Genomic DNA, 72,089 nt, shown 5'->3' on the forward strand with positions numbered 1-72,089 from the left:
TTCATACCAACACTATGTCTCCCCATAAACTCATTTGATCAAATTTATTTGATCAGTAGTAGGGCGTAACCTCTACCGGCTGGGAGCCTTCTATATTTATAGAGCTGAAAGTGTCGCATGTATGGCCACACGAATGGATGCCCTTACTAGCACCTTTTTATTTTAGAAATCCCAAATCCTTCTAATTGTTGGGGCAAGAGGTCAAACCTCTAGAGCAGCCCACACACATACGGTTCTTAGTAGAGATACAAAGTTCGCCATGGGGAGTTTACGTGGGGACTGGTGCTTGGCTGCCCCAGAGAAGTGAGTGTTGAGGGTGGAGCTAGTGGGGTCAAGCATCTAAGTATCCTCTTTGAATAGTGTAGCCTCAGGGGAAACCCCATGTGGGATCAACAACTATTGTCCTGGCCAACCATAGGAATTGTGCTTGTCTTATTTTAAACATTCAAACATTCAAGATCAAACATCAAAACATTGTGTCTTTTGTGTCTTCAAGTGTATGGAAAAACATTTTTACATCAAACAACACACTTTTCTTTGAGTCATTTTGAGTCCAAACACTTGCAAACATTGAGTCCTCATCAACATTGTGTCCTCTTGTCATGAAAAATGGTCAAAAATTCAGATTTGGTCACAACAAGCAACTTTACAAATTGAAAAAATTGCACTCAGATTTTGGAAATGCGTCTGTGTTTGACAGAAACATGTTTGTGTCCTATAACCGCGTCTGTGTAGGAAAGAAGAATGTTTGTGTTATCATAAGAAAAACTACATTCACAAAATTATCAAAAATGTGTATGTGTTGTGTTTAATCACGTATGTGTTGGGTAACCGCTTCTGTGAAGTATACAGGAATGTTTGTGTTCAGTATTGAAAAAAACTTATAGTCCAGCAAACAAGAGCAATCAGTTTCAGATTTCTTGAGCTTCCTAAGTTATTTCTCCAAGTTTTCATCTAGCATTCAGCCTATTTCTGGGTCTCACAAAGTTCATCATTCCTTTACACCTTGCATTACATTCACATTTGTCTAAACTTGAGTCAAAAGGTCACTTGCTTGTCCTCATCTTACTTTCTCAACACACTACATACAACAACATTTTGCTAAGTGGTCCCTCATCAAGATCTATCACCTTTGGGTCTCATTTGGTCTTACTTAGAGTCAAGGTCAACTTACCTCATCAAGAGAAACTATCATCTCTTTGGAAGCCACACCTATTCTTCTACATACATACTTGGTCTTACACATTGGACATTGCAAGTACACCTCAGATTCATTTACATTCCATCCAACTCTTGGTCTTCCATACTCTTTCCATTTTCATCTAGTCTCATGCATCTTGGTCAAGACCTAGTTCATGGTTGAAACCCATTCCCAAAAATATAGGAGAGAAGCTAAAGAGGCTCAAGAGTCCGCAAACATGAGTGGCTATGAGTATGACAATGGTATCTTTTTCAAATCAGATTATACCACATTATCTAACATGGACACTTATAGAAACATTCACAATATTGAGAACATGGATAACACAAACAATAATGATACACACAATGACAATATGGACAACATTTCAGTACATTCAGTAGAATTGGAAGACTCTATTATGGATCCCCACTTTAATAGATTGGTTGAGTAAATCATGAGAAGAGATAGACAATATTTTCTACAAGTGATGGCACAAAGTGGAACTAAGATACCTCATGATTTTGACATGTCTCAAATAGTGGAAAATTGACCTATGCAAGAAACTCAACTCAACATGGATCAAAGGAGACCTAATAGTGGAGGTACTAGAGGACCATGTTTCATGCCTGAGTCACCCTCATCTTTGTTTCAAAAATCAGAGGTCCCAAATACACATGGTCAAGCTTATGATACTCATGAAAGAGAATCTCATGAACAACTCCATCTACGTAGACCTCTATGGAAGTCTTATGGAGAAAAATACACTCAATCACATACCAATGCTAAGGACCAACCTCAAAAGCAATTGGATATCTAGAGGCATGCTCAAAATTTGGACACAAGAAAACCCCGTATCAAATTTGGGGGCAACACACAAGAACAAACTCATGACATGCCTATAGAATTTGATATACATGGACAAAGTAGATATTCCATTCCTCATTATGACTCTATACCAGGTGGTTCTCATATGCAGTATCATTATAGACCCCCCCCCAATATGAATATGTTTATGATCAATACCATCCATATATGCAGTATCTTCTTCCTCCACCTGGTGGCTCAGGCATGGGATATGGTCCAAGAAGTTGGTCTCCACCCAAGAACAATTTGGAACAACAAATAAAGGACTTATAAAAGAAAATGGAGGCCATTAATACACCAAAGCCAACTTACACAATGAGAGACATATGTCCCTATCCATTTGACAAAAGCATTCCTATGCCTCCTTTTCCTACACATTTTGTAACACCAAAGTTTGATAAGTACAGAGGCAAAGGAGACCCTAACGCACATATAAGATAGTTTTTCATAGCTTTCATTGAGGTAGCAGTAGAAGAAACATACTTGTTGAGATTGTTCCCATAAAGCTTAGGTGATCAAGCTATGGAATGGTTCTCCCAACTTCCACCTAGAATTAAGTCATGGGGTGATCTAGCAGAAGATTTTATCCAACATTTCTCATACAACATAGAGACAAACATATCAGTTACCACTTTGTGCAACACCAAACAAAAGGATGGGGAGTCATTTTCATCATTCCTACAAAGATGGAGTAATTTAGCCAATAGATGCTCTTGTGAAATTCCACAAAAAACAAATGGTAGAGATGTTCACACAAAATTTCTACAGAGAAATTGGTTATGACTTGAGGAAAGCTTGTTCGTCCACTTTTAAGGACGTCATTGAGAAAGGCTTAGCAACCGAGGTGGTCTTAATTGAACAAGGAGTCATTAAGATGTTCAAAGAAAATAAAGAGGACTTTGAAGGAAAAGACAAGCCACGATTTTGGAACAAGAATAAGAACACAGTAAATGATGGCGTTGTTGATGCTAACACAGTGAGACCAAAAATCATTCTTTTGGGATCAAGTTCTTCTACAAACAACCAAGTAAATACTCAAACAACTTCAGAACCATGAAAGAAATACACCCCATTGGGAGAACCACTTGAGTCAACTTTCAAGAAGCTAGAGGCAAACAAGATAATAAAAATTATAGATAATCATTCATATGAGCCAAAAGTCAAACCAAATTGGTGGAATGACGATGAGTACTACAAATATCACAAGAGCAAGGGACATAAAACAGGAAATTGTCATCGCTTCAAGAACATTATACAAGATCTTATTGATAGAGGTGACATTGAGATCGAAGGACATTCATCCAATCAAGAACATGAGATGTTTAAGGAACCATTCCCTAAACATGACAAGGGAAAAGCCAAAGCCACAAATGAGAAAGCCAACTATACCAGAGCATCATATAACTATGATTCAACTATTAATCACATTTCAATGGATAATTGGACCTTCTTTTGAATCTACCTCCAAATGTAATGTCACAACTCGTCAAGGTAAGGTCACTTTGCAAGGTGCTCCAACTAAAACCACTGCTTCCTCAGCAACCAAACCTGAGTACAATCTAGTAGAACAATTATGGAGAACGCCCACACTTATCTCCATCCCTGCACTTTTATGCATATCCCCCATACATAAAGCCATCCTTGATAAAACTTTGAGAGAAACTTTTGTCGCCACTGATTTGAACGTGGACTAGTTTCAAGCCATGGTCAGATACCTTTCCGGTCCACATTCTCTTACATTCACTGAAGCTGACGACACCTCTGTAAGCCAACTGCATAATGCACCTTTACATATTGAAGCCTTCCTACACAAACATCAAATAAAATGATTCTTGATAGATGGAGGAGTTGATCTCAATATATGTGTTGGGACTGATTAAAATTGAATCAATTTTAGAGGCCCATTTCAAAAAATTTCCCTGCATGTCAGAAAAGTACCCGAATGAGTCAGTTTGAATGGCCTAGTTAGCAAGGGGGTAAAATGGAGCTAGTTGATTTTCAGAGGGTAAGGCTCGAGAATCATGTCCCACGCCTTTCATTTGGCCTATTTAGTGATGTGCAACTTTCAAAATCCATTTTGGATAAGCTTATGAGGTACCCAGTTTGAGGGGTGAGCTGGAAGTGCATTTTAAGCACAAATGCAGTTTTTATTGAGTAGCCTACTTTGGGCGATTACATATTTTGCCCTGTTGATTTTCATGAATAAATTTAAAGTGGATTCAATTCCATGCATAAATGTGAGTGAGCTCACAAATTTTCAAGTCTTAACGAATCCATTTGCTCAGTTTTTTAAACCAAATCCATTTGCAGTTTCTATGTTTCGGCAAGTCCCTGTTTCGACAGCTAGTCGGAGCCCTGTTTCGCACAAGTGTAAAAGTTGCCTCAGTAAGTGTCATGCCATAATGTTTATTCCATGCTAATTTTGGTATAAATGATGAGCTACGTTTCAAATTTCAAGCCTTTATCAATCCGTTTGATCGGTTTTCAAAAGAGCTCATTTTACCATCAAATTCAGTTATCCGCACTCTAGTGTTATATCAGTTAATGTAGCCGTTTTGGTGAGCACACCATTTGCATCCTATCAGTCTAGTGGTCAAACTGAGAATTCAAAGATTTAATATGTACTTTAAGGTACCTATATTACAAATTTGAGGGCCTACGAAGGTCGTTTGATATTTTTGAGAAAGGCGTCATGTGTTGCCAGGACATTGACTTCATCAGGTCCGCAGTGTCGACAAAGCCAGTTGGGCATTTTCAAAAATTAATATCTCTTCGCTCGGGACTCGTCTTGAGAAACCGTTTGGTAGATGTCATCCTTGTATATCAAAGTACATCCCTGTCAGATGGCGAGCTCCAGAAAAGTGTTTTGACAGGTTTGAAAATTATGTCTTCGCGATTAAATGCGAAAATTGTGGCGTAATTGCCTGAAGGATGTAAAATGCAATTTTATGATCCAAAAATGGTGTCGATCGATTCCAGAGGTGTGTTTGAGGTCCGTGAAGCATTCCAGGGGTCAGTTGCATGAAAACGAAAAAAATTTTAGTCGGACCCACTCTGGGGCCCGACTTGGCTCATGCCTGCGCATTAATTTTGTGACAGAATGGTTTTCATATCATGGAATTTCAACTTCTAGACATAATCGAGGAAGTGATTAATGCTATTGGCTTACTCAAGGTTGAATGTTCTACAGTGGTGTATTAGAGATTCCAATCTTTTTTTTTTTTTAAAAGAACTTATGCAATGGAAGCCGATGGTCTTGGAATAGATGTTTGAAACATCAAAAACTCCATGCAATGGCATTATGGTAGCTGGAGTGTGGTACGTGGGTCTTCATGTGTGGTGTGGATCTCCTTTCCTTAGTCTTCCCTGCTATGTAGAGAGCAAATTTGGGAAAATAAATTGAAATCATCAAGCAAATGCAATATGGCAGATTTGATGCCAAATCTCCCATACAACATGTAAAAACCCAACCAAAGCAAAGAAGTGGCAGTGTAGCATGTAAGGAAATGTAAAAATTTCAAACCAAATGCAAATTTCCTCCTCTCTACATGCATAAGTAAAGGGCATTCAAAGTTTCAAACAAATGCACAGACCGTGGTAGCTGGGAAAGGTTTAATAAACCTTAAACTTAATGAAATTGCAGTTGCATACTAACACTCTCCCTCCCACGTGTGAGCAGCACCAAGGGAACTTCAACAAATTGTAAATTGGCAATCTTCTCCTCCTTGCCATGAGCTTTTGGCAGGTGTGTGAGCTTTTGTGAGGTGGGTGACTGCAGAAGGAGGTTTAATGGCATTCAAAACCTTCAATTTAATGCAATTAGTAGCAAATAGAAGCTTCAGCGAATGCAATAGGCAGTTTTGAAACCTTCAAGAAATGTAGAAGCTTTCAAGCAAGTGCAATAAATCCACAATATTTGCTAGCTCCTCCCTCACGGTGTTGTTTGGGCGTTGGAGTTTGAAGGTTTCAAAACCTTAAATGCAAAACGCCATTGAAGAACACTCAGAAATCTTAAAAAATACATAGTCCCAGGCTTAATGTTTTAATCCCACATTGGCTGGGAAGTGGTATTTTTTAATCTTTATAAGCAAAAACGTACAGTAGTAATATGTCTAAGCCATAAAGGCTTTTGACCGATGGTGCTTGATGGTGCCCAAGGTGGACCCACGCGTGAGCACGGATCTCGAGGCGACGGAGGAGTTGGCTGGATGGCGACTAGGTGGACCCTATGCAGGCACGCTTCTCGAGGCAGGTAGGCAAAATTTTGCAGAGAAAGGTCGGGTTAACGAGTGAGCAAGTTCGAGATGGATCGACGGTGCGTGCTATTTCGCGAAAGGAAGATGCACGCGAGTTACACCCTGCGAAATAGCGAAAGTGAATGAGAGTCGTCCACGTGTTGTGATAGGTGGCAGTCCAGTGGTGTACACGTGGCAGCCAAGTGGCAGTGACAAAGCAGATGGCGTGGCAGTGATGAGGTGTCATCCCAGGTGGCATTCGGTCAACCCCATCGACCAATCAGAGGTCGCCATGTGGAACAGCGTCAGAGCACATATGGAGGCAAAAATCAAAATTAAAATGAATAAATGATCTAGTCTAAACTATATTAAATTTCAAAAAATTTAAATGATGGTGCACATAGGGGAATTAATTCGCCCAGGGCTCAATTTTTGGCCAAAGTATGAAGTGTTATATATTTTCGGAAAGCTCTCGGAATGAGGAATCTGATTATGAAGTTAATTTTGGCAAAGATCAGATATTTTGGAAGCAGTTTAGTCGGGAACAAAATTCAGTTAGAGAGGAGACACTTGGCAATTCAGTTGAAGATTTGATTTGGTTCCCTCTCCCTTTTTATTCCCAATTCTTCTCAGTTGTAAGGGTTCCATAAATTTAGAAAATGCTCCAGATTTGATGGCTTCAATTTTCTGAAGATCTTGACCCAAGTTTGTAAATGCTTCTGTTTGGTTTCAGGGTATAGAGATTGCAGTGTACTGTTGTAAATATGGTTTTAATTGCAGGTCTTACTTGTGTCAGACATGAGTAATTTCCCACAAGATTGTCTCTGTGATATGTTTTTTCATTATTATGAATTCAATCCTCAAGGAGGATGAAATTTGTCATCTCAAGGAGATTGTATGATTGTTTTTAGGCATTCTTCAATGAAGAGTTTAAATTCTATAGTCAGTCATAAATAATGAAATATGTATCCAGATCTGATGAATTTGCGAATGAATCAAATAGTGCATTAATATAAGGTATTGATTCATGAATATCTTGTTTAAGGAAAACAAACTTGCATCTATGATTCATATTTGTAGTTCTGTGAGTGACTCTGCTGCCCAATGAACAAGGCTAGTGTCTTTGACAGATTTGAGAATGGTCTCAGATATAAATTTTAAAAGACAAATCTATTTCCCTTTATGTTTAGGGGTTAATGTTCTATCCTTCCAAAGCTCTATTTCACCTATTATTTGTATAAGATCCAGGCCATCTGTACATGTTACCTAATTTGGTGAGCTTGTGGAATGGTTTGTCTACTCATTGTTGATGCAGTCTTATGTTTGTGATTGTTGTATTCAATGCATCAAAAGGGTGTCCCCCCCTAGGTCTAGCAGAACCCGAAGTGCAGGAGGATCATTAGGATCCTATGTTATGTTGTCCCAGCACTGAAGTGTTTCATTGATTGAGATTGGCTATCTCATAGATAGATTTATAGGTGTCTTGGGTTATCACTTTTGGTGAACAACAAAAATGGCGACTCTGCTGGGGAATAAATAGATATAAATGCTTGATTGATATGGTTAGATGTTGAATGTGTTCCTAGTCCTGTCAATTTCATATCCAGCCAGTTTGTCCATGGTGTATGCACAGAGTGTAAATTGGTTTCATGGTGAAGAAAATGCTCCTTGTTTTGGATCTGCAAAATGATATGTGTTTCATATCATACTTTATGAAGGAGTAACAGTGAATGCATGGTTGAAAGTCGTGAGAAGTTCTTTCAGCTATATGTGAATTTTTCCCAATTCCTTAGTTGGGTGGTGACTCTGTGGTTCATACCAGTATTGAACAACCTGGAAAAGTGTTTATTGCAGCGAGATCGAAGGAGTAAAGAGAATTAAATTTGTGATTGAATGGTTTTTCTGTTCAAAATATCCTCTGTGCAAGAGGTGGTGACTCTGATGTAAAAGACCGTGCTAAAGGTGAAGTAAATCTCCAGATCTACAAGAGTTTACAACTGCAAATCTCCAGGTATTTTTAGAGGTTTCAAATGCAAAGATGTTTGTTCTGAAAATTAGAATGTGTAATGTCATTTTCCCATTTAGTGAACAACACTAGTCTAGAGGGAAAGAAGAATTTCAAGATTAATTTGCATATCTATGCTACTGCAATATCCAGTGTTTATGATCTTCAGTAGTATGCAAATTTAGAAAATTAGTGACTGCATATGTTTTGGAATAAATTTATGACACAATAAGATGCATGGTCAAAAAATAATGGTTCAGTGACTGTTATAAAACCTGATGGATCCAAATGTAGTTCCTAGATCCGTGAATCCTTTGTCAAATTTGAAAGAGATCAATATAGAAATTGAAAAATGTCTTCAAATGATCCAAGAGAGATTTGTCTGGTTGTTAAAAGGGAAAGTAGGGCTAAGAAGTAAAGGAGAATCATCATATGTCTTCTATGAAAGATTTTTAGCTGCATTGAATGAGCTTTCAATTGATAATAGACCCCCTGAGTCTGTTTTAATTGAGATATTCTTAGAGCTTTATGAGCCTAACTCAGTTAATTGGTCTACTGCCTTCAAAGAAGAATGTGTTGAATTTATTAAAGAATGGATAGATATGATTGAAAGTAACCAATCTAAAAATATACACAAGATTAAAAATAATGAAGGAGATGAGCCCCTGAGTGGATGTACCTTCTATGATGCTGAATGTGATTATTCTCAACATGAAAGTTCAGATGTGTATCCAGAGCAAGAAGAAATTTGTGAGAACAGTGATTGTTCAGCTAATTATGAGCCCATTGAGGTTTCAGATGCTAATGATGTAGATCACCTTGTTGTTGATTTCAATCCACAAGATGTTTGCAACCCCAGTTATGAAACTATGTTGCAACATGTATCAACACATTATGGGCAGCGTGATAAAGGATATGATGCAGATGCAAGTTGTTGTGATGATGAAATAAATGTGCATAGAGACATGAGCACTGCAGATCCAATACCTTTATTAGATTGGGGCAATGTTTACAGCTCAGAGGATGAAGCCAAGGAAAATGAAAATGGAGGTTCACTAAGTAGTGAGCAAATTTCAAAACTCTTAGCTGCTGATTTTCAGAGACATGGATTCAAAAATGTGCCCAATCTTTCATATCCACTCAATATATGTTTTGATTCTGATGATGTTTTTGAGGGTGTAAAAAATGATACATATGATGTTGATTCTTTTCCTATGTTTGATAGACAAAATGATAATGCATATATGGTTGATAGGTATGATAATGAAGGTTCATATGTTGATATGAATTCTAGCTTTGATATGCATTATGATGATCTACCTTTTAGAAGATATGATAGATCTGAGGTGTTTTTCTCAGATTTGCAAGGAGGAAATGAACCATTGGCAAGTAAAAATCATGTATTTTCATGTGTGCAAAATGCTGATAGAAATTGTGATCAGCAAGTTAAAGTGCAGTCATGTTATGAGGAAGTTTTCCTCTCTAGTTTGCAGGATATTATTGTGAAAGAGTGTTTATTATTTCAGCAAACTAGCAATAAGGATCTGTCTGATATTCCCAACTTTCAGAGGGAGTCGGATTACTTCTCGTTTCAGCAGAGAAGTAATGGTAAAAAATATGGCACTCTTTGCTCACCTAGTGACCAACCCTCTCAGCGTGTGTTTGATTTTCAGAGATATCATGATTATAAACATGTTGATGATTATGCTTTATATGACCAACTGATTAGGAGTGGAAGTATTTTTGATCAGGCAGATTGGAATGATGATCTCAACTTACCTCCAGTTAGTGGAAATGAAAATCAAGTGTTTGACAGAGGTAAGAATTGATTTCATTTTTGATGGCTCGGGGCCATTTATAAGTTGTATATTTTATACAGTCGCTTTGCTTTCAGTTGTGTGGTTTTCAATAAGGTGCCCTGCTGTTTGGGTAGAATAAGGAATCCCTTTTTTTTGAAATGAGAAGAGAAGAATTGAGGGAAGAATGATCTGTTTTTGGGTGGTCTGCTTAACCAAAGATATCTGGATTCTTGTGTTGATCTCGCAATCAACCATCCCCAATCAGAGCCACTGTTGGGACTGATTAAAATTGAATCAAGTTTAGAGGCCCATTTCAAAAAATTTCCCTGCATGTCAGAAAAGTACCCGAATGAGTCAGTTTGAATGGCCTAGTTAGCAAGGGGGTAAAATGGAGCCAGTTGATTTTCAGAGGGTAAGGCTCGAGAATCATGTCCCACACCTTTCATTTGGCCTATTCAGTGATGTGCAACTTTTAGAATCCATTTTGGATAAGCTTATGAGGTACCCAGTTTGAGGGGTGAGCTGGAAGTGCATTTTAAGCACAAATGTAGTTTTTATTGAGTAGCCTACTTTGGGCGATTACATCTTTTGCCCTGTTGATTTTCATGAATAAATTCAAAGTGGATTCAATTCTATGCATAAATGTGAGTGAGCTCGCAAATTTTCAAGTCTTAATGAATCCATTTGCTCAGTTTTTGAAGCCAAATCCATTTGCAGTTTCTATGTTTTGGCAAGTCCCTGTTTCGACAGCTAGTCGGAGCCCTGTTTCGCACAAGTGTAAAAGTTGCCTCAGTAAGAATCATGCCATAATGTTTATTCCATGCTAATGTTCATATAAATGATGAGCTACGTTTCAAATTTCAAGCCTTTATCAATCCGTTTGATCGGTTTTCAAAACAGCTCATTTTACCATCAAATTCAGTTATCCGCACTCCAGTGTTATATCAATTAATGTAGCCATTTTGGTGAGTACGCCGTTTTCATCCTATCAGTCTGGTGATCAAACTGAGAATTCAAATATTTAATATGTACTTTAAGGTACCTATGTTTCAAATTTGAGGGCCTACGGAGGTCGTTTGATATTTTTGAGAAAGGCGTCATGTGTTGCTAGGACATTGACTTCATCAAGTCCGCAGTGTCGACAAAGCCAGTTGGGCATTTTCAAAAATTAATATCTCTTCGCTCGGGACTCGTCTTGAGAAACCGTTTGGTAGATGTCATCCTTGTATATCAAAGTACATGCCTGTCAGATGGCGAGCTCCAGAAAAGTGTTTTGACAGGTTTGAAAATTACGTCTTCGCGATTAAATGCGAAAATTGTGGCGTAATTGCCTAAAGGATGTAAAATGCAATTTTATGATCCGAAAATGGTGCCGATCGATTCCAAAGGTGTGTTTGAGGTCCGTGAAGCATTCCAGGGGTCAGTTGCATGAAAACAAAAATTTTTTTAGTCGGACCCACTTTGGGGCCCGACTTGGCTCATGCCTGTGCATTAATTTTGTGACAGAATGGTTTTCATTTCATGGAATTTCAACTTCTAGACATAATCGAGGAAGTGATTAATGCTATTGGCTTACTCAAGGTTGAATGTTCTATAGTGGTGTATTAGAGATTCCAATCTTTTTTTTTTTTAAAAAGAACTTATGCAATGGAAGCCGATGGTCTTGGAATAGATGTTTGAAACATCAAAAACTCCATGCAATGGCATTATGGTAGCTGGAGTGTGGTACGTGGGTCTTCATGTGTGCTCTTTGATTGCAAGTGTGGTGTGGATCTCCTTTCCTTAGTCTTCCCTGCTATGTAGAGAGCAAATTTGGGAAAATAAATTGAAATCATCAAGCAAATGCAATATGGCAGATTTGATGCCAAATCTCCCATACAACATGTAAAAACCCAGCCAAAGAAAAGAAGTGGCAGCGTGGCATGTAAGGAAATGTAAAAATTTCAAACCAAATGCAAATTTCCTCCTCTTTACATGCATAAGTAAAGGGCATTCAAAGTTTCAAACAAATGCATAGATCGTGGCAGCTGGGAAAGGTTTAATAAACCTTAAACTTAATGAAATTGCAGTTGTATACCAGCACTCTCCCTCCCACGTGTGAGCAGCACCAAGGGAACTTCAACAAATTGTAAATTGGCAATCTTCTCCTCCTTGCCATGAGCTTTTGGCAGGTGTGTGAGCGTTTATGAGGTGGGTGACTGCAAAAGGAGGTTTAATGGCATTCAAAACCTTCAATTTAATGCAATTAGCAGCAAATAGAAGCTTTAGCCAATGCAATGGGCAGTTTTGAAACCTTCAAGAAATGTAGAAGCTTTCAAGCAAGTGCAATAAATCCACAATATTTTCTAGCTCCTCCCTCACGGTGCTGTTTGGGCGTTGGAGTTTGAAGGTTTCAAAACCTTAAATGCAAAACGCCATTGAAGAACACTCAGAAATCTTAAAAAATACACAGTCCCAGGCTTAATGTTTTAATCCCACATTGGCTGGGAAGTGGTATTTTTTAATCTTTATAAGCAAAAATGCACAGTAGTAATATGTCTAAGCCATAAAGGCTTTTGACGGATGGTGCTTGATGGCGCCCAAGGTGGGCCCATGCGTGAGCATGAATCTCGAGGCGATGGAGGAGTTGACTGGATGGTGACTAGGTGGACCCCACGTAGGCATGCTTCTTGAGGCAGGTAGGGAAAATTTTGCAGAGAAAGGTCGGGTTAACGAGTGAGCAAGTTCAAGATGGATCGACGGTGCGCGCTATTTCGCGAAAGGAAGATGCACGCGTGTTATACCCTGTGAAATAGAGAAAGTGAATGAGAGCCGTCCACGTGTCATGACAGGTGGCAGTCTAGTGGCGATGATGTGGCGCTGAGGTGGTGTACACTTGGCGGCCAAGTGGCAGTGACAAAGCAGATGATGTGGCAGTGATGAGGTGTCATCCCAGGTGGCGTCCGGTCAACCCCATCGACCAATCAGAGGTCGCCACGTGGCAAAGCATCAGAGCACATATGAAGGCAAAAATCAAAATTAAAATCTATAAATGATATAGTCTAAACTATATTAAATTTCGAAAAATTTAAATGATGGTGCACATTGGGGAATTAATTCGCCCAGGGCTCAATTTTTGGCCAAAGTATGAAGTGTTATATATTTTCGGAAAGCTCTCGGAATGAGGAATCTGGTTATGAAGTTAATTTTGGCAAAGATCAAATATTTTGGAAGCAGTTTAGTCGGGAACAAAATTCAGTTAGAGAGGAGACACTTGGCAATTCAGTTGAAGATTTGATTTGGTTCCCTCTCCCTTTTTATTCCCAATTCTTCTCAGTTGTAAGGGTTCCAGAAATTTGGAAAATGCTCCAGATTTGATGGCTTCAATTTTCTGAAGATCTTGACCCAAGTTTGTAAATGCTTCTGTTTGGTTTCAGGGTATAGAGATTGCAGTGTACTGTTGTAAATATGGTTTTAATTGCAGGTCTTACTTGTGTCAGGCATGAGTAATTTCCCACAAGATTGTCTCTGTGATATGTTTTTTCATTCTTATGAATTCAATCCTCAAGGAGGATGAAATTTGTCATCTCAAAGAGATTGTATGATTGTTTGTAGGCATTCTTCAATGAAGAGTTTAAATTCTATAGTCAGTCATAAATAATGAAATATTTATCTAGATCTGATGAATTTGCGAATGAATCAAATAGTACATTAATATAAGGTATTGATGCATGAATATCTTGTTTAAGGAAAACAAACTTGCATCTATGATTCATATTTGTAGTTCTGTGAGTGACTCTGCTGCCCAATGAACAAGGCTAGTGTCTTTGACAGATTTGAGAATGGTCTTAGATATACATTTTAAAAGACAAATCTATTTCCCTTTATGTTTAGGGGTTAATGTTCTATCCTTCCAAAGCTCCATTTCACCTATTATTTGTATAAGATCCAGGCCATCTGTACATGTTACCTAATTTGGTGAGCTTGTGGAATGGTTTGTCTGCTCATTGTTGATGCAGTCTTATGTTTGTGATTGTTGTATTCAATGCATCAAAAGGGTGTCCCCCCCTAGGTCTAGCAGAACTTGAAGTGCAGGAGGATCATTAGGATCCTATGTTATGTTGTCGCAGCCCTGAAGTGTTTCATTGATTGAGATTGGCTATCTCATAGATAGATTTACAGGTGTCTTGGGTTATCACTTTTGGTGAACAACAATATGTACTTTAAACACAATAATATAATTGGGATATTAAGATAAAGCTTTGAATGCTACAAACAAAATTACCATCAAGGCATATGATGATGAAGAGCGTTCATCTAAAGGCACAGTCACCTTACCTCTCAAAGTAGGCCTGATTACAATGGATGTGGTTTGTCAAGTCCTAGACCTTGATCTTACATACAACATATTACTAGGACATCCATGGATTCATGAGATGAGAGCAGTCCCATCTACATACCATCAATGCATTAAGTTTCTTCATAATGGAGTTGAAGTAAAATTTAATGGTGATCCTAACCCATTCATATATTGCAACAATCTACGACCTCGATAACAAATAGCAATCCCAGTCAATCTAGAGTTTGTTCCTTCATCAACATATGTTGATCCTGAATCATTGAAAGCTTCTACATCAAAACAATCAGATATCAAAGAAAAATTCAAGGTTAAAGACATGGGATGTGGTGAGTATATCTTTCATGTTGATCAGCTCCCACTATCTCTTAACACATTTAGTTGAAAGGAACAATCTATAAACAATTTACAATATCAAGGAATTGGGTATGAACCACCTAGTTTTGTGGCTACTAAGTCTGAATGCAAATCTCCTTTAGTGGTGCAAGCAACTCTTGATATCAATAGTCTTAAGAGTAGTTCTAGCCAAGAATCTATTGAGTGTATTGCCGGCCCTCTTGAGAACTCACATAGCTTTACCATTTCCACTCCTCTCCTAGACTTGAATCAACAAGAATCAGAAAATCCCTTACTCATTAGGGATAAAAAATCAAGCCTTGAAAAGAAAAATTTAAAAGTCAAAAATAAAGAAAAGTCCTTTAGTCCAAATCAAAATCAAAAGTTATTAGACTCTGCAAAAATCAAGGTCAAGGATAAAACTCCTATGAAGAAAAAAGAACAAGAGTTGATCTCCCCTAATATCAAAATAACTGGGGGGAAAAGTTCTACAATTTTAAGTCAAAAAGAATACTCATTGATCCTAAGCCTCCATCATGCTATCCTACTTTCACTTCTTTCCGCAATCATAAGCCTTCATCACTCATCCACTTGTTTTGTACATCCTTTCCATTCTGGAAATACATCTTGGACCTTTAATGAAGCTTCCTCAAAGGACTTTTTTGTCAGGGATGCCCAAACGTCTTTTGGTGACACACATATGGGCCTATGTAGTCAACATGCAAGTAATTCTATCTCAATTCCTTTATCAAGGAAGGCAATCACTTAAGCTACACATCATTCAGTTAAGGAACAATCCAGCTACAATCATAAGGTAAAGCCTTGGACATTTGAGGTGGGTGACTTAGTTCTTAAGGAAAATCCAAAAAATCAGCAAGACAAAGAGAAGAAGGGCAATTTCGAACTGAATTGGCTTGGTCCTTACATCATCACAATAGTCTACGGATCAGGTGCATATCAACTCTCAACACCAGATGGAGAACCTTTGGAGGATGCTATCAATAGCATGAACCTTTGTAGATTTTACACATAGCTCTTCAGAATATCCTAATTAAAAAATACAAAAAAAAAAAAATATCAAAAATACAAAAAAATCATAAAAATAAAAAATTGTTACTTGGTGAAAACTTGGCAAACATGCGCCTTGTGAAACAAAGAAATTAAAAATTGGAAAAATCGAAAAAAAAAGTAAAGAGAAATAAATTCGTCCAATGGTGAAAACCACTTCGGTGGCACCCTGGGCAAGTACCATGGTGAAAACTAGGTTATTGGCATTGTGTGTAGAGACATTGCTCCTCCCTCCTTCAGGATTCAATCTCATTCTGTCACTTTACACACACTCACAACCTATCCATTCATATTAAACTTACCAATTCCCATCATGGCTTGTGTTTTGATCTACCTAAGATTGGTTAGTCATTCATAATAATCCCTCCTTTTCACCCTTTCCATACATAATAAATCAGCTCTTATATATGGCTAAGGAAAATCCTAAGTCTAGTGATGGGTGTGGAACTAAGAGCATCACATGTTCTGAGGAGTATAGTTTCTTCCAGTTTTCTTTAGTCTATCCACACACAATCCACAATAAAGCAACACTTGCATCGTCGATCCGCAATAAAGTTTCATCTTCTCCGTAATAAAGTATCAGTTTCAGATGAGACACAACAGCAACAATGGACTTCAGCAAATCAAATCTTTCAACAGACTCAGATAACATTATGGTTCAATGCTACCTATTATTTTGTGAAAGCAAACATTGTGACCACACTCAAATAGACTTATACAAGTGACAAGAGCCACTAAACTTGAGGACTACAGTGGATGTTGGTGTCGAGTTTTTTTTTTTTTCTTTTGGTGACATGTCTTTTAGCTTTTCCAGGATGTCTCTGACTAGAGATTTTATTTCCAGGATGTCTTTGACTAGAAAGGCGAGGATGGGGTGTCATCACCTATTTTTCTTTGTTGTCTGTAGATTTTATCTTAGTAATGCTATGAATTGTCCAAGGATATGAGGACATTGTGAGTCTAGTGTGAACTGGGGAATTCCTTGTTTGCGACTGTCTGATCTCCATGCAAATAGGTACAATGACTTTCTGGGTCGAACATATATCTCGATTGTCATAACCTATTTGCCATAATATATCTCAATGATGATAATAGCACAGGAAGCTCTTTCACTTCCATATCTTCTATCTTCCATCCCCCTTTCTTGATTGACCTCCATCATCCTTCTTGAGTCCATGTAGCCTGCTATCACATGATTGAGTATAATGACACACCAAAAATATTTACATTTCATGTAGTTTTCACCTATATTATCACATATCTCATATCATACATACATATAGATATCACATTTGCATCACATCCTGCACACAACACATGTTAGCACATTTTACATTCTCATCATTTAGATAGTTATTTGCATTATCATATTCATCTAAATTTCATACATTTACATTCACATTTGCATAACATAAAAAAACATAAAAAAACAAAAATATATTGCATTTTATCATGTACATATCTACTTCCATATCATAAGCATCATAGATACATATATCTCATAAGCATCACATAGGTACACATGCATATAGTTGCCGCAAGGATGAATCATCTCATATATATATATATCAAAATCATAAGTGTCATGATACAATGATTGCAAAATACATATGGCTACAAAACCACCCAAAGGTGTCTACATCATCATACAAATATGGTACAAAAATTGATACATGGGGAGCCCTCTAAGGCTATGATGAACTCCCTCCCTCGGAGCTGGTTGGCCTCGACAGAGTCTGAGCCCTAGAAGGACCCACCCCAGGATCATCTCTCCTACCCCCTCTATCTGGTTGTGGTGGAGGACCCATGACCCCACCACTAGATGCCTGTCTCCTGTCTCTCCCTCCAGTGGTCGTAGTAGTTCACGATGGTCTCTGGAATCTCCTAGCCCACTGATTTGGTGGCACCACTCCATAGTACAGGTCTCTCCAGTAGGCTATCGTATCCCCTGCTCGCAAAACATAGGCATATCTGGCTCCTATGTCCTTTACAGTCTACCTACCTACCCTCAGTGTTGTCTCAGCTTCTGTATAGCATTGAATATCCTGATCCCTCTCTCACTCAGTGTCCCTCAACTGTCTCCTAAGAACAGCCGTATCCCTCTCCAGATCCTGGATCTCATCTGCCTGTCCCTGGCAGATCTCCCTCAACGATATTAGCTCATCCTCCTCCTCTCTCCCCTCACCCTGTCCCTATGGTTGCTCCTATCCCTGTCCCTGTCCCTGTACCTATCTGGGAACCTATGCTACTGTCACTGGTAATGACAATCCACCTCTACCCCTCACTACATGCATCTGTCTCTCCTTTTCGCCCTCTCTCCTTTGAGCCACTCTCCTCTCTACCACTATGCCTTGCCTCTGCCGTCGGCCTCTACCTCTGCCATCCCCATTATCATCTCCACCATCTCCACTGTCATCCTCTATCAGCTCCCCTGAATCCATCATCCGTGGAAATGGATACTCTCCCCAATATGCAATGTCACTCCGCATCCTAATCCTGTTGATCCTTGATATACAAACTAATGAAGCTCATAGTACAAGTGTGCCAACAGACACGGCCCCCATGTAATCCTGGTGTGCTCAGTCACCAATTTCTCTAGTGTCCTCCCCCATCCCACAACTAGCCCTTGTGTCTCCCTATCCATACATAGGAACCCACTGATCACTCCTGCTAGCACCGCCGGTAGTGCCAATCCTGTCGTTGTCATGGTGTCCCAAGCCATATGTCCTTCCCTCATCTCCAGTCCTAGATCCTGGAACACTCATCTTAGTGCATCCCTTTCTCCCTCTCGATCATAAGGAACCAACTCCCCAATAATCAATATCCTCAGTATCCTATATACATCCTCTAAGGTGACTGTCATCTCACCCATCAGAAAATGAAATGTGCATGTCTCTAAGTGCCATCTCTCAGCTAATGTAGTTAGTAATCCCATGTTCGCCCAAAAATTAGGCACATACATAATATATCACAAGCCCATAGCCTCCATTGCTTCTCTATCCTTGAATTTTAGCTCTACTTGTAATCCCTGAGTTGAAGGGAATCTCTCTCGTGACTCCAGCATTAGTAGGTCCTCCTGTAGTCAATCAAATCAACTGTGACAGTCCTAGTAGTACTCCATGTTCATCACAAAGTGATTATTTTTATCCTAGTGTTTATATCTATTATATGGCACTCCATCCTAGTGGTACTCCCTATTCATCACAAAGTGTTGCTTTTTATCCTAGTGCTTATATCTATCATATGGAACTCAATCCTAGTGGTACTCCTTGTTCATCATGAAGTGCTTCTTTTTTATCCTAGTGCTTATATCTATCATATGGCACTCTATCCTAGTAGTACTCCATATTCATCACAAAGTGTTTCTTTTATCTTTTAGGGCACCTACTTGATTGTATCCTCTTTAGTATCTTGTCCAATTGACAACATATGTTCTATCACAGAATTGCTAATTTCTACCTAATCCAATTGACAGTGTATGTTCTATCACAGAATTATCAATTTCTATGGTACTCCCTGTTCATCACAAAGTGCCTCGCTTTATCCTATCCTAGGGCCTCTAATTGAGTGTATCCTCTTGAGTATTTTCCTGATTGGCAACGTATGTTCTATCACAGAATTGTCAATCCTAGCCCTATTTGTTCTCCTAGTCTTCCCTAGAGGACTTGTTTGAGTGTATCCTCTCAACAGCTTATCCAATTGACAATGTATGTTTATCATAGAACTGTCGATTTGACTTTGAAGACATAAACACGCTTACATATTACACAGACGCGCCTGCCCTGCACAGACATGCCTGAATCACACAGATGTGCCTCTATTCAGCACAGACACGCCTATCCTGCACAAACACACCTACATTTCGCAGATGTGCTTGCATTTGACACAGATGCTATTAAAATCATAGACATGCTTACACTTGACATAGATGCGCTTAGCCTACCTAGACGCACCTGGCACCAACACAAATGCGCCTTAGTGTTTTTCACCGTGCTTGACATTCTTTACAATCTACCTAATATGCATTTATTGCTCTATCTGACATGCATTTATGACAAAAATTAATGCAATAAGTTACAAGGATGTTTTGTGGTACTTACCGGCTCTCTTGCATCTATTCACCTTTGATATCGGCGAACGCGATCGAATTTGTGCACCAATGCCATCGCTGTTGACTGTTGACTTCTCATAACTCTCTCTGCACTCTGATCTTTTAGATGTGTGGATGACAATGAGGATGTTTTCCCTCATAGTCTATCTTATAGACTACCCTAGCCCTAGTCTCCCGTGTCAGTCTTCTTTATCCCGTGACTTTATCACTCTATTCTATCTTCTTAGTTCTTTCTAGCCTTTCTTTCTTATCGAGAGATTGTCTGTGATCTTTTCAAACATTTTCATCCAATCTCTCGAGGGAGCATATCATTCCCATCTTGGGGAAACTTTGTATCAGTTCATCTCATCTTCTTTGAAACAACGCAACAAGCTACATTGTCTCAAAGAGGAGCAAAATGTAGACACCTAAAATTGTCTTGTCTAATTAAATAAATATTTTATTTATTTAATTGTTTAAGCCTAATTCTTCTATTAATTAAATGAATCTTTTTTTATTTAATTAATTCATTAATCCTCTTCTAGCCTTATTTCTCATTTAAATAAATACATTTATTTATTTAAATTGCCCTTTTCCTAAATTAAATAAATATTTTATTTATTTAATTGATCCCACTTCTTCTATTAATTAAATAAATCTTTATTTATTTAATTAATTCATTTTCCTTTTCTACCCATGACACGTGTCATTCACCTATTATTTTCTTATTTATTTTACCTACCCTCTAATATTAGGCGACCATTTATCTTTTACACCTCTTAATCTTATCCCTTCATTTCTTACAGTGTCTTCTATATAAGGAGATGCTTCCTTCATTATCAATCCTCCTCGACTAGCATTCAAACTTTCATATGCAATCAAGCCTACTTGCAACCACACTTCTATTCTTTGTTGAGCTCTTGTGCCCACATTAAATCTGAGAGAAAATATATCAAACGAGATCAATGGAGATCCAAAACCTGTTGGACATGTGATGGTATAATCTTTGTGATTTCATTGATTTGCATTGTCTTAGGTAATCTTCATATGTTATGGTGGATCTTTGTTGTTGTTAGGCTAGGGTTTTGTGGTTGAATCTATTTAGTCTTTCAATATTGTTGTTTCTATTATCCATTTCACCATAAACAATAAGCAAAAAAATTAAAGGAGAAAATGTCATCATAATACATTTTTCACCCTTATAATTATTATTGTAGACACCTAAAAATGGTCAACGCTTGCGGAATCCTACTTTAACATTTGCGCATTGCCTCATTTTAGGTTTTTGCGTCGCATTAACATTTCTCCTATGCCACGCACTTGGTCTTTATCATTTGTGAACATCGAGTCCTTCTTCTGCATTCTTCATCTGTCTCACTTTCGAATTAGGTCTTGTCGACAACAATCTTCAATCATGATTTTGGTCGATCTTTGTCCTTGTCAATCTTGTCATATTGCGATCGATTCGTCATCGATCCTTGTCCTTTTTAATCATGTCAATTTGGTCAATTTGTCATCGATTTTTGTCAACCAATCTCAATCAAATCATTTATCAACACTGGTCATTTATCAATTCAGAATCATGATCGAATCGATATCAATTATCCTTTGTCAAGACCTAATTGTCGTCTTTGCATTTCTAATTCATCTTCCAAGGTTTTATGATTTATTCATTTAATCTTGTTTGGCATTTTCCCTTTAGGTTAAATAATTTATTTATTTATCCTAAGTCTTCTTGTCACAATTAAATGTTTATTTAATTGGCTAATTAATTCCTCCTATTTTGTAAATTAATTAATGAATGAGAAATTATTAATTAATTTACCTAATTTGCATCAATTTCCTAATTTCCAAGTCATTATTTCCAACTTAATTTCCTAAATTCCTAAATTTCTATTTCTATTTCAAAATCTTGTCATAAGTCCTTGCATAGCAATTTGTCATAAATTGTCATAAATCATCAATCAACAAATTATGCATAGAAAGTGCATAATTTGTCATAATTTGTCATAATTTTGCTATTCTTGATTTGAATTTCCATTCAAATCATTATCATGCTAATTTGATCATTTCTCCAATTTATCTATAAATTGGATGATTTTCTTCACTCAAATCCCTTGACCCCTAATCCTTAATCAGACTATCGAATTTACGCTTCTAGTACTCTTGATCAAAAATCCCGTCTACTTGCTTTCAATTGTGTGTGCACTTGTAGGTGAGATCCACAACTATTTGGAGAAGAAAGAAGAACAATGGAGCCGCATGGAAGGAGCATTCAAATTGTCATTCGGTTTGCATAATATTTAGTTTTGTATGCTTTGTTTTCATGTCTCTATTGAATGTTGTTTAGGATAGATTCATTGCATTTAGTTTTGTGATTGAGCTAATGATTAGTATTTTGATATATGCTTTGATTATTTCCTATTTCCTAACGTACAATTATATAGATAAATTTTTCGTCCTTACAATTATATAGAAAAATAAAACTATTGAAATAATTAAAACTAAAGATAAAATTTTCAAATGACAATAAATGTAACATCTTTCAACTAAATTTTTAATCTTATAAACTATATAGAAATTTAACTCAACCTATAGATACACTTGCTTGAAAAACATTAAAAAGTATTAATCCAAATAAATTTGAATTTGAATTTTAAAATTACATATATTAAACATGAAAACATTAGATTAACCAAATTATTAAATATATAATTTTTTTCTATTAAGTATAATTTAAGCACATTACAAAAAGAGATTGATTATAAGTTCAATGCATTGCACAGATCCATCTACAATCCTAATACATCAACCACTGCCTTAAATACATAACATATTGGAGGAGTTCATATGAGTATAACAAGAAACATAAAAAAAACATACATCGTAGAGAATGTATTAATCAGATAACATCATCCAAACTGAATTTCTCCATCAGGAGACCCGATATTTCCAATTTCTTCCATCTAACCTATCTAACTTAGTGGGATTTCCTTCCACTGTAACACTTTAAGATTGCTAATTCCGTCCAGGTAGGGGTGCATGAATAACTCAGAAACTGGTATCTCTTCTCCATTCTCCCATGTCTCTCTCTTCTTCTTATTAAGTTCCCTAACAAAATTAGCTAAACGAATCTAAAATGGTGTGCTCTTCTCTGTCTGCTTGGTCCATGTGAAACCATGGGATATTTCCCATGTGAACATTCTAGTCATTCCATCCTACAACAACCTCTCAAATTTTTTTCTTGCTAATCTCATGGCCACCGTTACTTACATGTTAACAACATGTCTTATGAGTTTGTAGTGCCTCTCCCTGACTCATCCTTGCGAGAGGATGTGATAAACACTTTTGGATTTGTGCTCTAATAGTCTCTTTGACATTAGTCTCTCCTAGACTTGTATTTTAATTTATGCATCGATAAACATATATAGACTCTTATGCGATGCTTTGATTTCTATCTTAGATGATATTAATGATGCTAGATACTTTATATGGACATATGCTATTTGATGATTTATATGTGTTTGTTATTCATGATGGATCATATTTCTTATGGGATTTTGTTGATATTATGATTGCGCTAACCCTTCTCTATGTTTATGATGACTGAGTTGATATTTTGATGATTGTGATTGTCTTCTACTATCTTCATGATTAGAGATGATGTCATGCCACTCATTGCGAGCATGATATGGCGTTGTGATTGTCTTTTCACTTGCTTGTTTATAATGATGTATATATATTATATATCTATTGTATTGTGTTTAGTGGTGGTTGTAGGATTGCAGGTACCAGACATCGACTCCACTTGGTCTCATAGGTTTGAGCGTGTCCTATCCCAATGGCAAGTTGTCAGAGATGGCATGTGCTTCCCTCTTACACTCTAGGCTTAAGTTGTTCACCTTGTCAGTATGTGTCATGGCGCAAGTTGGTGGTTAGAGTCTTGTGTCGATGTTCGACCCTATGTTGGATTGCCTTAAGGTGTCATGAGTATGTGATTAATATTTTATTAATATAGTATTAATACTATAGTTGATTTATTTGATAGTTGATTGTTTGGATGATTATTCAATATTTATTCGTATTGGCTGATTAATGGTTATTGAGCTTAATTTATTTGATTAATACTTTATTGATTTATTCATGCATTGGTATTTATTTAATTGGTTAAGTGATTTATTGTTTAGTTGATTATTTATTTATTTATTGTTTAATTATTGTTTCTGGTGTTGGTTATCATTTTATATTTATTTATGGCCTTTATTCAAAATGGTTTTGATTATTTTAATTGAACTTGATTATTTATTTATTGATTGTTTAATTATTGGTTGATATTATTTATTTATTGAGTTCTAATGTTTATTTTATTTTATTTATTTAATTTAGTTGGTTTAATGATTATTTATTTATTTATTGCTTAATTATGATTTATTACTTATTTGATTTGATTTAATTATTTATTGTTATTAATTAATTGATTGATGTGGAGTTTACTTATAGAGTTTTATTTGATTTATTGCTTAAATAGTTACTTATTAATTATTTATCCCTTGGATTTTATTTATGTTGACTTTTATTTATTTATTTATCATTGAGAGTGATTATTAGTATCAAATAAATATTATCCTTGTTATTACATGGTTAGTGGGAATATTATATATTTTACTTACCCCGCCGTGTGATTGGATGAATTATTTGGGGTAAGTAAATAATATTACTAAATATTATTTTCCTCGAAGTTATGTTTGGCTAGGTATATTTTATAGTTTAATCAAATATTTTGATTGGTCAACTTTTTCTTATGTTTTGAGATTTAATTTTTATTAATTTGGCTTCCTAAGCAATCACAGTTGGCTTCTTGGAGATTGCTCAAAATTATTTTGAAGGATTCTTGTTTGTATTGTGATTTTGGATTTTGCATTTGGAGCTTGCTAGATTTGGAACTTCTCTTCATCAGATTTATTTTACCATTGCTTCATTTTCCAGGTTGGTTTCTGGATGCCCTATTCTCAGTTTTTCTTCAAGAAAGATTGGTTGCTAGTGTCTACAAATATTGTTTGGGAAGATTTGGGAATGAATAATCATTTTCTTTTTTATTAAATCTAAAAGAATAATTTGGGAAAATATTTATATATGATTTTTTGAATATGAGTGTGTATTGCTAGGAAAAGTACTTTTGGATATGTGTTATTCATTTCAAAATTTCCTATGAATGCAATGTGGTTTGATTTGGAGTTATTTGAGGGGTATTTGCCTTGTGTATCATGTTTTAGGATCTCTTTGTATCATTTGTTCTTCTGATTGAAATTTTTAGAAGGGGTTGTGTTTGTGTCTCAAATTTTGTAATGTTTTGTCAGGTAAATGTTGATTAAATATTGCATTTGGGTCTCATTGGCCTTAGTAAAGCTTTGGTTTGATTTTATTTTAGTTTTTCAGAATTTATAGGTTGATTTTATGCCCTTATGAAGTCAGTGTTCAATTTTGGGCAAGTTTGAGTCACTCAGGGTTCCATTTTTAAGTTTTCCACATCCTGTTACAAAAGCGCCACTCTGGGTGACAAAAGCGCCACTCTGGGCTACAATAGCACCATTCTAGTGTCAATGGTTTTTTGGGTCAGCTTTAGCCTTCCAAAGTTGGTTTTACTGTCTTTTTTTAACTCCAGAGGCCTTGTTTTGATGTGTTTGAGGTTTTGGGGCACTTTACTATTCATATTTGATGTATTTGATTTCTTTTGAACTCTTGCGAGAAGTTTTGTACTTGTTTACATTGCATTTTTGCATTGTTGCTCCAACAAGTTGAGTGAATCCTTGTTGTTCGAGGATAGATTATTATTGCTCCAGCGAGAGGATATGTTGTGCCTCATTGTAGAGGATTATGTGGATCTATTGGTATTATGTTTTGCCCCTATTTATGTGTATTTGTCCTTCTTGAGGCTTTTTTACTATTGTTGTAATTTTCCATTATGAGTTAGATGCCTTAATTTTGATGTGTATTCTTTTGTGGATGTTTATGGTTATCATTTAAGCTTTTGGAATAATGTTCATGTGATTTTATTGTTATGTTCACCCTAAGGTCTTTGTCCATGGAAAGGGAGAGTGGTCTCTTGCATGTGTAGGACCACATGAAGAGTTTATGATTAATTGCAAGTGATAAGCATAATAATTGTTTAGTGGGTTTAGGTAATTAGGAATTCACTTAATCAAGATAATGAATATTTTGTTTTATGCCCCACTCATAGCCCTTGAGTGATGACTCGGGATGATTGTGGAAGACCATTAGAGCGGTAAACTGATCTCACTTGATTGGCTCTAAGGTGGAGATGGTTCCACATGTCTATCAAGGTGTGGTGTGGCCCCTTCTTTGTGAGGATAGAATGTGATGACATTATTCCCTACATGTGTCCATTATCCTTATTCCTTCATTGTTGATTATGCCTCTCAGAGTTTATTGATTTATGATTAGCCTTGTGATCTGATGTAATTCATTGTTATGGTTGTTTCCTTTGTGGTTTTCATGTTGAGTCCCTTAGTTATTAGGTGTCATCCTAGGTCTTGAGTGTGATTTGGAAACCTATGTCATCTCTTAGCATGGGGGCTGGTTCCTATTTGGTTCCACATGGTTGAGTGGTTTGATTCCTTCTTCCATTGGGATGTTCTTTATTGGATGCTTGCATGCATGGACATGGATTTATATTATCTCATTGGTGCAGTCACAGATAGGAGGGATCTCAATGAGATCTATCCGGACTGTGCCAAAAGATTAAACACAACAAAATCAAGACAAGATGATGGAGGCAATGCAGAAATGAATGAATTAGATTATGGAAACTGATTACAAATGGCTGGTAACATCCGAGCTACAAGATTCAGCTCACTGGCCTATTACATACATGCTCAATTACAGAATCGGTCAACTCCAGATCTCTAAAGCTTAAGATATATCTTCCATATACCCTACAATGAATTATGATGTTTAATTACATTGATTTATATGGTCTAGAGGGATCCATTCAGCCCAAGTAAAACCAAATGTCGAAGAACAAGATCAAACGTGTAAAACCACCAGGTCGGCCTCTGCCAATAAAAATCCTCTGGAAAATCCAAAGGAAGAAGTGAATATTAGAGGGAAGGTTGGCCACACACCAAGGAACATTAGAATCAATGAACTGAGGCTTTGCAAGGTATGGAAAGGATCCGCAAGATTTGCCAATAGAAAATAGGTCCAAGCAGTTTCGGTGTTCTAAGCCAGAAAACTATCTCAAAATCCGGAAGCAATAACTTACCGAAAAAATATCCAAACGTCCCATGGTTCATGAATAAGAAACATAATCATGATTACAAGAAAAATTGAACTCTGCAAGATCCGATGAGCGAATGCAAGAAAATGCAGAAAGCAATGCTAAAACTACAAAATCGAAAACAAACCGAAAGAAATATTTTTTGGTTGATGCAAGATTACCAAGAATCGAGGATGCTCTTGCATCAAACATTCGGGGTTGCTGAAAAAGTGAGTCCCTCACTTTTTTGGGGTCAGAGGAAAACCAAGGTGGTCCACCTCTTCCTAAGAAATCCAAGATGAATCTTCAATTGGTTTGTCCTTCCATTTCACAAGATACTCCTTGTACTAGTTGCTTCGGGTGCTACACCCAATCCTACTATCCAAAATGTCTTCAATCTGATCTAGTTACTTCTGGGGAAACTATTTCTCTGAGTCTACAACACTATTTTCACTTAATTATGATTCATGATAGTGATGTATATTTGCAATGTTGAATATGGGTGAAATACTCAAAGTATCTAGTAGCTCCACTTCATATGCATTTTCGGAACTAAATTTTATCAAGATCTTGCAAGGTCCAAAATTTCTCATCTACAACTTGTTATAGGTTCCAACTGGAAATCTTTCTTTTCTCAGATACACCATCACTTCATTGCCAACTTTGAATTCCTTATGTCTTCTCTTCTCATATGCTTTCTCCTTATACTTGTTGTTCATATCCTCTAAATGTTTCTTAACTTGAACATGTAAGGCCTTCATATGATCTGCAAATTCTTCTACCTTTGCATTTCTCCTATCTTCCTTACTGATATCCCTCAATTCCGATATACCTCTAGGGTGTGCTCCCATAAAAATCTCAAAATTTGTTCTTTCAGTGCTCCCATTTACTGAATTATTATAGGCAAACTCTTCTTGTGCAAGAATCAAATCCCAACTTCTGGTTTTCCCCCCAGCTAAGCATCTCAATTAATTTACCAAGATCCAGTTTACTACCTCTGTTTGTCCATCCATCTGTGGGTGAAAAGTAGAACTGAACTCCAAATATATCTTCATCTTCATCCAAAGTTTCCTCCAAAAATAACCAACAAACTTAGTGTCTCTGTCCGAAATTATGCTCTTAGGTAATCCATGTAATCTTACCACTTCCTTGAAAAATAAGTCATCTACATGTACTACATCTGATGTCTTCTTCCAAGGTATGAAATGAGACATTTTTGAGAATCTATCCACCACCATAAATATAGAAGTATTCCCTCTCTATGTCTTAGGAAATCCAAGTATGAAATCCATGCTAATGTCCTCCCAAGGTCTCTCCAGAACCGTCAAAGGTTTATACAATCCCACATTCTGACTACTACCTTTTGTAATTGAAAAATTCTATAGCTCTACACAAATTTCCTAACATCCTTATGAATATGAGGCAAAAAGTAGTGTTCACTCATCAATGCTACTATTTTGTCAACACCAAAGTGTCTGACTAATCCTCCACTATGCTTCTTCTTTATCAGATTCTCCCTCATAGAACTCTTAGGTATACACAATTTGATAAATGAATGATGAAAAGTGAGTACCAAACTAGTACTAAGAGGGTGGGGGGTGAATCAATATAGGCACAAAAACTTTTCCTGAACCGGTTTGATTGCAGACTAAAAATTACTGGCAATCCCTAACACCGGTCCAAACCAGATTACTATCGGTTAAACACAGTGCAACTGTGAAAGACATGAACTGGTCAATCTTCTTAACTCTTCATACAACCTACTCCCTGATTTCCCCTTTGTTCTTATGCATAAATAGATAATCTATCATCAGAGATACAATAACTAGCTAGATCAACATAATTCACTGCTTGACAAAAAACAACAAAGCATCACATGAAAAAGACATCACATATGACACACATATTTTTCACGTGGAAACCCAACTGGGAAAAACCATGGTGGGGATGAATACCCACAAGCTATTTTGAACTCTTTAGAAGTCCACTCTGTTAGAAGCCTAGTCCGGTTAAAGACTATTACAATAGGTTCTGTTAGGAACCGATCCTGTTAGGGATCACTTGGTTAAGGGTTAAACCCTATTAGAAGTTACCTTGTTAGAGGATTTTATGAACTCAATGGCTTTGAGTCACCCTGTTAAAGGATTTATAGCAAGCTAGTTAAAGCTACCCTATTAAGGGATTTTTCAATTGTTGAAGTGATTAGAGATCAATAGGTATTAAAATGATCTGGTAATAGCACTTAATGCCAAAGTAGATCCGCTTTAGTTCCTTCCTTCTGCACACATACTATGCAAGTATCAATCCTCTCAATTGGTCTAGAAAGAATCACGTATCTCTGCACATAGATACACACATAACATTTGCCAACAACCTCAGCATGAAACATCACATCAAACTTATAGGAAACAGATAGGTTAGTAGCATAAACCCTAAACCCTAAATACTTAGGTTGAGAAATTTAGTCGGTTCAATCCTGACCATTGAACACTATTCATTTGAATACAACGGTCTTAAACAAATCTCAAGACATTCTCCATCATTCATTCTTTGCCGCTCCTTGGAGGTGATAACCCATCACACGTTCTCCATCATTTGCAGAGACTTCGCACATTCCCAAGGTAGATTGGATCGATCTCATTCATGCAAGATCCTTCACGTGCACAAGGTTGACTTGGCAACATGATCTGATCTCTATTACAATGCTAACTCATCACACAATGCCATTGGTTGAAACACACAGGCTCGAAACACTTCAAGCAGAAACCCTAAAGCTGAGACTACCAGCTGGTAGTTATGCCATATGAACCCTAGATACAAAACATTCCTTATGCCGGTTCTTGTCCCGACATACCGGTTCCGGTTCACAACATCATACCGGTTCACTTGGATAAGCATACCGGTTCACTTTTTCACATATGCCGGTTCACAACATCAGCATATTACCGGTTCTCTTGCAGCATATTGACATCAATGACAACACAGTATCATCATTTCAACATATTCTGCACATATGCCAACAATCTCCCCCTTTGGCATTGATGGCAATATACAAAGATATCTCTCTTTCTGCATCACATCTTCTCCCCCTTTGACAACAATGCCTAATTGGAGGCACAAGCTTCCCTGTTCCACTATGCTACTTCCCCTTTGGAGTAGCATCCTTCAACACATCAATCCTAAAAAGATATAGCGAAGTAAGATCTGACTGATGTGGAGCACAAACCTTTAGATTACCTCTTGAAGGGGCAACACCCCTAACTCACCTCTTAGATAGGTAAAAGTAGCCTTCGATAGAGGATTGGTGAATATGTCTGCTAATTGCTCCTTACTGAAAACATGTTCCAATACCACCTCTTTGTTCTGAACCTTTTCCCTCAAGAAATGATACTTGAGTTCAAAGTGCTTGGTTCTAGCATGTAAAACCGGATTCTTGGATATGTTAATTGCACTTGTATTGTCACAGAATATACTTACTGGTTCAAATATAGGAACTTTGAAGCTATTCAATACATGCTTCATCCAAATAGTCTGGGTGCAGTTCATAAAAGCTACAACATACTCCACTTCTATTGTAGACTGAGAGATACAACTCTGCTTTTTACTCATCCATGAGACCAGTCTTCCACTGAGAAAGAATGCACCATCGGTTGTGCTCTTCTGGTCATCTACATTACCAACCCAATCAACATCTATGAACACTTTCAGATTGAAATCATTATTGTATGGATACCATAACCCATAGTCAATAGTTCCCTTCAGATATCTAAGAAACTGCTTGACTGCTACCAAGTGGGTTTCTCTTGGGCTTTGCTGAAACCGAACGGTAATACCCACTACATGTGCAATGTACGATCTGCTATGCACTACATAATGCAACTTACCAATCATTGATCGATATTCCTTCTCATTTACCAATGTTGATTCATCCTCTTTTGATAGTTTACAACCGGTCACCATTGGTGTACCAACTAGTTTACTGTCTTCCATGCCAAAGGTCTTCAACACCTCTTTGACATACTTGGACTGAGTAATAAAGATTCCATTTTTCATTTGCTGAATCTGCAGTCCAATAAAGAACTTAATTTCCCCTATGAGTGACATTTCAGACTCCTTTTTTATCTCATCTGCAAAGTCATGACTCATCTTGTCATCTCCACCAAAGATTATGTCATCAACAAATACTTCACAGATCAGAATCTGATCTCCTTCTGATTTCAAGTAGATATTGCTATCTTCACTTGTTCTTTCAAATCCTATCTTCACAAGATGAGAATGCAAGCATTCATTCCATGCTCTTGGTGCCTGCTTCAGTCCATATAAGGCTTTATGTAGCCTACACACCATGTCACTGTCTTCTGATAGGGCAAACCCATCTGGTTGCTCTATATACACTTCCTCTTCAAGTATTTCATTTAAAAATGCAGATTTTACATCCATTTGGTATACCTTGAATCCTTATAAAGTTGCATATGCAAGAAGCATACAAACTCCTTCCAATCTTGCTACAGGAGAAAAGGTTTCACCATAGTCTTCTCCTTCTTCTTGGACATATCCTTTACATACTAGTCTAGCTTTGTTCCTTACCACTGTGCCATCTTTATTTAGCTTATTTCTGAAAACCCATTTGGTTCCAATGACATTTTTATGCTCTGGTCTAGGTACCAAAGACCATGTACCATTCTTTTCTATCTAGTCAAGTTCCTCCTCCATTACCTTGATCTAGTCTTCATCTTTATGTGCCTCTTTGAATGATTTAGGCATATTACTACCGGTTCATCTCCTACATTCTCTCTGTCAGTTTCCTCTAATTTCTCAGATTTTTCATCAACCCTAACATTGATGCTTTCAACAATTCTCTAAGTCCTATTGTTGAAACATTTGAGAGCTTTGCTCTGAGTGGAATAACCTAGGAATATTCCCTCATCACATTTAGCATCAAACTTGCTCTGATGTTCACTCCTCTTGATATAACATTTACTACCAAACACTCTGAAGTAGTTTACCACTGGTGTCTTACCAGTCCAGTACTCATAAGGATTCTTATCCTTTCCTTTCTTGATGAGTACACAGTTCATTGTGTAGACTGCAGTACTAATCGCTTCTCTCCAAAAGGTGCGAGCGACCTTTCCTTGGATAAACATAGTTCTATCCGCTTCAACCACAGTCTGGTTGTTTCTCTCTACTAGGCCATTCTGCTCTGGAGTCCAGGGGGCAGACAATTGCCTCTTGATGTCATTCTCTTCACAATATTTGTTGAATTCACCGGAAGTGAATTCCCCTCCTTGATTAGTTCTAAGACATTTGATTCTTCTACCACTTTCCTTTTCTACCAGTTCTCTAAAAGCTTTGAACTTTCCAAAGGCTTAAGACTTGTCCTTCAAGAATGTGACCCACATCATTCTTGAGAAATCATCTGTAAGAATCATAAAATACCTATCTCCCTCCACACTCCTACTTTTCATAGGACCACACAAATTAATATGCACAAGATCAAGTAAGTTGTCAATAGTGAAAGATTTACCTTTGAAGGTTGAGGAAGACATTTTCCCCAGTTGACATTCTCTACACAAAGGATTTTCTGGTTTTCTCATAATCGGCAGTTCTCTAACTGCTTTGATCTTACTGGCCTTTACTATGTTATCAAAGTTTACATGGTAGAGTCTCCTATGCCATATCCAACTATCATCAAACTTAGCCACAAGACATGTACTTATATTTGCATTCAGCTGAAATAAGTTACCTTTGGTCTTCATACCGGTGGCCATCAGTTCACCATTCTTTCCTTTGATTTTGCAGACTCCATTTTTGAATTCTAGAGTGAGTCCACTATCATTCAGCTAGGCAATACTCAATAGATTGTGTTTGAGACCTTCCACCCAATACACATTGTCAGCACTGCTCTTTCCATTTAGAGAGATGGACCCTCTACCTTTGACCATACATGGTGCATCGTTACCAAAATGAACCACCCCACCATCATACTCTTCCAAAGATATAAACTTGCTCCGGTCACCAATCATATGGTGAGAACAACCACTATCAATAATCCGCTCATTGGAATTATCAAAGCGGGAGACAAGAGACTTTTTGTCTAACACATCCTCTTTGACTGCAACAAACACAATATCTTCATTTTCTTCATCTTCCGATTCCTCATTTGTGACACCTTCATCAACTGCTACAAAATAGTTTCTCTGGTATCCTCCTTTGAATTTCTTGAACCTTTCTGATTTGTCCTTGCTATCACCATTAGGATAGTTTATAGCGATGTGTCCTATCTGATTACAAGAGAAGCATTTCAAAGGAATCTTACCTTTGTATTTGTCAGTTCCCTTAGCAAGTCTCTTTGCAAGAAGAGGTTCAAATTCCATTAGAATCTCCTCATCATCCATTTCTCTCCTCTATCTTGGTTCACCGCTGGTGTTTGCTTCTTTTCCTTTTCTGGATGGTGCAGCAGATGCTCTAAAAGCTGATTCAGTCTTTTGAACACTACCATTAAAACTATTTAGCTCATAGGCTGTCAAATTTGCAATGATGGAGTCTAGGGATACCTTAGTCTTGTCTATTGATCTCAACTCCTGAATAGCAGCAACCCTTATTGCATGGACCAGTAATAAGGATCTCAAAACTTTGCTGACAATAGTGGAATCTTCCATTTTACCACCTGCACTCTTGATATCTCCAACAACGGCTTTGATTCATATTCCATATTGTTGAATGGTCTCACCTTCAACCATCTGCATGTCATCAAACTTCCCTCTAAGGCTTTCTTCTTTAGCTTGTTTTACATGCTCATCACCGCCATAGATATTCTCAAGAGTATCCCATACTTCTTTGGGATTGTCTTTACCCTGGACATCAATAAACTCAATATCAGATAAGCTACTGATTAGGGCTTCCATGACTTACCCATTTTCCTTAATCTCTCTCTTTTGGTCATCTGTGAGAGTACCGGTAGGGATAACATAAACATTCTCAACATAGCTCCAATGTTGAGCACCCATGCTTCTGATGTATATCTTCATTCTCTCCTTCCATATTTTAAAGTTATCTCTATTGAACTTTGGACCTTCCCTCTTCATCTTTACAATAGGATCTTTCCCTCAAGCAGTTAAGCTTACAACATAGAGGACCTGCAGGATGCTCAGATACCAATTGATAACTCAATGATGAAAAGTGAGTACCAAACCGGTACTAAGAGGGGGGTGTGAATCAGTACAGGCACAAAAACTTTTCTTGAACTGGTTTGATTACAGACTAAAAACTACTGGCAATCCCTAACACCGGTCCAAACTAGATTACTACCAGTTAAACATAGTGCAACTGTGAAAGACATGAATCGGTCAATCTTCTTAACTATTCATACAACCTACTCCCTCATTTCCACTTTGTTCTTATGCATAAACAGATAATCTATCATCAGAGATATAATAACTAGCTAGATCAACATGATTCATCGCTTGACAGAAAACAACAAAGCATCACATGAAAAAGACATCACATATGACACACATATTTTTCACATGGAAACCCAACTAGGAAAAACCAGGGTGGGGATGAATACCCACAAGCTCTTTTGAACTCTTTAGAAGTCCACTGTGTTAGAAGCCTAGTTTCGGTTAAAGACTGTTACAACAGGTTCTGTTAGAAACCGTTCCTGTTAGGGATCACTCGGTTAAGGGATGGCTAGAATACCAGGTTAAGGGTTAAACCTTGTTAGAGGTTACCTTGTTAGAGGATTTTATGAACTCAATGGCTTTGAGTCACCCTGTTAAAGGATTTACAGCAAGCTGGTTAAAGCTACCCTGTTAAGAGATTTTTCAACTGTTGAAGTGATTAGAGATCAAGAGGTATTACAATGATCTGGTAATAACACTCAATGCCAAAGTAGATCTACTTTAGTTCCTTCCTTCTGCACACACACTATGCAGGTATCAATCCTCTCAACTGGTCTGGCAAGAATCATGTATCTCTGCACATAGATACACACATAACATTTGCCAACAACCTTAGCATGAAACATCACATCGACCTTATAGGAAACAGATAGGTCGATAGCATAAACCCTAAACCCTAAACACTTAGGTTGAGAAATTTATTCGATTCAATCTTGAACATTGAACACTATTCATTTGAATACGATGGTCTTGAACAAATCTCAAGACATTCTCCATCGTTCGTTCTTCGCCGCTCCTTGGAGGTGATAACCCATCACACGTTCTCCACTTTTTGCAGAGACTTCGCACATTCCCAAGGTAGATTGGATCAATCTCATTCATGCAAGATCCTTCATGTGCACGAGGCTGACTTGACAACATGATCTAATGTCTATTACAATGCTAACTCATCACACAATGCCATCAGTTGAAACATAGGCTTGAAACACTTCAACTGAAAACCCTGAAGCTGAGACTACTAGCCGGTAGTTATGCCATATGAACCCTAGATACAAACTCCTTATGCTAGTTCTCATCCTAACATACCAGTTTCGGTTCACAACATCATACCGGTTCACTTGGACAAGCATACCGGTTCACTTTTTCACATATGCCGGTTCACAACATCAACATATTACCAGTTCTCTATCAGCATATTGACATCAATGACAACATAGTATCATCATGTCAACATATTCTACACATATGCCAACACAATTAAACTCCTCTGAATAACATCCCATCCTAAATGAAATAATCCAACCACTTGTTTCTATCTACCATAATTGATGCTCTACATGCTTTCCAAGGTTCTACAAAATCTGGGTCATCATCATTCAAGGTCTTTAACTCTTCAAATCCTAATATTGTCACTCTCATCTCTATCAACAAATTCCTCCTTCTACTTATTGCATCAACAACTTTGTTTGACTTCCCACTTCTATGCTTCAACACAAAGGTGTAACTCTACAAAAACTCTACCTATCTCATGTGTCTCTGATTTAACTTACTTTGACAACTCAAATACTCCAAGGCTTGATGATCGGTATACAACACAAACTCCTTAGACAACATGTAATGTCTCTACTTATTCAAGGCTTGAACTATGGCATAAAATTCCTAATCATACACTTAATATCTCCTTCTTGCATCATTCAAATTTTCACTAAAATAAGATACTTCTCTTCCTTCCTCACTTAACAAAGCTCCAATTGCATTCCCACTTGCATTATAGTCTACTTGAAATACTTTGTTGAAATCCAATAAAGATAACATAGACTTCTCAGTCACTTTCTGCTTCAATAATTCAAAACTCTTATTTTCTCTGGTTGTCCATTTGAATTCTTTCCTATCTCCTCGCATTGTCTCATTCATAGGGCTACAAAGTGAACTGAAATTTCTGATAAAATTTTGGTAGAAATTAGCCAATCAATGAAATGATCTTACCTCTCCAATTCTTTTCAGTGTAGGCCATTCAATAATTGTATTTACCTTCTCAAGGTCCGTCTTCAATCCATCCACAGATATCACAAATCCCAAATAGACTAGCTCTTCCTTCATGAAACTACACTTCTTTAGATTTATCAACAACTTAACTTCTCTCAACCTCTTCAAAACTTGTCGTAAGTGCAAAAAATGTTCCTCTTTTCAATTATTGAAAATCATAATTTCATCCAAATATACAATAACAAACTTACCCAAGAATTTCTTCAATACCTCATTCATCAACCTCATGAAAGTACTTGGTGCATTAGTCTGTTAGGAACCGGGAAGGACAACTGAGAGGGGGGGGGGGAGGGGGGGGGGGGTGAATCAGTTGTCAACCAATTATCAGTAAATTATAGATCAAAACAGATTATTCCAACTTAAACTTAGTGCCGGTAAACCAAACTTAAATTTTGGTAAAACAAATTAACAGTTATAGCAGTACCGGTTTAACTTAATGCATGAAACATAAAGAGAAACAACATCCACAACACATGACATAGAGATTTTGACATGGAAATCCAGTAAGGGGAAAAACCACAGTGGGAAACCTTACCCACAATCAAATGATACTACTATAGATAGTAAGTGTATACAAATGGGGTGTGCACTTGCAGAAAGGCCAACCGCCTAGAGCTCACTGCTCAATCAAAAAATAAGAGTCACACTAACTACAATTGGATGGTTAAATAGAATAATAATGTATTGCTCAAAATAGAATCTACTATGTTGGATTCAGTACCGGTTTAAGCTCTGAACATGAGTGCTAAACACCTTCATAACCTTCCTTCAACCTTCAGATAATGTCTGCATGATTTGCACAAGGATCTGCTTATTTTCGCTCTTCAATATTCACACACACTCATCATGATCCTTGATCTTTAATAAGATCTTACAATCATATATACAAAACCTAAGACCTATACTTGAGGTCGGCTCACTAAAGATATTGATGTGATACAATATGTCAGCTCAATACATTTGCCACATTATCCAATCAATAAACCATTTCCAAAACATGTCGTGCTGATCTGGAATAGATATCATGTACTGGTCCATAACCTAGACCTATATGTCGGTAAAGGCAAATTTGTCAACCCGATTAGACCAATAAACAAAACACCAAATCCAAACATCCAATCCATGTCTTCAACATAACCAAATGATCTCCAGATGATAACAAGTTATCATTACTGTCAGTCAATAATATATCCTGGCTATGAACATATACTGGTGATTGTGCATAAGCCACTAACCATGCCGGTGAACACAATTTAAACCTCCGAGAAGATAAGTGTTGACATCAATGACAAAGCTAATGCAACACATGACGAAGTCATCCATAATACCAACAATCTCCCCATTTGGAATTGATGGCAACACTAGATGGAAAAACATCTAAGTGCCAAGAACAAAATGCCAAAAACCAATAAACCAACAATCTCCCAAAATAGATCAATACAAAGTTCTATAACAGAAATAGAAACCAAAACCAAAAATACATCTCTCCAAAGAGTATATCTCTCCCCCAAGGTATAATGTTTTTCCATAGATATCTCTCCCCCTTTGACATCAAATGCCAAAGCAGTTAAAAGTCAAAACATAACATACAGCTGACTACTCCCTCAGAGAAGTAGCTCTCCTTCATCAAAGCCAGAAAAAGATTTTTCTGTTAGTCCCTGTCAGTTTCATGCCAATCTTCATCATTCAATTCTTTGTCGGTGGGGAAATTACCCCAAGCTCCTCTCTAAGATATTCAAATGTTTCTTTAGGCAAAGGCTTTGTAAAGATATCCACAATTTGCTATTTAGTATTCACATAAACCAATCTTACTTCATTTGCTTAACCATTCTCTTTCAGAAAATTGTACTTAATAGAAACATGCTTTGTCTTAGAGTGAAATATCGAATTCTTTGATATATCAATTACTGTTGAATTATCACAATAGATAATTATCGGTTCTTTGCATTTTACCTTTATATCCTTCAACATTTTCTTGATCCATAATACCTGAGTACAATTAGTTGCTGCTGCAACATATTATCATTTTGTTGTAGATAATGATGTACAAGTCTGCTTCTTGCTTATCCATGAAATCAATCTTCTTCCAAGAAAGAATGCACTGCCAGTGGTACTCTTTCTATCATCTATATCTCCTGCCCAATTTGCATCTATGTATGAACATAAATCAAAATTTTCGTCCTTAGGATACCATAAACCAAGATTTGTTGTGCCTTGTAGGTACTAAAAAATCCTTTTTATAGTTGATTCATGATTTTCTTTAGGATTTCCTTGAAATCTAGATACAATACATATTGCATTCATTATATTAGGTCTGATTTGTGTCAAATACAGTAAACCTCCAATCATAGATTTGTACCTTGTTGGATTAATAGGAGTTGAACCATCCTTCAATGTCAATTTATTAGTTATAGTCATAGGAGTACTTACCGATTTGGAATTTTCCATACCAAATTTCTTCAAGAGTTCCTTCAAGTACTTTGTTTGACATATGAATATACCTTTATCTATTTGTGAAATCTACAAACCTAGAAATTTTTTTATCTCTCCAATCATAGACATTTCAAAATCTTTTTACATCTGGTTAGCAAAGTCTTTACATAATCCATCTTCACCTCCAAAAATGATATCATCCACAAATACTTCAATAACCAAAATATCATCATTGGTAACTTTGTAATAAAAAATATTGTTAGCATTACCTTTTGTGTAACCAAACTTAAAAAGATATTTATCCAATCTAGCATACCAAGCTCTGGAAGCTTGCTTCAATCCATATAAAGCTTTCCTTAACCTGCAAACCATATCCTTATTATCTGTCAAATAAAATCCATCAGGTTGTTCAATGTAAACTTCCTCCTCAAGATCTCCATTCAAAAATACATATTTTACATCGATCTGATAAACTTTATAGTTCTTATGAGCTACAAATGATTGAAATAGTCTAACTGCCTCAATTCTGGCTATCGGTGCAAAAAAGGTTTCATTATAATCAATTCCTTTTTTCTGTGAATAACCTTTACAAACTAATATTTCTTTGTTCCTGATTACTTCACCATTCTCATTAAGTTTATTTCTATATACCCATTTAGTTCCAATTACATTTTTGTCTTTAGGCCGAGGAACTAATGTCCAAGTATTATTCTTTTCAATTTGTTCTAATTCATCTTCCATTTCTTTTATCCAATGTTCATCCTAACATTCTTCAATAATAGATGTTGGTTCAACTTGATAAATTAAACATACCTCTTCATTTTCCAATCTTCCTCTAGTCATAACACCTTGATTCGTGTTTCCAATTATCTGATTTTCTTAATGATTCAATCTTACATACCTGGGTTTGTTTTGATTTCCCTTACATGTTGTTGTTCTTCAGTCACAGTTGAGTTTTCTGATGATGTCGGTGTGATTGGGTCTTCACTCTGTACCGGTGCAATATGTGTCGATTCATTTATAATCATTTCAACTACCAGTTCTACAGATCTTGAATCTCCTCTAAAATGTTCATCTATCTTCACATTAGTACTCAATGATTTTCTACAATCTTTTATTATAATATCTATATGCCTTACTTCTAGAAGAATAACCAAGAAATATTCTTTCATCACTTCTAGGATCAAATTTGCCAATATACTCATCTCTCCTAATATAACATTTTCTTCCAAATATTATGAACTACTTAAGAGTAGGAGTATGACCAAACCATAGTTCATAAGGGGTCTTATTGGTTTCACTTTTGATGTGAAGTCTGTTGAAAGTATAAACCGTTTTATTCACTGCTCCTCTCCAGTACACATGAGGTAGATTTGCTTCCATCAACATGGTTCTTGCTGCATCCAGAATAGTTATGTTCTTCCTTTCCACAACTCCATTCTACTGGGGTATTCGGGGTGCTGATGGTTGTCTTTTGATTCCATTCACTTCACAGAATGCACTAAATTCTCTAGATGTAAATTCTCCTCCTTGATCTGATCTCAAACATTTGATTTTATTGTCAGTTTCATTCTCTACCATTGCCTTGTATATTTTGAATCTTCCAAAAGCTTTTGATTTCTCCCTGAGAAAAGTAACCAAACACATTCTAGAATAATCATCAATTATTAGCATAAAGTATCTATCACCCTGTAGACTTCTTGTTCTTGCTGGACCACATAAATCAATATGAATTAAATCAACAATATTATTGTATTTCTCAGTAATGCTCTTAAATGTTTTTCTAACTTTCTTTCCCATTTTACATTCCTTACATACTGGATTATGAGGTTTCACAATCTTAGGTAAATCCCTTACTGCCTTAGTTCAACTAATCTTTACAATGCAATCAAAATTCACATGACAGAGTCTTTTATGCCATAACCAACATTCATCAATGTGAGCAATCGAACATGTCTTATCACTAGTATTCAAGTGAAAGATATTACCTTTAGTATAATTACCGGTTGCAATCTCTAATCGAGTTCTGTTTATGATTTTGCATTTTCCATTCTTGAATTGTAATTGAAATCCTTTCTCAACTAACTGACCAACACTCAAAATATTATGCTTTGTACCTTGTACATAATAAACATTCTCGGCATTGTGCTTAACATCCAAAGATATAGTGCCTCTTCCTTTGATTAAACAAGATTTATCATCTCCAAACCTTACTAGACCTCTATGAATTTCCTAAAATGATAAGAATTTTATTTTATCATCAGTCATATGATGCGAGCATCCACTATCTATGATACATTCATCATTTTCCTCATTTTTTGTTGCTAGTGCCTACTCTACAAGTTTAACAATAGGTGTCGGTTGATCTTCTTTTATTGCAACAAAAGCCCATCCACTATCTGTTGGATCTTCATTTGAATCATTTGTAACACCTTCATCTGCATAGTAACATGACTTATCTCTATTTTTCTTAAATATGTATTTCTGATATTCAGGGTTAGGCTTATATGTTCTTTTTTCTTCATCCCTTAGTCTTGCATGTCTATTAGGACACCTAGAAGCTATATGACCAAATTTATTGCAATTAAAACATTTGAAAGGTGCTTTACCTTCATACTTACTTCTTGCTGGACATTTAGGCATCTTCCTTGCAAATAGTGTTTCATGTTCTTCAAGTTCTTCATTTTCTCTCCTCATATCTTCAAGTTCTTTTGCATAAAGTGCTTTCCAATCAGTTTTGTCAGATGATGATGATGTTGATGCTGATGGTGATGCTTTGAAAGCTAAATCAGTCTTGACTATAGCAACATGACCAAACTCTTCAAGCTCAAATGCAAAAATCTTTCCAACCAAGGTATCTCTAGTTATTGATGTATTAGGCATTGTTCTCAACTCATTAATAGAAATCTCTTTCATTTTGTAAGCTAGTGGAAAAGCTCTTAAAACTTTAGACACAATTTCATCTTCACTTAAGGATCCCCCACAACATTGTATTCCTAAAACAATTTCATTAACTCTTTCCATAAATGCAGAAATTCTTTCATCTTCTTCCATTTTTAAATTTTCATACCTGACTCGGTAACATTCCAATTTTGCAATTTTGGTAGTGGTATCTCCTTCATTCAGTGTTTCCAATTTATCCCAAATAACTTTAGCAGTAGATCGCTCTGATAATCCCATGATTTACCGATCTGATAATGTGCTCAGAAGTGCTTCTCTTGCTTTGTAATCATTGTCCAAGTCCTTAGCCAATGTTGGTGGATGAGGTTGATTCAGAGTAGGACCAACATAGCCATTCTTTGTAATATCCCATATATCTCTTCCAATGCAATTCAGATGAGTTTCCATTTTGATCTTCCATATACTATAGTTCATTCCAACAAGTTTCAGACTGTCCTTCCTAAAAATATTTGTTGCCATAGGATCTCCTCGAGCTATTAGGCTTCTACAAAAATAGTACTTAGCTCTGATACCAATTTTTAGGAACCGGGAAGGACAACTGAGAGGAGGGGTTGAATCAGTTGTCAACCAATTATCAATAAATTATAGATCAAAATAGAATATTCCAACTTAAACTTAGTGTCGATAAACCAAACTTAAATGTCGGTAAAACAAATTAACAGTTATAGCAATACCAGTTTAACTTAATGCATGAAACATAAAGAGAAACAACATCCACAACACATGACACAAAGATTTTGATGTGGAAACCCGGTAAGGGGAAAAACCATGGTGGGAAACCTTACCCACAATCAGATGATACTACTATAGATAGTAATTTTATACAAATGGGGTCTGCACATGCAGAAAGGCCAACTGCCTAGAGCTCACTGCTCAATCACAAAATAAGAGTCACATTGACTACAATTGGATGGTTAAATCCAATAACAATGTACTGCTCAAAATAGAATCTACAATGTTGGATTTAGTACCACTTTAAACTCTAAACATGAGTGCCAAACACCTTCATAACCTTCCTTCAACCTTCAGATAATGTCTGCATGATTCGCACAAGGATCTGCTTATTTTCGCTCTTCAATATTCACACACTCATCATGCTCTTTGATCTTTAATAAGATCTTACAATCATATATACAAAACCTAAGACCTATACTTGAGGTCGGCTCACTAAAGATATTAATGTGATAAAATATGTCATCTCAATACATTTACCACATTATCCAATCAATAAACCATTTCCAAAACATGTCTTGCTGATCTGGAATAGATATCATGTACCAGTCCATAACCTAGACCTATATATTGGTAAAGGAAAATCTATCAACCCGATTAGACCAATAAACAAAACACCAAATCCAAATATCCAATCGATGTCTTTGACATAACCAAATGATCTCCAGATGATAACAAGTTATCATTACTGTCGGTGAACAATATATCCTATTGGTGAACATATATCGGTGATTGTGCATAAGCCACTAACCATGTCAATGAACACAATGTAGACCTCCAAGAAGATAAGTATTGACATCAATGACAAAACCAATGCAACACATGATGAAGTCATCCATACTACCAACATAGTCAACCCAAAAGGCATCACCAACCATTCATACAATCCTTCATTTGTCTTGAATATTGTCTTCCACTCATCTCCTTCTTTGATTCTAATCTGATGATATCCACTCTTCAATTCTATCTTCGTGTAGTATTTGGCTCTACTCAAACAATCCATTATGTATTCCATCCTAGGCAAAGGAAATAAATACTTCATTATGGTCTTGTTTATTTCTCTGGAATCGATACACATCCTCCATTCTCCATTCTTCTTAGGTGCTAAAATTGTTGGTATTTCACAAGGACTCAAACTTTCTCTAATAAAAAAATGACACAATGAGGATGGATTGTCAGAGTTGTTGAGGGTCGCATGTGCATGTTCCTACACTTGCTACTCCTGCGTTCCTACAGCCTGTAATAGGATGGGGCTAGGTTCTTACCTACTACGTAGGGATTGGGGGGTGTTTGCTATGGTGGTTTGGGGGTTGTGGGTTGTGGGTAGTGGAAGCAGTGTGGGTTTGGAGAGGGTATTGCGGTGTGGGTTGGGTATTGAGTTTTGGTGAGGAGGTATGGCAGAGGCTTCCAAAAGCCTAGTGCTTATTGGGCCAAAGACATCTCAGAATTTTTTAGTAGACATGCATGCACAAAAGTTGGATTCGTCCTTTGTGGGTGAGAGCTCTAAGCTCAAGAAAGTGAATGGGTGCCTACTGCGGAGTCAAGATCGACCTGTTATGGTTATTTCTCCTGAATCGGTTCAGGAGGACATAGCTTACTGGAGCCAACATGTTCTGATCTGCAAGTTCTTGGGTATTCGTGTCCCTCTCTCGGTGTTAGAGTCTTGGATCCATCGAACCTGGCAAGTTGAAGGGGATTTCGATCTACTGGTGGTTGTGAATGGCTATTTCATGGTTGATTTTTATTGCATCTCGGATCGTAATTATGTTTTTGAGGGAGGGCCATATTTTTACAATCATGTTGGCATGTTCATTAAGCCCTGGCATGGCGGTTTTAATGTGACAGAGGATCTTCCTACACAGGTTCTTGTTTGGGTTCGTCGTCCATGGCTGTCATTGGAGTTTTGGAGGGAGGATATTCTGCTTTGGATTTCTACTTTGTTGGGGAAGTCGGCTGCCATTGCTAATAATACTTTGGATAAAAAGGTATTCTCTTATGCTCGCATCTGTGTTGAAATTGATTTAAATAACCCTTTTCCAGATTCTTTGGAAATTTGTATTGGCTTGACCTCGTGGATTCAACCGCTAGATTATGAGTCCCTTCCTTTTCATTGTTGCTTTTGTCATGAGTATGGACACCTTCAGTGCCAGTGTCCTCAAGCACTCAAAGAAGAAATTTATTCTTCCTCTCCTTCTTCAGGGCCTTCAGTGGAGAAGGGAGATAAAGGTAAGGTATATGTGGTTGAGGGTGGGCCTGATAAGAATGGCTTTATTCCTGTTAAGCAGAAAAATAAAGGGAGAGGTTAGAAGCAGGCCTATAAAGATAGACAGAGTGATCAAGGTTTCAATCGGTTTGAGGTCCTAGATAATCAGGCTTTGGAGGAAGGGTTTCATATTGAGCTCTCTTCTGGAGCCACTAGTATGGATTTTGGGCTGGATTCAGGGCTAGAACAGGTGGTTGTTGTTCATAATATTTCTCTAGCATTGGAGCAGGGGATTTATGTGCCTCCTGGCGCCTCTGCAGATGTGCAAGATGATATTGTTTTAGAAGATTTAGCTAAGATAGTGTTATCTTCAGGAAAAGGGCGAGCATCATCTCTTGCTTTGGGGGTGCTGCAACGCCCTCTCAAGAAAGGGCATTTTGAAAATTCTTCGAAAGTTGGTTGTAAGAAGGATGTAGACAAGCTTAAATCTATTGTAGACCTATTGGTGGAATCTGGGTCTGTTAAGACCCTTGAGGCCCACTTCTCTCAACCTTCCTCATAATTATTCTCTCATCGAATGCAAGGGGGTTGAATAGCACCTCCCGTCAAAAGGCTATTCAAGGTTTGATTGTTGTTCATTCTCCTGATATCTTTTGTGTTCAAGAAACTAAGCTTCAGGAGGACCTCATGCTTCAACTTGCCCCTCATATTTGGTTTTTTGGCTAGTGTCAGGGTATTGGGTCTAGGGGAACCTCTGGGGGTCTGGCTCTTTTCTGGGATCCTCATAAGGCTATTCCTTGTTGGTGGATTTCAATCCAGTCTGCTATCGTTGTGGTGGCTTCGGTTTTGGAATTTGGTGAGACTATTTTGGTTAGTAATTTTTATGCTCCGATTGACATCCGTGGTAAAATCCATCTTTGGGCTCATATCACATATGTTAGGTCTTGTGCTCCCTTTCTACCTTGGATCTTAGCTGGTGATTTCAAAGCTGTGTTGAGCTTGGAGGAGAAATGGGGAGGGCTGCCTAGTCTTGGTCCTGCTTCAAAACTGTTTCGGACTAATGTGGACTCTCTGGCTCTGGTGGATGTAAAACCCTGTAACGGAATATTCACTTGGAATAATAGAAGGAGTGGGCCTGAAGCAATCTCCCAGTGGCTTGATCATTTCCTTGTCTCTTGCTCTTGGGTTAGAGGCAGCTTAGTCATTTGCTCTGAGATTCTTGACTGGTGTGGCTCTGATCATTGGCATATTAAGATTTCGACTTCAGCTTTCCCAAATCCTAAGAATCCTCCTTTCAAATTCCAGCTAATGTGGCTACGTGATCCATCTTTGGGTGATCTTGTTGCTTAGTGGTGGTGGGATGGTGCCCCTATGTATGGGTCAGCTATGTATTTTATCGTTAAGAAGCTGCAATATGTTAAGTATCATCTTAAGCGATGGAATAGGTCATGTTTTGGTAATTTTCAGGCCAGAAAAAGAGAAGCTTAGGATCACCTTGTTGTTATTACCTGCCAGATTTGGGATTTGGGATTCTCGGAGGCTCTTGGGCATGCTGAGGCCCAGGCTCTGAAATTGGTGGAGGAGTGGCAGCTTTGTGAGGAGATTTTCTAGAAACAAAAGGCTAGGATTGATTGGCTTCAAGAGGGTGATAGGAATACGGCTTTTTTCCATCATTTGGTGGAAGCTCTTCGGAATAAGTGTTTTATTTCTTGTCTGGTTAACTCTGAGGTTCTTTCAATCTCTTCACAACAGGATTTGTCTAGAGAGGCTTGTTAGTTATACTCTAATCTATTCACTAAGGATTCAATACTTGCTGAGGCCGATGAGAATAGGGTCCTTGCTTGCATCCCCTCTTTAATTTCTAATGAGTTGAATGCTTCTCTTATTCGCCCAGTGACTTTGTCAGAGGTGGAGGAGGTGGTTTTTTGGATGAACAAGGGGAAATCTCCTGTCCCTCATGGTTTCCCATTTGATTTTTTTGAGTTTTGGGATACCGTGAAGTTGGATTTGTTGGAGGTGGTTCGGGAGTCTCTTCATAGTAAGTAGAGGCTCCGTGCCCTGAATGCTACTTTTCTGGTTCTCATTCCTAAGAAGGAAGGTGCTGATAGACTTGATTTCTTTAGACCTATTACGCTCTATAATATTGTGTACAAGATTATTACGAATTTGATTGCAGAGAGGCTTAAATCTTGTTTGCCTATGATAATTTCTGTGGAGCAAGGTGACTTTATGGTTGGTCGCCAAATTCTAGATGGGGTGGTGGTTGCATCTAAAGTCATTCATTCCATGGAAACCTCTCAAGATAGGTCTATTTTTATCAAGTTGGACATGGCAAAAGCTTATGACAGAGTTAAATAGAGTTTTCTTCAGAAGATTTTGTTGGCCTTTGGTTTTTCCTCTAACTGGGTGAGTTGGATATTGAGTTGTATGACCTCTTCCTCCTTTTTTGGTTATTGTGAATGGGGAACCTTTAGATCTTTTTGGGGCTACTACGGGCCTTCATCAGGGGGACCCACTCTCTCCTTATTTGTTTATTATTCTAGCGGAGGGGCTAGGCCGACTTCTTAATTATCAAGTTTCACAAGGTTTGATTCATGGGTGGCAATGGGGGAGGGGATTGCCTATGCTTTCTCATCTCCAATTTGTGGATGACACCTCTTTTATGGGATTGGCTCATATTAGGGAGGTTGAATCCTTTAGGAAAGCTCTGGACATCTATCTAGCAGCTTCGGGCCAAAAAGTCAATGAGCAAAAGTCTTCTATTTTCTTCTTTAATACTACTCAACCTATCCAGCGGTGGATTGCAGCTATTCTGCGGTTTCAAGTTGGGTCTCTTCCATTTGTCTACTTGGATATTCCTCTTGTTGTTGGTCGTCAGTCTAGGTCCTCTTGGCAGTTGCTGCTTGAAAAGCTTAAGTGGAAGGTTACTCATTGGACTCATCATTGGTTGTCCACTACTGCTGTAGTGGCTCTTCTCAAATCTGTTATCCAGACCCTTTCCATCTACAGGTGCTTTGTTCAAGCAACTCCTATGTATTTCCTTAAGGAATTTGATGCTCTTTCACATCAATTTCTTTGGAGTGGTAATGTGTTGTCTTCAAAATGGAGCCTTGTTAAGTGGGATTCTATATGTAGACCAAAGCAGGAGGGTGGTCTTGGTTTACGCTCTGCTATTTTGAATGGGAAAGCTCTTGCTGCCAAGCTTTACTGGCAATGGTGTACCAGTCAACATCAGTTATGGGCTCGTATTCTTAATCGTAAATATCTTCAGGGTGTTGCCTCTTTTGAGGTTCCTTGTTATCCTCTGTAAGGGAGTGGTTCTATGATTTGGCATACTTTGAAAGTGGGAGCGCAGTTGATTAAGTGTGCACTTTTTTGGATCTGTAATTCGAGGTCACAGGCTCTTTTTTGGTCAGACTCTTGGGATGGTCACCCTCCTATTTTCTCTTCTTTTCCTCACCTCCAGCCCCTTTGTGATGTTTTTCTTGCGAGTGGCTGGGATACTGTGGAGCATTATAAGGTGGTGCAACATGGTGGTTTGGTTGTTAGTTTTCATTGGAAGCAACCTTCTGAGTGGCCACTAGGAGGGTCTGAGGGGGATAGATGGGAGCTTTCCCAGCTTTTGGATTCTCATGCTTGTAATTCTTTGAGGGGACTTGATGTCTTGGCTTGGGATGGTTCGGATTTGTCTGGAAAGTATTTTGTGGCAGCTAGTTGTAAGCAGTTTGGTAGGCAGTTGTTTGGGGACATTGAGGTCCCTTGGTGGAAGCATGCTGGCATAAGTTGTCATGGCCCAAGTGCAACTTATTTATGTTGTTAGTGGCTCAAAACTAGTGTCTTACTTGGGATAATTTATGTAAGCATGGGTTCCATGGCCCCTCCATGTGTGTTTTGTGTCGTAGTTGTGAAGAGAGTGTCTCTCATCTCTTCTTCCATTGTTCCTATGCTAGGAAGATTTGGCATTTCTAGTGGGGGTGTGGAATATGGCCTGCTGGCATGCTTCCTCTTTGGTGGAGTTTGGGGAACAATGGGGCAGGGCCCCTATTTCTACCCCCTTTCTTCAAGTCGCTTGGTCTCTTGGGCCTTCCTTTATTATCTGGAACCTGTGGTTGGAGAGGAATAGGCAGATTTTTCAGGATTCGTTGTTGATGGCCCCTCACCTATGGTGGAAAATTCTACACTCTTTAGGGGAAAATATTATGGCTAAGTGTGATATGACTATTCTAGTGGACCCTCATGATGTTGGTTTTTGTAATCATCTTCATCTCCCTCCTCCACAACGATAGTTCATGCGCAATAGATGTAGGCATCCTACCCTGAAGGTGAATAGAGAGGTAAGATGGACCCGTCCTCCTCTTGGGGTCCTAAAAATCAACTTGGATGGCTCTTCTTGTGGTAATCTAGGTCATGTTGGCATTGGGGGTGTGGGTCAGGATAGATCTAGAGATGTTCAGTTTACCTTCTTTGTGTATAAGGGTCTTCATACAAATAAGCTTATGGAGGCTCGAGCCATTTTATTGGTTGTGGAGTGGTGCAGTCAATTAGGATGGCGAAGGATTATATGTGAGTCTGATTCCCAGGTTGTGGTGAACTTACTAAACAGACAGTATTTGGATGATGTGAGCTGGCAGCTAGCTTTGATTGTTGAACAAATTCTCACTCTTTGTGCTTCTCTAGAGTATATTACTTTCACTCATATTCCTTGGGATTGGAATGGTGTTGTTGATTGCTTGGCAAAATGGGCTTTTGATCATATTCATGATTGGAATTTAGCAGATCGGGGTCAACTACCCCTGGATTTGTCTCATCATTTGGATCACTTGGTTGATCTTGATAGGGCCATTTAAGGCCCTTGCTTTGTAATGTTTCTTTTTTTTAATAGAATTTTTACCCCCTTTGATGTTCAAACTTTCTCTAATCAAAATTTTATTCAACAATTCTTGCACTTGTTTGTTCAGCTCTTCATTCTCTACGGGTGTCATCCAGTATGCAACTTTGTTAGGCAAACTAGCTCCAGGAATCAAGTCCATGCAATGAATGATACTCCTCATAGGTGGTAATCCATTAGGCACATTATCTGAAATGATGTCTTTGTACTTTGTCAGCAACTCCTTTATCTCTTCCGATTGTTCTTCATGCTTTGGGTTCTCAGTCTTCTTAGGAACTAAGGCAAAACACACGTTCTCATGTCTCATTCCATCCAGGAAATTCCTTTCATCCACCAAAAAAATTCTAGCATTCCTACAAACTTCACTCTTCAGGGGCTCCTCCAAGGGTAACAAGGTTTGTTTCATCCCATTTTCTACAATAGTGTATATATTCTTTCTTTCATCATGTATTGCCTATCTATCAAACTGCCAAGGTCTACCTAACAAAATGTGACATATATCCATAGGCATAATATCACACAAAACTTCATTATAATAATTTCCAATTTTCAATTTCACCAAGCATTGCTCACTCACTAACAACTTATGATCATCTTGAATTCATACTATTTGATAAGGCTTAGGGTGTCTCAACCTTTCCAACTTCAATTTATTCACCATTTCTTTTGAAACAAGATTATCCAAACTACCACTATCAATAACTACTTTACAACACTTACCGTATACCTTACATCTGATCTTGAACAAATTTATCCTCTGCAAGGGCTCTTCATCCTCTCCGATATGACACAAAGCTCTCCTCATCATCAACAATTCTCCATCTTCTGGTTTGTTAGTTGATCTAGTGGGGCTTTCTTCTACCAATTTTGTTCTTATAGTGTTCTTTGTCTTCTTACACTCAAAAGTATGGTGTCCTTGTCCTCCACACTTAAAGCAAGTTCCTCTAGACACTCTCTTATCTTGTCTTATATCATCTTTTCCAAAACACTCATTTCGATAACCATCAAGTTCTCTTCTCTGGTAGAAATTTCTATCATCCTTCCAGTATGAATAGCCATCTTTGCTTACTTCTTTGTCCTTGTTTTGATCTATACAGGTTCCTCTTCCTTCAAAAAACCTTCCACCTCTACCTCTCTATCTCTTCTCATTTCTTTTGTTCAACTTCTCTTTTGCTTTCAAGGTATATTGATAAGATTCTTCAACACTCTACAGCTTGATCAAACTGAGTTCATCTTGTATTCACATCTGTAATCCATTCAAACATCTTGCAACTTGTTCAATATCAATGTCGACATGTCCGGATCTAATATTCAACTTGTAGAATGCTTTGGTATACTCCTTCACACTTGATTATTTTTGTTTCAAGTTCTATAACTTTCGAAATGGATTTACTTGGTAGTCAGTTGGCATAAACTTTGATTTCAACTTGGAAACCATTCATTCCCATGATTTGATCTTCTCTTTACCTCTACGTTGTCTATCAACCTGCAAATTTTCCCACCAAAGAGATGTTGGATACAAGATACCACTAAGAGGGGGGTGAATCAGTGGTTTCCATTTTCTACCCTTTTAACACTAACAATAATTACCGATTAACAATCTAAAGCTAGGTTAACCTACCGGTAGGATAAAAAGAGATTACACAATACAACCACACAAAAGGGACACATCACATAACACTAGTTATACGAGGAAAACCAAAGATGGGAAAAAACTCAGTGAGAAATGTTGTTGGAGTCTACTGCTCCAATCCAACCTCACAATGAAAATCTGATTACAATGTTTCAGGCACCAACCCAAGGAGCACCAACCCCTAATTTAGGGAATCAACCCAAGGAGCACCAATCCCTGATTTAGGGCACCAACCCAAGCAGCACCAACCCCTGATTTAGGGCACCAACACAAGGAGCTACAACCCCTACACCAAGCACTAGCTCAGTGACCACAATACATGATATCATAATGAAAGTAATAGCCCAATTACAGATGAGTTCTACAACCACTTATGAACAATCTCTCTACCAGTTTACTCTTCTCTACTAGTTACCTTCTACTCTTCTTTCTATCGGTTTTCACTCAGTCTCATTTCACTACTGCCACCTTCTGTCTCTGCTTCTCTCTTGCCAACTCAGGCTCTATTGGTTGTTCATCTGATAGACTCTGCACTTGACTACCAATTACTCATCTTACTAGTTTACCCCTGCTCTATTCAATGTCCGCTAAATCTTCTCTGCTACACTCACACACAACTGCTTCACTCTAAGCTATCTTCATTTTGGTTCTAACACTACTGGATGTCTTCACTGATGCACTTTTGTAATTTACCAGTTGCCCTAGCCTTTCCGGTTAAACTTCTGCTAAACCCTTCCACCGATTGCATCTCTCACCAATTGAACTCTTCAACGCAATTCTCTCACACACTGAGTCTCTTCTTTAATCGATGTTGAGCACTTGATTCAAAAGAGATTCTCTTCACTTCTTCACTCTCTCATGCAGCAACAACTACATTCCTATCTTTGGCCTATGTATATATACGTGAGTTTTCCCGCCAAAGCTTCAGTTCAAACTTTGTGCCTTAGGGTTCCTTCATCGACCTCGAGTAAAACCAAATCCCATCAAATCTAATCTCCTTGATTTATGATCTACAACACATCAATCAATACAGCCATTGTCGTGCCTTCCAAAACATGCCTTCTATATTTAGCAATCTGCATTTAATCTGTCAGTTGATCTCTTGGTCAATCACCAAGAATGGTTTGGTGGTTTCCTTCACCTACTTCGATCTTCTCAATCAATCTATCATGGATCTATGTTTTCCACTTGACCTTGAGCCGTAAACCTCTACTACACATCCCATGAATCACGTAGTCAACATAACTGTCGACCTACCACCACCTACCTGATCGACAACACTTTCACCGATCTGTGCATGCATGCCACTTCACCTCCACATGGCCCCTTTGTCAGCATCCACCTTTGCTAGGTTGGTTATGTCAGTTTGGATAGGATCACCAACTAACCACACAACTAGGTTCATCTACTAGTTCACAGACCCTGTTGGTTATACCCTAACTAGTCTACTTTCAACTTTGCATTGTGCTTCTCTTCTAGTGGAACACTCAATCGATTAGCACCCTTGCTAACCAGCCTTATGCACATACTCAACAAATGAGAGCCTAACACATCTACACCTTGTTAACTTTATCGATGGACATATTTACAGGTAACCGCCTCGATGACACCATGTCATCAACCTTCAACAAACTCCATCTTCAATCTAGCAATGTCCTTTGTCTGCAGTTGTTCCAACTTTGCCTTCTTCATCATTTGACAGGTTCTCCTCTTAACCGGTTTGTCAAGGTGGAAAACTCATTTGTCTAAGTGACAAACTCCTTACTCTTCATCTGTCTCAGTAACCCATCATGCCTTCTCTATCAGTTCAGTGCATATCTTTGATTTCATGCACTTGATGCATCTTTATGTTTCACCGATATATTTGATGTGAGCCTTCAATCACCCACCTTTAACTCTTTTTCCTTATCTCGAAGAACTATGATGCATCCCATGCATAATAAGAGATAAGCTCCACTTACTGGTGGGAGAGGATCCTTGTCATCTTCTTCTGACATTTGCATCAATATGGCTTCCCTGTTTGAGCAGGCATATCTTCAAACAACCACACAATCAACAACATACTAGTGTCTTGCACATACTTCACCTCTGATGTTGATGTTATCCTTAGTAACATTCCCCCTCTTCATCACAATCAATAGCCAACAACATTGCATTCTTGCAGAAGGCATCATACCAGACTGATCTCCAATACACGTCATTAACACAAGCCCATGCCGACTTGTGTACCAGTGATCATCAATGACATCACAAGGCTAGTTGACATAAAAAATGGCATGTTAACTATTCTCCCATACCATTTATCCTATATCGATTGACATCAATGACAACACAATGCCAACAATCTCCCCCTTTCGCATTGATGTCAACACATGTAGTATCCAACATACTACATAATCTTTCTCCCCCTTTGACAGCAATGGCAAAGGGCACTGACAGAGTTTTCTCTCCCCTTTTTCTCTACCGGATGCTTCTCCTGGACTTCAACCATCATTTGTTACATCCTCCCAAATCACAACACTTAATATGGAGGACTCAACCACTAACTGACACCAATTGCTCAGCAACCTAGTGTATATGCAAACCATAAATACATCCATATACAAGACTGAGACCAGTTGAAGGTACATGTGTCAATGAATACAACATACCTATCGGTCAAACTGCATCATCTCCCCTTGATATGCAGAAGTCATTTTGACCCCAAAATGCTGATAGCAAGTGTTGAGGCTAACACTGATACCAATTGTATCTCTTCTAATACCAAATGTTTCTTCTCTTGTGTAGGTAAATTTCCCTCTTAGAAAGAAACACTCTCAGTGATCCATTTGTGATTTCAATTGAATAGGCATTGAAATATCTCACAACCTCACATACCTCCAAAGACACAAACATACAGGTACAACCATAGACACTTGCACACCCTCTGTGTCTAGCAAGTTTGATACTAGTCAGAAAACATGGTTGTCAACTTCCCCTAGGTCATGCATCTTTGGTCCACATTGCCGGTTAGGTCCAAATTCGGAGCCAAACTGCCCCTGATACCGGTTGAGTTGTGCATATGTGATAAATATAATGCTCTATCGACTCCATTATATCTACCACATCCTATGAAATGATCATGGATGTACACACTGCAATACAATATCATCATCATGCCATTAATCAAATTGGTTAGCCCACAAAGGATGCATGCATTTATGATCAACAATCAGGCCAACAACTATCATTTAGGTCTTCATCAGCACCACCTGAGACATAAACTCCTCATTCCATGCTACCAAGGATAATACAATGATCCTGAACCTCATTGTCTTACATAACCTGCAAGTACATGTTAGCATTCATATCGGTAACATCCTGCACATACCGGTTTCTTGTACCAGTCCATCACCACTACCGGAGCACCTTCCTATAGCCCCCATCTACTTGTGTCAATTTTCATCTGATGCCAATTGTAAATTTCCCATCCATTGACCCATGCAGTAGTGATCCAGCTTTCATCTATAGGTGTGTAGATGAAGCAACCACTACACACACTTATCTTCTCATTTCCTTCTTTCATACCGGCAACAACTTGTTTCTCCAATTTTCCTCTTCCACTAAAGGGGTGAATGATAGGGTCAATGTGCTACTCCCCCTAACGTCTTGCATCTCCTTTAAGCCTTAGGATATATCACCTGTACACTGAATGCACAGTGTTGGTCCATCATTTCATCTTCTTGCTTCTTCCTCCATACCTGCATGGTCGCATTCTTCTTCCCAGTTTCCATCTTAGGAGTGGGTGTTACCTTCTTTTGTTGATTTTCCATTGTAATACAAACATTTCTATAATATCACATAGCCTCCATGCCATAGGAGTAAGTAGGGGATCTCCTATTAAACTGATTTACACTTCTTCTTCTGATTATGCCATTGTAGCTAGCTATCGGTCTCCATGGATTCCTTGCATGTGCAAGAACTCTACTCATCTTGTTCCATGCAGATCTTTCTTGCTCATTTCTTTTATAACTACCTCTATACTAAGCATGATTGTTCCTTTGGTTACCATAGAACTGTGAGTTCTTCTTCTTGCATTCATAACTTCTATGGCCAGATCTATTGCAGTTATAAAAAACACTATTTGCATAACCGAGAGAGGAAATATGCATGTTTCTACTCCTTGATACATTTTTCTCATATGCATGATATATATGAGATCCTAGATTGTTCCTTATAGATCCCTTTCTACATTCTTCTACCCTATGGCCATAACCATTACATGCAAAGCAATAACTAGAGAAGGAAGGTTTATAACGTACACACTTATTCTACCATGCATGGGGAGATCTTATCAGTTTGGCATCTCCATTTATACTTTTTTGGGGATGGACCCTAGGTTGTCCATTCATTGCATTTATTCCATCTAGTCCCTTCTTCTTTCACACTTGCCTTGACTTGTGGTCGGTAGCATTTCCTTGTCCTCTACTGATAGGAGGTCTTCCTTGTTGTCTTCTCATGTTCTTTCTTCCAATGAAGATTCCTTCTCCCATCTTCCATTTTCCTTTGGGATCTGAATTGTTTCTCCTTCTTGTAGTACCAGTCTTCATCCTTGTCTGCATGTCTTCACCAGTTGTGGTTAGATCAACCTTATTCTAGGGAGCATCTCTAACTATGAAGGTCTGACCCATGTTATCTCCATTTGAGGAGACAAACAAAATATCATTGTGGGGGACATTCTTGCTGGTGGAGCATTCACTGACACCACTTCCTAATCCACCAGTATCCTTGGTGTGATTTTTCTTTTTCAACATATTGTCCAAGGTATCACTGCTGCCATCAAACTAGATTCTTATCTTGAGCTCATCCTGACATTTCTCAAGGTAATTTAAGAGAATCTTTGTTTCTCCTACCAGCTGTTGATATTCTTTATCCTTGACTTCTAGCTCAGATGCTAGATCATTGCACAGACACACCATGGTGACTTCTTGTTGAGTCTTTAATACTGATACATTTCTTAGATTCTTCAAGGCATCTAATCAACTGGTTCTGCTCCACAATTGCAGCATTCTTGAATAACTTGTACTCATTCCTCACTCTACTTGTATTCATCATCTTCTCATTATCTCCTGCACACAAGATAAGCCATTCAAATTCCTTGATTTGAAAATTAAACATATTCCACCTTAGCTTTTAGTTTGGAAGTCAATAATCTTTATATAAGTACTTGTTTAAAATAATTCAATAAAACCAAAGTATTTTCTTTCTTTTAAGAAAATAATGTGCAAATATAACATCCCTTGACATAAGATAGTAATTTACCCTAAAAAGATTTTTATATCAAATAAAAATAAAAGAAAATACTTCCCTTTATAATGATATTCGTGAATTGGTATTATTATTTTGGCCAAACTTCCTCCCTCGGTGAGCTGTTCATAGGTCTTATCGATTCTGTAATTTCATTGATACTTTTTATTTTATCGACGGGACCACTTCTGATTTCTTCGATATATTTCATGTCGATGAAATTGCTTCTTTCGGTGAGTCGTTTTAGAGATTCATCGCATCCTAGGTTTGTTCGATGTCATTTTTTGATGACATGCCACATGACTGCCACTTCAGTTGCTAACTCATCTTGACCAGACCTACCATTTCACTTTCATTCCTCTTTGTCATTGATCCGCGATAGATATTGATTGTGCAACTTTCCATAGAAGAATAGCGACAGTCATTGGATCTCTTTCAACTTGCACGGTTGTTATCACACTTGGGCCGCCCACTTCATCTGCCACCTTGGTAGTCGCTATGTCGTGGGGGATATAGATCGTGCAACTTCCTATCGCAATATAATGACCGTCGTTGGATCGATCTCGAACTTGGATGCTCGTTAACCTCCCCTTTTTCGCACATGCTTAGTTGCCAAGTCGTGAGGATTAACCAGCGAGCTATTTCTCATTGTGGTATAGCAACCATCATTGGATCATCTGCCCAATCATTAGATCTGTCTAACTTTCTCAATCTTTAGCCTCCATCCTTGCTAGTCTATCGTAAAACTTTGGACGCCTTGAGATGTGCACACACGCAGGGTCCACTGGGTTCAGCCTTCTTCGTGCCAAAAGCCTTTTGTCTTTCGATAGTTATCATACAGGCCGCTTTGGATTTGAGTGTTAAAAGAGCCTATCCCACAAACAATGTGGGATAAAGGCTTTCCCTTTTCTAGTGCAACTCCATGTTCTTCAGTTATGCTCCTGCAAAACAATTTACTAACATCCAACTATAATCATCTTGATTCAGAATTTAGAATTACGTATTGTCAATTCGAATAAGTTATATTAGATTTTCCTTTAGAAAACATATTGAATAATCTCATATGAATCCAAAATTTGAAACGTAGATCCTCAGATATACATGAAATATAGAGAGGAATAATTAATTTGACCTGATAGTGTTGAGATGAAAAAGAATTATGGTTCAAAAAGGTATACCTAGCTTGATTCCAGAATTTGTGAAACATATACATACCTCGAGCTGACCTCTTGATGGATGCATCAAACCTGGTCTCTGAAAGTTAGAATTGAATGAACTTACTTGATTATAAATGTTACACATGATTGAGCTTAGAAATTGGCTTTTTGGCATAAATCTAGAACTCTAAAATTTGAAAATTTTAGGGTTCCAACAAAACGCTGGAGCAGAGATTGACTCAAAACAACCCATTGTGTCCTTATACCAAAATCTACCCAAGCTACAGAAATATTATCAACCGAGAACCTAGGCTCTGATACCAATTGTTGGACACAAGATACCACTGAGAGGGGGGTGAATTGGTGGTTTCCACTTTCTACCCTTTTAACACTAAGAATGATTACTAGTTAACAATATAAAGTTAAGTTAACCTATCGGTAGGATAAAAAGAGATTACACAATACAACCACACAAAAGGGGCACATCGCATAACACTTGTTATACGAGGAAAACCCAAGATGGTAAAAAACTTGGTGAGAAACGTTGTTGGAGTCTACTACTCCAATCCAACCTCACAATGAAAATGTGATTACAATGTTTAGGGTGCCAACCCAAGGAGCACCAACCCCTAATTTAGGGCACCAACCCTAGGAGCTACAACCCCTACACTGAGCACCAACTCAGTGACCACAATACATGATATCATAACAAAAGTAATAGCCTGATTACAAATGAGTTCTGCAACGACTTATGAACAATCTCTCTACTAGTTTACTCTTCTCTACTGGTTATCTTCTACTCTGCTTTCTATCGGTTTTCACTTAGTCTCATTCACTCCTACCACCTTTTGTCTTTGTTGCTCTCTTTCCAACTCAGTCTCTATTGCTTGTTCATCTGATAGTCTCTACACTTGACTATCGGTTACTCAGCTTATTGGTTTACCCATGCTATGTTCAATTCCCACTGAATCTTCTCTTCTACACCTGCACACAACTGCTTCACTCAGAGATATCTTCGTGTTGGTTCTAAAACTACCGATTGTCTTCACTGATGCACATTTTTAGTTTACCAGTTGCTCGGCCTTACCAGTTAAACCTGTGCTAAACCCTTCCATCGGTTGCCTCACTCTCGCCGGTTGAACTCTGATAACTCAATGATGAGCAAATAGTACCAAACCAATACTAAGAGGAGGGGGGGTGAATCAGTACATACAAAACAATTTCTCTTAAACCGGTTTGACAACAAACACTTCAAAAGACTAGCAGACAGTGACATCGGTTTGAAACAGAGTGCAACCGGTAAAGCTAAGAATGTCTGAGGCAAGCATTAACCAGTTACTCACTTACCCTTTCACTCTTCTCTTCTACACCCGCACACAACTGCTTCACTTGGAGATATCTTTGTGTTGATTCTAAAACTACCGATTGTCTTCACTGATGCACGTTTTTAGTTTACCGGTTGCTCTGGCCTTACCGGTTAAACTTGTGCTAAACCCTTCCATCGGTTGCCTCACTCTCTCCGGTTGAACTCTGATAACTCAACGATGAGAAATAGTACCAAACCGGTACTGAGAGGAGGAGGGGGTGAATCATTACATACAAAACAATTTCTCTTAAACCGGTTTGACAACAAACACTTCAGAAGACTAGGAGACAGTGACACCGATTTGAAACAGAGTGCAACTGGTAAAGCTAAGAATGTTTGAGGCAAGCATTAACCGATTACTCACTTACCCTTTCACTCAACTTGAGACTACACTACCAGATCACTCTTATGCATAAATAGGTAATCTATCATCAGATCATAATAGCAGCTAGTTCAACATGTTTTATTGACAGGCATAAAACACAGAACCATCATATGCTTGACAAACAATAGAAAAGCATTACAAGGTAAAAACATCACACATGACACACATATTTTTTACATGGAAACCCAACTACGAAAAACCATGATGGGGATGAATACCCACAAGCTGTTTTTGAACTCTTTGGAAGTCCACTATGTTAGGAGCCTTGTCCGGTTAAAGACATTACAATAGGTTCTGCTAGGAACCGATCTTGTTAGAGATCACCCGGTTAAGGGATGGCTACAATACCCGATTAAGGGTTAAACCCTATTAAAGGTTACCTTGTTAGAGGATTTCAAGAACTCAATAGCTAAAGGACTTCAAACTCAATAGCTTAGAGTTACCCTGTTAAAGGATTTACAACAAGTAGGTTAAGGCTACCCTGTTAAGGGATTTTCCAATTGTTGAGGTGGTTAGAGATCAACAGGTATTACTATGATCTGGTAACAACACTCAATGCCAATGCAGATCCACTTAAGCTCCTCTTTTCCTTCTACACTTACACTCTGCAGGTATCACTTCTCTCCTCTTCGTCTGGCAAGAATCACGTATCTCTTCTCTTGGATACTCACACACAACTTTTGCCAACAACCCTAGAAAGAGTCACAACATCAACCTTATAGAAAATAGTTAATTCAGAAGCATAAACCCTAAACCCTAAACCTAATAGGTTAAGGAATTCAAATGGTCCAATCCTGACCATTGAGCATACTGCATCAATCTCCATTGTTCATTTTTCGTTGTTTCCATGGTGGCTGATAACCCATCACACATTATCGTCGTTTTATAGTCTTCTCATATTCCTGAGGTAGATAGGCAAGATCTTCTTCATGCACGATCCTTCATGTACACAAGGCTTACGTGGCAACACAATCTTGTTCTTTGTTATCATGCTAACTCATCACACAAAGTCACCGGTTGAGCCACACAGTCTTGAAGCACTTCAACCGGGAACCCTAAAGTTGAGACTACGAACCGGTAGTCATTCAATGCTTCCATGTGCCAAGCCCCATAACCATATGCCAGTTCACCTTTGAACAAGCACACCGCTTCACTTTGGCACAAATGTTAGTTCACAGTGTTATACCAGTTCTCACATATGCCGGTTCACACCTCTGCAACATATTGACATCAATGACAACATACAATGTCATTATGTCCTCATACCAGTTCACATATTGCCAACAATCTCCCCCTTTGGCATTGATGGCAATATACAAAGATATCTCTCCGCTTCACTTCTTCTCCCCCTTTGACAACAATGCCAAAGTGGAGGCACAAGCTTCCCTATTCCATTATGCTGCTCCCCCTGAGGAGTAGCATCTTTCAACACATCAATCCAAAATAAATTTGACTATGCAATACCAGACTGATGTGGAGCATATGCTTTTAGTTCACCTCTTGAGGGGGCAGTACCCCTAATTCACCTCTTAAGTGTGTAAATGTAGTCTTTGGGAGAGGTTTGGTAAATATGTCTGCTAACTACTCCTTACTGGACACATGCTCCAGTGCAATCTCTTTGTTTAGAACCTTTTCCCTCAAGAAATGATACTTAAGCTCAAAGTGCTTGGTTCTAGAATGTAAAACCGGATTCTTGGAGATATTAATTACACTAGTATTGTCACAAAATATACTTACCGATTCAGACACATGGACTTTGAAGCCATTCAATACATGCTTCATCCAAATTATCTGAGTGCAGTTCATGAAAGCCGCAACATACTCTGCTTCCATTTTGGACTAAGAGATACAACTCTGCTTTTTACTCATCCAGGAGACCAGTCTACCACCAAGGAAGAATGCACCACCGGTTGTGCTCTTCCAATCATCTACATTACCAGCCCAATCAGCATCTATGAAAACTTTCAAGTTGAAATCCTTGCAATATGGAAACTACAATCCATAGTCAATAGTTCCCTTCAAATACCTAAGAATCCGCTTGACTGCAACCAAGTGGGATTCTCTTGGACTTTTCTGGAACCTTGTAGTAATGCCAACTACATGTGCAATATCCGGTCTTCTATGCACTATGTAATGCAATTTACCAATCATTTATTGGTATTCCTTCTCATCAACCAATGTTGAGTCATCCTCTTTGGATAGTTTACAACCAGTCACCATCGGTGTACCAACCGGTTTGCTATCTTCCATGTCAAAGGTCTTCAACACCTCTTTGACATACTTGGACTGAGTGATAAAGATTCCATCTCTCATCTGTTGGATCTACAGTCCAATGAAGAACTTAATCTCCCCTATGAGTGACATCTCAAACTCTTTCTTCATCTCATCTGCAAACTCATGACTCATCATGTCATCTCCACCAAAGATAATGTCATCAACAAATACCTCACAGATCAAGATCTGATCTCCTTCAGACTTCAAGTAGATATTGCTATCTTCACTTGTTCTCTCAAATCCAATCTTCACAAGATGGGAATGTAGGCATTCATACCATGCTCTAGGTGCCTGTTTTAGACCATATAAGGCTTTATATAGCCTACACACCATGTCACTATCTTCAGATAGGGCAAACCCATCTGGTTGCTCTGTATACACTTCCTCTTCAAGTACACCATTTAGGAATGTAGATTTTACATCCATTTGATATACTTTGAAGCCTTTAAATGCTGCATATGCTAGAAGCATACGAACTCCTTCTAGTCTAGCTACAGGAGCAAAGGTTTCACCATAGTCTTCTCCTTTTTCTTGAGCATATCCTTTGCACACCAGTCTGGCTTTGTTTCTAATCACTGTGCCATCCTCATTTATCTTATTTCTAAAGACCCATTTGGTACCAATGACATTTTTGTGCTCTGGTCTGGGTACCAAGGACCATGTACCATTTTTCTTTATCTGATCAAGTTCCTCTTCCATTGTCTTGATCCAGTCTTCATCCTTATGTGCCTCTTTGAATGTTTTAGGCTCGAGTTCAGAGATCATGCATGAGTTTTCTCTGACTTTTCTTCTTGTAAGGATTCCTGCATCCTTATCTCCTATGATCTTCTTATGATCATGATTTAGCTTGGCATACCGAGGAATGGTCTTGATAGATTCCTCTTGCTTTTCTTCTTCATCCTCATCTCCATCAATATCAACATCTACATCTGCCGGTGTAAGAACACTGTTACTGGTATTTGGTTGACTGACAACAGGTTCCCAGAAGGTTGCAACTGGTTCACTTACCGCTTGCTTAATACTGGTTTCCTCAGTTTTCTCAGAGGTTTCATCAACTCTTACATTGATTCTTTCCACAATTCTCTGAGTCCTGTTGTTGAAACACTTGAGAGCTTTTCTCTTGATGGAATATCCTAGGAATATTCCCTCATCACATTTCGCATCAAATTTTCTCTGGTGTTCACTTCTCTTGATGTAACATTTTCTACCAAACATTCTAAAGTAGCTAACCACAAGTGTCTTACCGGTCCAATACTCATAAGGAGTTTTATCCTTACCTTTCTTGATGAGTACCCGGTTCATTGTGTAGACTGCAGTGCTCACCCCTTCTCTCCAAAAGGTGTGAGCTTCCTTTCCTTGAATCAACATGGTTCTAGCTACTTCAACCATAGTCCGATTATTCCTCTCTGCTAGGCCATTCTGCTGTGGAGTCTGGTGGGTAGATAATTGCCTCTTGATGCCATGTTCTTCACAATACTTGTTGAATTCATCGGAAGTGAATTCCCCTCCTTGATCAGTTCTCAGGCACTTGATCCTTTTATCGCTTTCCTTCTCCACTAATGCTCTAAAAGCTTTAAACTTTACAAAGGCTTCAGACTTGTCTTTCAAGAATGTGACCCACATCATTCTTGAACAGTCATTAGTGAGAATCATGAAGTACCTATCACCCTACACACTCCTAGTTTTCATAGGACCACACAAATCAGTATGCACAAGATCAAGCAAGTTGTCAGTAGTGAAAGATCTACCTTTAAAGGTTGAGGAAGCCATTTTCCCCAATTGACACTCTCTGCACAAGGTATTATCCAGTTTGCTTAGCACCAGCAACCCTCTTGTTAGGGCTTCAAGCAGATCTGAAGCAAATATGAACTAACAATTATATGCAGATTTTAATACAAAAGATAAAGAAATAAAACAGGACACGAATAACACAGAGATTTAACGTGGTTCACCCAGAATGGGTTATGTCCACCATACATAGTCGTCCAATCTTTCTTATTATCTAGCAAAAATAGTACATCAACCTTAAAATGCCTTAAGCATCCCAGCCGCTTATAACATGCATTTTTAGGGCAACAAACAAAGTCAGCCTTTTTAGGGTTTTATTACAATGTCGGTTTTCATCAATGAAAAACGGCAAAAAAAAAAATTCTCGAGGGCTCCCGCCCCTGAACCCCCGCTTTTCTTAGAGGCTACCGCCCCCGAACCCCTACCCGGCCCCGAACCCCGGCAAGGATACATGCTGAGTGTATAGTACTTTGCTGATCATTCGGCACATTTCAACAATCTCCCACTTGGAGACTGATCAGGCTCCACACCGAACAATCTCCCACTTGGAGACTGATACTACACGACACCACTATACATGTAGCATCCACTGGATAAAACACTAGTACTCTACTGGTATAAATTCCACAATTATCAATCAAGAAGACCAACAAAAACTGATGAAGAAATCAGCTTCTCCTGTGGAACTACCTTTGTAAACATATTGGCAGGATTCTCACTTGTGTGAATCTTCTCAAGCCGTAACTAACCCTCCTCCAAAATAGTCTGAATGAAGTGGTACCTGAGCTGAATGTGCTTTGTCCTTGAATGAAAAGTAGAGTTCTTTGCAAGATGAATGGCACTCTGGCTATCAGTATACAATAGGCTATCCTCTTGTGTCTGACCCAGTTCCTCCAGAAAACATTGCAACCAAATCATCTCCTTGCTGGCTTCTGTAGCAGCAACATACTCAGCTTCAGTGGTTGAAAGTGCAACAACCTTTTGCAGCCTAGAAATCCAACTGACTGCAGTTCCCCCTATAGTAAAAACATACCTTGTAGTACTCCTCCGTGAATCAATATCACCCGTTAGATTAGAGTCAACAAATCCACTCAGAGCAGCATTAGATCCTTTGAAACATAATGCTTTCATAGTAGTTCCTTTCAAATACCAAAGAATCCATTTCACAGCATTCCAATGTTCCATACCAAGATTACTCATAAACCTACTCACAACTCCCACTACATGTGCAATATCTGGCCTTGTGCATACCATTGCATACATCAGACTACCAACAGTTGATGAATACGGGATGTTAGACATTTTATTAACCTCTTCCTGTGCCTTTGGGCACATCTCCTTAGTCAATTTGAAATGACTAGCCAAAGGTGTACTAACTGCTTTTGCATCCTGCATGTTAAATCTTTTCAACACCTTCTTTATATACTCACTTTGGACAAATTCAAGGTTCTATTTTTCTTGTCCCGTGTAATCCTCATACCAAGAATTTGCTTAGCTAGACCCAAATCCTTCATAGCAAATGACCTGGCTAATTTCTGTTTAAGATCATTTATATGTTGCATGTTAGACCCAGCAACAAGCATGTCATCAACATAAAGAAACAAGATAATATAATTGTCATTATCAAATCTCTTCAAATATACACAATGATTAGAATGACATCTATGATAACTGTGTTCAGCCATGAAACTATCAAATTTTAAATACCATTGTCGGGGTGCTTGCTTTAGGCCATACAGACTTTTCTTCAACCTGCACAACAAGTTCTCCTTACCTTTGACCTCATATCCCTGTGGTTGCAACATGTAAATTCTCTCCTCCAAATCTCCATGGAGAAAAGTTGTTTTGACATCTAATTGTTCAAGATGTAAATCATCTGCAGCCACAAGACTAAGTACAGTTCTAATTGAAGTCATTTTTACAACTGGAGAAAATATTTCATCATAATCTATACCCTTTTTCTGTGCAAAACCTTTTACCACAAGTCTGGCCTTATATCTTTTCTAACCTCCTTCCTCCTCCTTCAGCTGATAAACCCATTTGTTAGGCAAGGCTATTTTTTCTGCAAGTAAAGGGACTAAGTCCCAAGTCTTATTTTTCATCAAGGAGTCCATCTCCTATTTCATGCCTAGCTCCCACTGTTGTTTGGCATCTACCTGCATTGCTTCTTCATATTCTTCTGGTTCACCAGAATCCATTAATAAAATAGAATACAAAGAAGGAGAAAATCTTTCAAGGGGTCTACTTGTCCTTGTAGAAAGTCTAACACTTGCAGGAGTTTGTGGGACAATCTGTTGTTGCTGAGCATCAGGTACTTATGGCATTTCATTTTTAGGAATCTCATCCAACACCACATATTCTTGTTTGTCTTGTTCATGCTTCTTTTCCTACATCTGTTCTTTATACATAACCTTCTCATTGAATATAACATCTCTACTTCTAATTATTTTCTTATTTTCAAAATCCCATAACCAATAGCCATATTCATCTATCCCATATCCATTGAAGGTACATTTATGAGATTTAGCATCAAGCTTGGTTCTGTTTTCTTTATCAACATGGACAAAAGCTTCGCAACCAAAAGTTTTTAGAAAAGAATAATTTACCTTTTTACCAGTCTATGCCTCCTCTGGAATACCACCATCCAAAGGGGTTGAAGGTCCTCTATTTATCAAATAAACAGTAGTATGTACAGCATCTGTCCAAAAATGTAAGGGCAATCCAGCATGCAATCTCATGCTCCTCGCGCGTTCCATGATAGTCCTATTCATTCTCTCTGACACACCATTTTCCTATGGAGTTCTTGAAACTATCTTCTGCTTTTGAATCCCATTTAAGGAGCAGTAATCTTCAAATGCTTTGTTGCAATACTCACCTCCATTATCCGATCTGAGACACTTCAACTTTTTTCCTGTCTTATTCTCAACCAAAGCTTTCCATTTCTTAAAAGTTTCAAAAACATCTGATTTTTGTTTTAGGAAATATACCCATGTTTTTCTGGTTGAGTCATCAATAAAAATAATATAATAACAAGAGCCACCAAGAGATGATACCTGAGCCAGTCCCCATACATATGAATGTACAAGCTCTAACTTCTCACTCTTCTTCTCTTTCCCAACCTTGAGAAATCTAACTCTTTTTTGTTTACCATAAACACAGTTTTCACAGAACTCTAAATCAATCTTCTTTAGTCCTGGCAATAGATTTTTGGAGTGAAGGGTTTTCATCCCTTTCTCACTCATGTGCCCAAGCCTATGGTGTCACATTATCGAATTTGTTCTTGCAACATTTATTGTTGTTGTCCCTACAGTAACTTTATCTGTAGCAACTAGGGTAGAGTAAGTGTTACCTATACACAGATATAATGTGCCTACCTTCGCACCTTTAGCTATTACTAAGGATCTTTTAGCGACCTTCCACATACTGTCTGAGAGGGTAACTATGCAACCTTCACTACCTAGTTGCCCTGCAGAAATTAAATTTCTTCTTAAATTAGGAAAATGTCTTACCTCTTGTAGAAACCAGTCATTTCCATTCTACAACTTGATCTTTATCTTTCCTTTTCCAACAAATTGACAAGGCTCATCATCACCCAAATATACCTATCCAAAATCACCTTGAACATAATCTAGAAAATATTTTCTATGGGGTGTAGCATGAAATGAAGCCCCAGAATCTATTACCCAAGAATCATTAACATTATCCAAACATAAGATTAAAGCATCTTGTAAAGTATTACTTGCAATATTAGCTTCCTTACTGTCATTTTCATTTTTGTCTCCTTCTTTGTTTTTCCGAGACCAACAGTCTTTCTTTAGATGACCAGGCTTTCCGTAGTACCAGCAATCTTTCTTTCCTCTAGATTGAGAGCGTCCTTTCTTTGACCTCCCTCGTGACTTCTCATTCCCAGGGCCTTTTCCCCTTTCCTTTGATCTTCCTTTGTTCTCCATATTCAAAACACTACTCGATGATGTTGGAGTCTCACCTATTCTTTTCCTTTGCATTTCCTCGCTTGCGATAACACCAACAATATCATCAAATACCAAAATATTTTTACCAGAGACAGAGTTACTTATAGCCATAACCAAGCTATTCCAACTTTCTGGCAAAGAACATAAAATCAAGAGAGCCCTAACCTCTTCTGCAAAAGTAATTTTTACCGAAGACAATTGACTGGTAATTGTATTAAATTCATTTAAGTGCTCCGCTACAGATCCTCCCTCTCTCATTTTCAAATTAAACAGATGCTTCATAATAAATACCTTATTCAAAGCCGAGGGTTTCTCATACAACTTAGCCAATGTCGCCATCAAATCTACAGTCATTTTTGCTTCTGTTATATTGAATGCTACAGACGGTGCAAGGCACAATCGAATGGATCCCAGTGCCTTTCTATCTAAAATGTCCCACTCTTCATCTGACATTGTGGTCGCTTCCTTTGCCTTTCCTTCCAATGGCCACCACAAATCCTTTTGATACAGGTAATCCTCCATCTGCATTTTCCATAACTGATAATTCTAGCCATTAAACTTTTCGACTTTGAATTTGGAATCCTCCATTGCTCCCACTCAAATTTGAAAGTCTTGCCAATTTACAAAAAACCTCGCTCTGATACCAATTGTTAGGGTTTCAAGCAGATCCGAAGCAAATATGAACTAACAATTATATGCAGATTTAAATACAAAAGATAAAGAAATAAAATAGGACACCACTAACACAGAGATTTAATGTGGTTCACCCAGAATGGGCTACGTCCACCATACATAGTCGTCCAATCTTTCTTATTATCCAACAAAAACAGTACATCAACCTTACAATGCCTTAAGCATCCCAGCCGCTTATAACATGCGTTTTTAGGGCAACAAATAAAGTTGGCCTTTTTAAGGTTTTATTACAATGTCGGTTTTCATCAATGAAAAATGGCAAAAAAAAAAAATTCTCAGGGGCTCCCACCCCCGAACCCCCACTTTTCTCGGGGGCTACCACCCCCGAACCCCTGCCTAGGGCCCAGCCCGGCCTTGGACCCTGGAGAGGATACGTGTTGAGTGTACATTACTTTGTTGATCAGTTGCCACATTTCAACACCTCTAACTGCCTTGATCTTACTGGCCTTTACAATGTTATCAAAGTTAACATGGCAGAGTCTCCTATGCCATATCCAGCTATCATCAAATTTAGCCATAAGACATGTACTTATATTTGCATTTAGATGAAATAGGTTACCTTTAGTCTGCATGCCGGTGGCCACCAATTTACCATCTTTTTCTTTGATTCTGCAAACTCCATTCTTGAATTTCAGAGTGAGGCCACTATCATTCAGCTGGGCAACACTTAGAAGGTTGTGTCTGAGACCATCAACCCACTACACATTGTCAGCACTACTCTTTCCATTCAGAGAGATGGACCCTCTACCTTTGACCAACATGGTGCATCATTGCCAAAATGAACCACACCACCATCATACTCCTCCAAGGATAGGAACTTGCTTCGGTCACCAGTCATATAGTGAGAACAACCACTATTAATGATCCACTCATTGGAATTATAAAACTAAGAGACAAGAGCCTTCTTGTCTGACACTTCTTCCTTGACAGCCACAAACACAATCTCTTCATTTTCTTCATCCTCCGATTCTTCATCTGTGACACCTTCATCAACTGCCACAAACCAGTTTCTTCGGTTTCCTCCTTTGAATTTCTTGAACCTTTCTAGTTTGTCCTTGTTATCGCCATTAAGATAGTTTATAGCAATATGTCATATCCAATTGCAAGAAAAGCATTTCAAAGGTAGCTTACCTTTGTATTTACCAGTTCCTTTAGGAAGCTTCCTAGCAAGGAGAGCTTCAAATGCCATCAGAATCTCCTCATCATCCATTTCTCTGCTTTGTCTTGGTTCACCACTGGTACTAGCTTCTTTTCCTTTTCTAGATGGAATAGCAGAAGCTTTAAAAGTCGATTCATCCTTTTGAACACTACCATCAAAACTATTTAGCTCATAGGTTGTCAACTTTGCTATGATAGAGTCCAAGGATACCTTAGTCTTGTCTATAGATCTCAGTTCCTGAATAGCAGCAACCCTTATTGCATAGACCGGCAATAGGGATCTCAGGACTTTTCTTACCACATTGGAGTCTTCTATTTTACCACCTGCACTCTTGATATCTCCAACAACGGTTTTGATTCTTATTCCATACTGTTGAATGGTCTCACCTTCAACCATCCGCATATCTTCAAACTTCCCTCTCGGGCTTTCTTCCTTAGCCTGTTTTACATGTTCATCACCGCCATAGATATTTTCAAGAGCATCCCATACCTCTTTGGGATTTACCTTGTCCTGAACATCAATAAACTCAATGTCAGATAGACTACTAATAAGGGCTTCCACGACTTGCCCATTTTCTTGTATCTCTCTCTTTTGGTCATCGGAGAGAGTACCGATAGGGGCAACATAGACATTCTCAACATAGCTCCAGTGTTGATCACCCATGCTTCTGATGAATATCTTCATCTTATCTTTCCATATACCGAAATTTTCCCTATTAAACTTTGAACCTTCCCTCTTCATCATTTGACTGGGATCTTTACCTCAAGTGGTTAAGCTTGTAACACAGAGGACCTGGAGGACGCTCTGATACCAATTCATAACTCAATGATGAGAAAATAGTACCAAACTGGTATTGAGAGGGGGGGCTGAATCAGTACATACAAAGCAATTTCTCTTAAACCAGTTTGACAGCAAACACTTCAGAAGACTAGCAGACAGTGACACCGGTTTGAAACAGAGTGCAACCGGTAAAGCTAAGAATGTCTGAGGCAAGCATTAACCGGTTACTCACCCTTTCACTCAACTTGAGACTAAACTACCAGATCACTCTTATGCATAAAAAGGTAATCTATCATTGGATCATAATAGCAGCTAGTTCAACATGTTTTATTGACAGGCATAAAACACAGAACCATCATATGCTTGACAAACAATAGCAAAGCATTACAAGATAAAAACATCACACATGACACACATATTTTTCACATGGAAACCCAACTGGGAAAAACCATGGTGGGGATGAATACCCACAAACTGTTTTTGAACTCTTTGGAAGTCCGCTCTGTTAGGAGCCTTGTCTGGTTAAAGGCATTAAAATAGGTTCTGCTAGGAATCGATCCTGTTAGAGATCACCTAGTTAAGGGATGTCTACAATACTCGATTAAGGATTAAACCCTATTAAAGGTTACCTTGTTAGAGGATTTCAAGAACTCAATAGCTAAAGGACTTCAAACTCAGTAGCTTAGAGTTACCCTGTTAAAGGATTTACAGCAAGCCGGTTAAGGCTACCCTGTTAAGGGATTTTCCAACCGTTGAGGTGGTTAGAGATCAACAGGTATTACTATGATCTGGTAATAGCACTCAATACCAATGTAGATCCACTTAAGCTCCTCTTTTCCTTCTGCACTTACACTCTGCAGGTATGACTTCTCTCCTCTTGGTCTGGCAAGAATCACGTATCCCTTCTCTTGGATACTCACACACAACTTTTGCCAACAACCCTAGAAAGAGTCACAACATCAACCTTATAGAAAATAGTTAGGTCGGAAGCATAAACCCTAAACCCTAAACATAATAGGTTAAGGAATTCAAACGGTTCAGTCCTGACCGTTGAGCATACTGCATTAATCTCCATCGTTCATTTTTCGCCGTTTCCATGGCGGCTGATAACCCATCACACGTTATCGCCGTTTTATAGTCTTCTCATATTCCTGAGGTAGATAGGCAAGATCTTCTTCATGCACGATCCTTCATGTACACAAGGCTTACGTGGCAACATAATCTTGTTCTTTGTTATCATGCTAACTCATCACACAAAGTCACCGGTTGAGCCACACAGGCTTGAAGCACTTCAACCGGGAACCCTAAAGTTGAGACTATGAACCGATAGTCATTCAATGCTTCCATGTGCTAGTTCCCATAACCATATGTCGGTTCACCTTTGAACAAGCACACCGCTTCACTTTGGCACAAATGTCGGTGCACAATGTTATACCGGTTCTCACATATGTCGGTTCACACCTCTACAACATATTGACATCAATGACAGCATACAATGTCATTATGTCCTCATACCGGTTCACATAATGCCAACAAACTCTTCAACCTGATTCTCTCACACACTCAGTCTCTTCTCTGATCGATGTTTAGCACTTGACTAAAAAATATTCTCTTCACTTCTTCACTCTCTCATGCAGCAACATCTACATTCCTATCTTTGGCCTGCATATATATACGTGAGTTTTTCTACCAAACCTTTAGTTCAAACTCCGCGCCTTAGGGTTTCTTCATTGACCTTGAGG

This window comes from Cryptomeria japonica, chromosome 2 (genome assembly GCF_030272615.1).
Source record: "Cryptomeria japonica chromosome 2, Sugi_1.0, whole genome shotgun sequence".
Classification (NCBI taxonomy): domain Eukaryota; kingdom Viridiplantae; phylum Streptophyta; class Pinopsida; order Cupressales; family Cupressaceae; genus Cryptomeria; species Cryptomeria japonica.